Here is a 72,089-nt window from a genome sequence, read left to right as displayed (position 1 = left end):
TAATCTCTCCTAAATGTCTTTGGTAATGTGAAGTTGCCAACCTTGTATTCATTCTTGAGATTGTACTACTTAACGTCCATAATTTCTTATTGAGAGAAGTCAGAAAGCTTCATTAACTCATCATATATCTTCATTTTTTTATCACGGCTCTAGGTTTATTTCTTGAAAAAGGTGAAAATTCTCTTTATCTCCTCATTAGCCTTCGTAACAAAGTAATATACTTGTGAATCTTTTCTATCAAGTCACCTAGAACATCATCAAACTTTTTTTTCTTTCTAATGGTTGGCTTCATGCTTAATGGACAAATGATGAGATGGATTTTCTTCATCTTTGACAGATTCTTCATCTTCATGACCTTCAGCTTGTTCGCCTATTTCACCCTCAAATATGCCAACCTCTTCATCGCATAAATTTAACCTCTTCATCGCATAAATTTATCTCTTATATTGTATCACTTGAGCTTTCTGCACTAGCTCCTATGGTACGATCTTTCCTCCACATAAAAATTAGGGAGGGGGGGACTCTTTGTTCCTTAAATCAATAGCGGTCCGATAAAGACCACACAATCATCAAATAAATGAAAAACCATAAAAATAGAAATAGTTACCTTAACTCAATCATAAAAGACATCCTTTGTTGCAGTGATACTCTTCTCAACATCGTTCTACCTAAATCCACTGTTATGATTCAACATCTCGTTGATAGCATGAAATTGCTTCTTTAGTTGCTACAGTAACGATACAGTACTGCTACAGTAGCGCTACAGTACTGCTACAGTACCCCCTAATTTTGGGATTTTACCCCGAGTACATTCACTCAGCACTCGTTCTAGCCCGACCAACCTAGACCTAGCCTTTTAGCCTCCTCCATCAGCCTTGCGTCCCTCGGATGCCTCCCCATCCTTCACGTCTTGCCTTCTGGAGCTTCCATCGGCCTTGTCATTGTTGTCAGGTCTTCCTTTGCCAAGAGGTCGCGCCTCCGGGACTTCATCCATTGCCAAGTCACACTTGGACTTACGTTGCCAAGACTACATGCTTGGACTTACACCGCCAAGACTCATCCTTGGACTTTCCTCCTTTGCCAAGATCACACTTGGACTTAGTTGCCAAGACTACATGCTTGGACTTACACCGCCAAGACTCACCCTTGGACTTTCCTTGTTGTACCTGTATCCTGCACACTCACAATGCATATCAAATACAACAATAAACCTAACTTAAACATTTACCCAAACATTAAAACCTAGGGTCACTAGGTTGCTCCAATAAGTACTTCATATTAAAATACTATTTGGTTGTCATTGGTTGATACCTTTGACCTCTATATGATGCCAAAATCCCATACCAATTTGTATATTCAACATCACACAAATAATTACAACCTGTATATATCTTACAAGTGAATATATATATATATATATATATATATAGAATTATTATGCTACGGACTTTATCCTGCGGATTGTTACAGACCAACTGTCACGTCATATTATTTTATTTTTTTAATAAAACATTTCCTCTTTTTTCTTCTGTTTCTTCGTTCTGCATCTCGTCGCGCCCGCACCTCGTCGTGCCTCGTCACCGTGCCTCGCCGCCTGCGCATCCCGCCCTTCCACCAGCCACTCTGTGGATGGAAGGAAACACACCATCATTAGACCGACGGCGCAGTTATCCGACACGCCGCAATTGCAGCAGCCCCTCGCCTTCCAAAAAGGAGTTGACGAGGATGTCGACGGAGCAGGGGGCATATTGCAGAACGTTGACGGTGAATGCCTGCATGGCGTGGCCCCCGCCAGAGATGAAGTTGCCGCTGGGGATGGCTTGCTTGTGGAAGGGGAGGATGACGATGGTAGTATTCTTGTCGAGGGCGAGGGAGCAGACGTCGTCATGCATGCTATTGTAGGGGGAGATGCAGATGTAGGGGAGAACCCAGATGCAGCCGCTGTCGAATTGCTTCTTGAAAAGCTTGAAGGCGTTCACGATGTGGTCGGAGTCGGAGACGGAGGCGGAGGTGTGGAGCTTGTAGTGGATGAGGTTGGCATCGGCGCCGACCAATGAGCTAGATGAGATGGCCAGTCATGGAGGAGGTAGACACAGATGGGGTAGTGGGACGTCGACGTGATCGCGCTGAATTCCGGCGCGGTCATGTCCGGATTCCGGCGCTTTCGGATTCCAGCGCGGTCGCGACCGATTTCCGACGCGGTCGCATCCGAATTCTGGCGCGGTCACGTCCGGATTGCTGCTGGAATCGAGGCGCGGCCTGGCGGGCGGCCTGCGGCCGGGAGGGTGGCTGGCGGCCGAGCGGGTGGCCAGCGGTGACGAGGCGCGGCGAGGCACGGTGACGAGGCACGACGAGGTGCGGGCGCGACGAGGTGCAGAACGAAGAAACAGAAGAAAAAAGAGGAAATGTTTTATTAAAAAAATAAAATAAAATGACGTCGCAGTTGGTCCGTAACAATCCGTAGGATAAAGTCCGTAGCATAACAATTCTCTCTCTCTCTCTCTCTCTCTCTCTCTCTCTGTATATATATATATATATATATATATATATATATATATAAGGTAGGTCCGCTACCTTAATGACCCCATAGTGTTAATCCCATGGATATAAAAGGAAGTAAATGTAGGTAGACGTTAGACGCATGATGGGATAAATTTCATGTCATCAGTTCTTGAGTATCGACCTTTGGTCATTATGCAGAGATGTCATGCACCCACCGTCTGCGCTACATCCTGGGGGCTAATAACATCCTTTAAAACTCTATCATTTGCTACCCATCCTTCCCAACCTAGTAAAACATAGCTAATTGCATCTTCGGTGTGCATACACCCCAAACATTTATTGCAATTTCACCTTTTCTAGTTTGATATCTAAGTCTACCGATTGTTGAGACATTGACCTTAATATTAAGTCTCATCTAATATTCTCTAACAACCCAAAACTCAAATAAGTATCATAAAATTAAATTAATTTATTATGTACATTAAAATGTTCAAAAAAAATAAATTTATGGGAATTATCTACTTGTACCTTAAACTTTTTCGTCTCTCATCCGCGTAATTTTCTAGGATTGGTTTTAGCTTCCTTAGCAAAATGTTGTGTACACTTAGAACAAAGTTCAAAACTAAATGAAATTGTCTATTAATCATCTCGTCGGATCTAGCTGTTTGGCATTCTAGCAACTTATTCTTTACATTATGTGTAATAATGTGAAGAAGAGATATTATAAGTTCACTAATTGACATATTTTTATTTCCTTTCAATTTTTTATGAGTGGTTAGCAAATAACAAAATTTGGCTAAATACCTTCCATCCATCTTACAGTTATCAACATATTGTGGATCATGAAAACCATCTCATTTAAGTTTATACACCTAATATTATATCTACACAATGCCTATTCACTATATGATATTGTAAAATATTAAAAATAGGCGAATACTCATAAGTGATTTTTTCGAAATTTTTAGAAATTTTCTGGAAATTTTTCGGAGCTCGTATGATGAATTTAAGGGGATCAAATATTGAGCCCCGGGAAAGCATGTTTAGGCTACTCCATTTAAATGAGGAAAAGATTTATTTTTATTTTTTCTTTTCCATTTATTTCCTTTTCTTTATTTCTTTCTCCCCCGTGCCCGTGCCCTAGCCTTGCGACGCCCCTTCCTCTTCTCCATCGACGGCACCTGCTCCCCTTCCTCAACCCGACGCCTCTTCCTCTTCTCTCCCTCGCGTTTATAACTACCGGCCAAAGGAAAGCCCTGAAACCCTAGCTTCCACCCGAGCCCTTCACCTCTTCCCTTTCTCTCGGCAAAGTCGTAGACGACTGATGCTTGGTCACCATTTCGATCCGGCCAGAGGAGGAGCGTGCGAGAGCGGCTACACAAGCAGAGGCCTTGGCAGGGACTCCGGCGAGCATTCGGTGACGCGACGCCTAGGGACACCGTGAAGCCGGTGCCGATTCCTTACCAGTACGACCTCGCCACCAGGGTTGCCATCTATTTCACCGGCAACCACTTCTTTCTCTCCCTATGCCGCCTTCGATCTCCTCAGCCGCCACCACGCTTGGTATCACCGTCACTGGAAGGGAGTAATCGACGAAAGGGTTAGGGCGACCAACCCCTCTTGCTGTCGAATCCGAACAAAGCAGCGGTGATTTCATCGGGAAGGTTCGTTGTTCCTCCGCTGCACCAGATTTCATCTCGGTGGCTTGCAAATCTGCCTTGGCGATTTGTTTTGGTTGTTGCCATAAAAGTCACAAGGTTCCAGCAACCTTTTTGGTTGTGAGAAAGAGGTAAGGTTAGTAGATTATGTCATGAATTAGGTTGTCTTCTTGATCAGTGAACTTCCTTCTTGATTTGTTTAGTGCAAGTGGAGTTTTCTTGTTTCTAGTAGCAAATAACCTCTAACTATCCACATTCCAGCGGTTGACCGACCTGTCTGGTTGTGATTCAACCAGAGAGGTTTGGTGTTGAGGTAAGAAATAGAGGAATCGTTTCATTTGTTATAGCATACACAGGATTTGAACTAGAAAAGGTTAATGAATGAATTAGGGTTCCTGGTAAATAAGGATTTTGGTTTAGCTATTTTGTTTACAATAAAACTTAGCTAAACCGTATGATTTAATACAGGATTCGGATTCGGGATGCGCACTTCGACATAGAAGTTGATTAGCTCGATCTACATTGGAGGCGGGTACCTTGACTTATCTTTTAGATAATGTCATGTTATATGCTTAGTAGATTTTAACAAGTAGTAATAATTATGTTTATATCTGCATCGGTATGTCACTATTTATTTTTGAGCATGTTTTGTTTGTTACCTGTTTAGCATTCATGCCCCTGTTTATTATTTATGTTATAGAGGTAGTGACATACCATGCCATGTGATATACCGGACTAGTCATTTACCATATCTGACCTGTGTACCTAGATCTGTTTATTTGATCCATTTATTTTTTGTACATGTTTTATGGAGGTAGATATGGCCAGGATTTATATGCTTAGTGTCATGCACAATCTCGCATGATTGCATGCTATGCGATAGTCGACTCTAATATTGTTGAGCACATCGCCAGTTACATGGATCTGCACACACAACACTCATGAGTTAGTGGTTTTTATTCAGGCAAGGTGTGTTGCAACAGGTTGCTCTGTTTGGCTCCGTTGGTCCGCTCATGGGTAGTGTGACGCAGCGTGGTAGCCGGCAGGGATCCCTCCTCTGGATTGTCTCAGGGAGATGAGAGCATTGCGCTCCCCCACTTATGATTTGGGGTAGGATGATAGGTGTACTCCGATAGCATCTCATCCACTCGGTCACTCATCAGGAGCAGTGACGGCAGAGTGCACGGTTATCACAACCCTACCCACTCGGTCTCACCATCGTGTGTGAGATGACTGACTGACGTCAGGGGTGACTAGGACATATCATTGACATCATATGTGTGATGCATTTATTGCTTGTGTTTGCTACACTTTGTTTGCTGCATATTGGATGGATGCATATGATTGACATGCATACATGGACATGTATTTTCAGTCTGACAACCTTATTATCCTGATAGGAGGTCATGGTGAGTACAACTTCTCCCTTATCTTCAGTTTTGCATTGTTTCATTACTTCTGGAGACTGTACGTATATTTATTACTGCTGATTATTATTTACTATGCATGTCAACTAGATATCCGCTGAGTGTTGGACTCAACCCCATTTCAAGTTGAGGCTGTCCGGAGGAGTTCCAGTCGCTAGTTTCCCCTTCAGGTTGCGAGGATTCCCGTTTTGGATCTTCTCTTTGGTTTTCTTATTATGTTATCGTCTATGTTTCCAGACTTGTACCTTTTGGCACTTGGATCTTGTACGATCCCTTATTATCGATGGATTTTCGTTTGGATGTATGCTGGTGATTTAAGTTTTATGGGTGTAATTGAGTAGGATATCAGATTTGAGTTTTATGGATGTAGTTGAGTATGATATTTGAGATGTTTTCCTTATCGTTGCTTATGTTTGGTTTTACTTTTAAACTGCGTGGGTGCTTGCTTAATATATATTGCTATTGTTCCGGATGTGTTGACCGAGATATATGTGGCCCTGAGGGCAATGTAGAAATGGTTCATATTGTCACCCATACAGGGAAGATGCTGCCGAAATTTTTTCTGACAGGGACTACCTGGGGCGTGATAATATTTTTGGTATCAGAGCCAAGTTTGTGAGTCAAACTGGTACTTTCAGATTTGTATGGATTTCCGTTATGTTCATGTTTTGGAATTCCGTTTCGGATTTGTATGGATTTTCGTCGATTTTTCTTATTTCGGAATTTCCGAGATAAAAAAGGGGGACTGGACAGCGATGGAACATCTCCAGACGGCATATATGTATGATATTTTATTTTATAGTGTGATACTGGAAGTAATATCTGCATCATAATTTAACAGATATAAGGCGAGGTGCACGTGCTCCCGTGCCGAGACGTGGTGCAGGAAGACCACGTAAGAGAACGTTGGAGTCCGTGGCAGCAGAGTCACCAGAGACGTTTACGGGGGTTGAGCCTGCTGGTCAAGGATAGACTCTTTACGGTGTTGTGGGCTCGTCGTTATCTGCGTCATAATTTAACAGATATAAGGCGAGGTGCAAGTGCTCCCGTGCCGAGACGTGGTGCAGGAAGACCACGTAAGAGAACGTTGGAGTCCGTGGCAGCAGAGTCACCATAGACGTTTACGGGGATTGAGCCTGCTGGTCAAGGATAGACTCTTTACGGTGTTGTGGGCGAATCGACTAGAAGAACAAGATAAGACAGACTGAGATATAACAAAAATGACAGAAGCAGTAAAGAAATGGCAAACAAATAGAGTGAAACAACCCTATATCCTACACTTGACAAAATTTTCAATACGTGTTGAACCCATGTGGAAGAGTTATCAAGTAGCAAACACAAAGAATTTTTTTATTTTATTCCTTTTTTTTAAAGTAACTACAGCGAAATTTCATGACATATGAACCTCACATTCAGCAAAAACACAGAAAGTTGAAGTTGATGAACTTCTACCAAAAGGAAAAGAACCCAACAAATAGACTCCACCCTTAACTGCATAACAAATCCGGAGACAGTTTCACAACATGCTCTCAGGTCCCCGGACAGTGTGCTATGTCTCCATCTCGTCTCCTAGGTTATTCCACCCCCACGTCCCCTAGCATATCGTTGGTGACATCACCCTCACCCGCACCATTTGCATCGTGAGTCTACAGACTCAGCAAGTATAATCCACTAGTAGGTACAAGAAATAAGAGGTAAGGCAAGGATAGGAATTAAGAATAAACATATTATGGAGCATGAAAATTTCTTACACATATAAGAAATCTAGTGCATATCCTACCAGGGAATGAACCTAAAGCACATGTGGTAACTATCATGAGAGCACTTTCATTTGATCCATAATCATAAACTTTAGCTAACATACTTTGCAACATTATTCATATTTGGAATAGCCCTCCCCGGAACTCATCCCGAGGCACCCATTTCGTACTATCACCACACATGCACATAATCATCCAGAAATCTATAAATGATGAACATAATCTATTCTTACTACACTTTTGCATGCATTCATGCATATACTTGTCAAACCTTATGGAGAAAAGAAAACATAATATTTTCACATGAGAAACACTTACTCTATTCATATCATACTTCACAAAATAAACATGCATAATGCTTAAGCTAACTTTCACAAGAGGAACTACTTAAACTTGAAACAGTGCATAAACAATCTAAGCATCTTGAGGTAGTAATGGAAGAAACTGTTCTGTCCATATCTTTCAGCCAACAGTGGAGAAACGAGCACACATCGAAATCGAATCGGAAACACACAAATCCGTCCATAACGTTCAGTCAACAGCGGAGAAACAAGCACATAAATGCGTCCATAACATTCAGTCAACGGCGGAGAAACAAGCACGTATCGAAATCAAGTCACCACTACCAAATTCAGCCCTAGAAATCTAAAACCTCCATAAAGAACAAGAACAAACTCACTCCGAAATAAACCCACCAAAGCTGTACCAGAAAACCCAACTACAAGCGGAAGAGCAAAGCAGTATTGAAACCCATTCGCTACCTCCCAAATCTACTCAAGAAATTCGAAATCATCACGAAGAAAAACATGAATCAAATTCGATTACAACCCATTGTGTCTGTTCCAGAATTTCTGAATCACCATAAAACAAAGCAATTATTGTAACCCATTAATTACCACCTATATCTGTTCTAGACAACCGAAAACCGCCTAGAAGAAGAATAACCCTCATCGCCCTCAAATCCCAACCTTCCCTTCCCTTGGTCACCACCGAAAGGGGCTTCCCAACCCCTTAAACATCTCTTCCCTTACCTCTCAAATCCTTACCTACAGGAAGAAATCATACTTGCCTTCCTTTTTTTTTTCCTGATGCAGTTGTCGGGCGCGTAGGAAGAAGGCAGCCGACTGGTTGGATTGGAAGGGAAAAGTTTGAATTGCCGATAATTGGCGGTCGCAGTGAGCAGTCGCAGCGGGAATCGGAAGACGGGCTGTAGCTTGCTGCTGGCTCCGGGCTGCTCCGTCAGAGGAGCGGCGTCGATTCGATCGCGGCGGAGCGGCGCGGCGTCAAGAGAAGAGAAGAGCAGGGTTTAAATACAGCGATTATTTTATTTTATTTATTTATTTTTATTTTTTTTAAATCTTGCTCATGTTACAGAGAGACTCCTCCTAAAAACCAAATTAAATTCTGTCCCCATGTTCCACTCATCGCCCCAGTCCATCGTCGGCGGCTTTCGGCCGCCGCCCTGATCAACACTATAACTTTTAGGGAAGATGAACCCAAGGGGGTCGCCATCGGTATGATCAGCGCAGGAATCCAACCAGATCTGATTTGTTCAGATCTGGCCGAATTCCGCCGCCAATCGCTGACGGTGGGCTGGAACGATGTGTAGAACATGGGGACAGAGAAATTTGGGGACAGAGAATTTGAACTCCCTAGACAATGCATGATACCTGAAAAGAAAATTCTTTTTATTCGAGGGTTAGCCGACCAACTTCACAAGATAGCCAAGCTTTACCTACTTATTTGTCAATCCTACAGCTGGATTCACAGGAAACCTAGATCGAACATGTATCAAATAGCTTCTCTACAAGGAGAAGTTAAGGACGAAAGCAACCTGGTTCAAAATCTAACCTTCTATCTTATGAAAAGCAAAATCAGAAACTGAATGCTTTAGACCGGATGATCTTGTTGTTCATTCAAGCAGCAGCAGCGACAGCAACAACATCGCCGATGGCAAAAAGACACTCAGAACCAGTCGGATCGAATGGATCTTTACACAAGGGAGGGAGCGAGTGATAGAGCAAAACCAGAAGAGGAATCACCGAGGGAGGACCGGTGGATCGCCGTTGAGGATCAATGGACCCGGGTAAGAGAAGCGGAGGAAACACGACGAAATAATTTCAATCCTTCTCTTTTAATCTTGGTCTCACCTTCCACTCCCAAAGGGGTCCAGCAAAGTCCAGAGAAATATGACAGGCATTAAAAATAAAGTAACGGGTCAACAATCGAACCAAACAAAATCCGCGCCCAACCCGGGGAGCCAACCAGCAATACCATCAATTCTATGGATTAATTGGTTAAAGTATATAATAAAAACTTTTAAAAAAAAAAACTTTCATATTTAAAATTAGCAATTTAATATCTTATTATAATATGAAAATAAATTGAACAAAGAGAACAAAAAATTATAAAGAAAAGAATATTATTTATTTGTCAAATCTAATGGTCCCTCCTTGAATTTTCCTTCCAATAAAAAATAAAAAATAAAAAATAAAAAATAAAAAATAAAAAATATAGATAAATGGAAAGAAGATCTACCTTTTGTCCATTTTTCCTTCCACCTACCTCATCAAGTCCAACTTTGGCATGGGCAATTTAAGCATAATTCTAAACATAAATTTTCTTTTTATTTTTTATTTTTTATTTTTTATTGGAAGGAAAATTCAAGGAGGGACCATTAGATTTGACAAATAAATAATATTCTTTTCTTTATAATTTTTTGTTCTCTTTGTTCAATTTATTTTCATATTATAATAAGATATTAAATTGCTAATTTTAAATATGAAAGTTTTTTTTTAAAAAAAGTTTTTATTATATACTTTAACCAATTAATCCATAGAATTGATGGTATTGCTGGTTGGCTCCCCGGGTTGGGCGCGGATTTTGTTTGGTTCGATTGTTGACCCGTTACTTTATTTTTAATGCCTGTCATATTTCTCTGATTTTGCTGGACCCCTTTGGGAGTGGAAGGTGAGACCAAGATTAAAAGAGAAGGATTGAAATTATTTCGTCGCGTTTCCTCCGCTTCTCTTACCCGGGTCCATTGATCCTCAACGGCGATCCACCGGTCCTCCCTCGGTGATTCCTCTTCTGGTTTTGCTCTATCACTCGCTCCCTCCCTCGGGTAAAGATCCATTCGATCCGACTGGTTCTGAGTGTCTTTTTGCCATCGGCGATGTTGTTGCTGTCGCTGCTGCTGCTTGAATGAACAACGAGATCATCCGGTCTAAAGCATTCAGTTTCTGATTTTGCTTTTCGTAAGATAGAAGGTTAGATTTTGAACCAGGTTGCTTTCGTCCTTAACTTCTCCTTGTAGAGAAGCTATTTGATACATGTTCGGTCTAGGTTTCCTGTGAATCCAGTTGTAGGATTGACAAATAAAAAGAATTTTCTTGTGAAGTTGGTCGGCTAACCCTCGAATAAAAAGAATTTTCTTTTCAGGTATCATGCATTGTCTAGGGAGTTCAAATTCTCTGTCCCCAAATTTCTCTGTCCCCGTGTTCTACACATCGTTCCAGCCCACCGTCGGCGTCAGATCTGGTTGGATTCCTGCGCCGATCATACCGATGGCGACCCCCTTGGGTTCATCTTCCCTAAAAGTTATAGTGTTGATCAGGGCGGCGGCCGAAAGCCGCCGACGATGGACTGGGGCGATGAGTAGAACATGGGGACAGGTGATGCTAGGGACAGAGAATTTAATTTGGTTTTCAGGAGGAGTCTCTCTGTAACATGAGCAAGATTTAAAAAAATAAAAATAAAAATAATAAAATAAAATAATCGTTGTATTTAAACCCTGCTCTTCTCTTCTCTTGACGTCGCGCCGCGATAGAATCGACGCCGCTCCTCTGACGGAGCAGCCCGGAGCCAGCAGCAAGCTACAGCCCGTCTTCCGATTCCCGCTGCGACTGCTCACTGCGACCGCCAATTATCGGCAATTCAAACTTTTTCCCTTCCGATCCAACCAGTCGGCTGCCTTCTTCTTGCGCGCCCGACAGCTGCATCAGGAAAAAAAAAAGGAAGGCAAGTATGATTTCTTCCTGTAGGTAAGGATTTGAGAGGTAAGGGAAGAGATGTTTAAGGGGTTGGGAAGCCCCTTTCAGTGGTGACCAAGGGAAGGGAAGGTTGGGATTTGAGGGCGATGAGGGTTATTCTTTGTAACGACCTAATTTTTCCTATTTCAAGTTCTAAAAGTCCATAAAAATATTTGAAAATACTTTTAAAATATTCTAGAGATTTTTAGGAATTTTTACGAAATTTTTGGAGGTCGTTTAGTAGGGTTACAAAAAGAAAGAAGTTTAAAAAAAAAATCATTGAAGGTGAGATTCGTACCCATGACCTCGTGTGTTGGACTGACCCAAGCAAAATCTGCCTAACCAGCAGAGCTACGCGGGTTTTGCTAACCAAGTATGGAGAGAAATATATTTTAGCTATAGTTGGAACGTTTAAAATAGGAAAGAAAATGGTTGCCGCCGAGACTTTAACCCGCGAGCCGCTCCATATGCAGAACGCAGCCAACCAACTGTGCTGCGTGTGATTTGTTAAACAATTATGTAGCGAGTTGTATTTAAGTTATAGTAAAGGGCAGAAATCGTAGGTTATAAAGGGTTAAGTGTTTTCCTGAAACCTAAACTTCTTCTCACCCGAACCTTTTCTCCTCTGCTTCTCGCGACGGCGCGCGGCGGTGCTCTCGGGCGAAAGAGGCGACGGAACTAGGGATCATCTCCGGCGCCGACCAGGGTTTCCGAGAGGTTTCTTCACCTCCTTGAGGTCGGCTCGTCGAGGGGAGCACGCGGGCACAGAAGGATCGCCGGATTTGAAGCTTCATCCGAAGCCCTAGAGTTCGTCCCGATCGGTTGTAAGTCCAAGAACGCTCGGTGAGTTGCTTCTCACCTGCAGTAGGAGTAGTTCCCTTCGATTGGTTTTCGGAAGAGTTTTGTTTTTGAAGATTTCTGCCGTGAATTGATGATTTAAATTTCTACACGAGTTTTGTGTTTTGCACTACATCTTCTAGGTAGTTTGGGATTCTAGATTAAGAACGTGAAGGATTAGGCATGTGGATTAGACTCCTCAGCCTTATGATTTGAGTTTCATGTTTAAATAATTATCTGTTGTTACCTTTGTGGGCAGAATCGATTGGATCAACTTGTTGCCTTACAGGTTTCGGGTTGTTTCATGCTACAGCAGATTTCACGAGTAGGTGGCTGCAAAATCCTAGTTTCGGTTGTAATTAGATCAGCCTATCTATAGAGTTTTTCAGTTTTGTTTTCCTTGTAGTTTAACAAGCATGTACAGTTTTGGAACTTAGAGGTTTAATTTTGAATTCTTTGGTTGAATTTCCTGCTGTACAGTTAGCATGATCGTGCTATATAACGTTATGGTAAGTTTAGATGTTTCCCTTGGAGTAGATAGCCTTCCTCAATGTGATACTAGCTTGGTCCCTGCACTCTCAATTCCATTGTGCATTCTGATCATGACTTATCAGGATTTGTAGCAAACCAATTTTTGATTTCTTTTGAAGCTTACCGTTAAGTTCTGTTGTGCATATTCATGGGCAAGAACAGCCACCAATTCATAGCAGATTAGATCCTTTTGTGTTGAGTTAGTAAGCATGATATTCTGTTAATTCCATGCAGCAATGATTCCTTTATTTTCTAGATTCCATTGCATGCCTGGTAGTTGAATTTGTTTTATTTTACAGCATGTTTAGAAAGTCCAAGTTAGCTTTCTTTTGCTCTATTTTACAGCATGTTTAGAAAGTCCAAGTTAGCTTTCTTTTGCTCTATTTTACAGCATGTTTAGAAAGTCCAAGTTGCTTTCTTTTGCTCTATTTTACAGCATGTTTAGAAAGTCCAAGTTAGCTTTCTTTTGCTCTATTTCTTTTGCTCTATTTTACAGCATGTTTAGAAAGTCCAAGTTGCTTTCTTTTGCTCTATTTTATAGCATGATTAGTAAGTTCAAAGTTGCTTTCTTTTGCTCTATTTTATAGCATGATTAGTGAGCTCAAAGTTGTTTTCATTTGCTATTTTAATATGCATGAACAGCCATGTATTCTAGTGGAAAAATGAGAATCCTATTAAATACTTTTAGAAGTATTAACAAGTAAAAGAAAGAAAAAGAAAAGAAAGAGAAAGGCCAAGGCCTTAAGTAAATTCCAAAGTCCAGACTTTAGGGATTTTTGCACACAAGGTGTCTATTAAAATGCCAAGGCATTTAAAGAAGAAGTAATTAAGATTATAAGTATTTTACTTTTAAAGGGCATGTACCGGACACAAGGTCACAGTTTCTTCCATTACTACCTCAAGATGCTTAGATTGTTTATGCACTGTTTCAAGTTTAAGTAGTTCCTCTTGTGAAAGTTAGCTTAAGCATTATGCATGTTTATTTTGTGAAGTATGATATGAATAGAGTAAGTGTTTCTCATGTGAAAATATTATGTTTCCTTTTCTCCATAAGGTCTGACAAGTATATGCATGAATGCATGCAAAAGTGTAGTAAAAATAGATTATGTTCATCATTTATAGATTTCTGGATGATTATGTGCATGTGTGGTGATAGTACGAAATGGGTGCCTCGGGATGAGTTCTGGGGAGGGCTCTTCCAAATATGAATAATGTTGCAAAGTATGTTAGCTAAAGTTTATGATTATGGACCAAATGAAAGTGCTCTCATGATAGTTACCACATGTGCTTTAGGTTCATTCCCTGGTAGGATATGCACTAGATTTCTTGTATGTGTAAGAAATTTTCATGCTCCATAATATGTTTATTCTTAATTCCTGTCCTTGCCTTACCTCTTATTTCTTGTACCTACTAGTGGATTATACTTGCTGAGTCTGTAGACTCACGATGCAAATGGTGCGGGTGAGGGGATGTCACCAACGATATGCTAGGGGACGTGGGGGTGGAATAGCCTAGGAGACGAGATGGAGACATAGCACACTGTCCGGGGACCTGAGAGCATGTTGTGAAACTGTCTCCAGATTTGTTATGCAGTTAAGGGTGGAGTCTATTTGTTGGGTTCTTTTCCTTTTGGTAGAAGTTCATCAACTTCAACTTTCTGTGTTTTTGCTGAATGTGAGGTTCATATGTCATGAAATTTCGTTGTAGTTACTTTAAAAAAAAAGGAATAAAATAAAAAAAAATTTTGGGTTTGCTACTTAATAACTCTTCCACATGGGTTCAACACGTATTGAATATTTTGTCAAGTGTAGGATATAGGGTTGTTTCACTCTATTTGTTTGCCATTTCTTTACTGCTTCTGTCATTTTTGTTATATCTCAGTCTGTCTTATCTTGTTCTTCTAGTCGATTCGCTTGGTTTTGTCCTTTTCGGCATTTTCATGCACTTTGAGAGTTAAAGATCACAATTTCCAGAGGTTTTGGATTACTTCCTTTCGGTTAACAATGATTACTGATCCATCTTGAGGCAATCATTAGATCTGGTAAAGTTAGGATGTTTAATACTGCTACTTATTTCTCTGCGTTCACTTTTTTTTATTTTTTTTCCCCTTACATATGCTATTTATCTTTAGCCTCAGCTGGCTCGATGGCTGCATTGCTTAATGCTCGCGTCCTCTCAATTTGTTTGAGCTACAACTGCCGTTCGTCTCCTCTTCGTCAAGTCAACTCTTTGAGGATACCAAAATTATCACCTAAGCATCCTTTAACTTCTAGGAGAGGCTTAAAGTCTTCCTTCATTATGGCTGCATCTCTGCAATCGGAAAAGACCATCTCTACTACACAGTTTGCCAATGCTATACCTTCTGAAGGTTGTTCCTCATAACCTCTTTGACGTTCAGGAATGGACAATTTTAATATGCTTTTTTAACATGTATAAAATTGTCTTGACACAATGCAGAGGTGCTCAAAATCTGGCGTAGCGCTGGTGCTGTATGCTTTGATGTGGACAGCACTGTTTGCTTGGATGAGGGTATTGATGAACTTGCTGACTTCTGTGGTGCTGGCAAAGCTGTTGCAGAGTGGACTACAAGGTCGTTTCTTTTTTTCCCCCTTTTGTCATTAAGTAGGTTCAAATTCACCAATAAATAAAGTTATTTTCTTCGCTTCTTATTTGTGATGATTCAGGGCTATGAGTGGCGCAGTACCATTTGAGGAAGCTCTTGCTGCTAGACTTTCTTTATTCAACCCTTCATTGAAGCAAGTCCAAGATTTCCTGGAGAAGAGACCTCCAAGGTAACTCTGATATTGTTAAAACTGGGCAATGATAATTCAACAAGTTTGATCGAAAACAGTCTATGTTAAAAATCAATTCAAGCCCCCGTTTTCAATTTGACTTCATTAAAAATGAAATTGGTAGATTATCTTTCCATATTCCCAAAACTCTTGTTTTGAGTATTTTCTGCAAATGTTTTATTTCACTAAAAGACTACTTGTGAGATTGCGAAGACGAACTTTGACAAGGAAACAGATGGTGAACTGTTTGAAGAAATTAAATAGGTTTAAAGTGACAGGATGAGAATATCATGTTACCTCTATTTTGTTGGCTCCAACAATGTCTCCTAGTTCAGTTAGCACTTCTGCATGCATATGCTTTACTTGATTATCAATGCAGCTGTTCCTAGTCAAGGTTTATAAATTGAGTTGTTGATCTTGCCCAAGATGCCTTATTTCAGAAGGCAACTTGTTAATTATGATTGATTTGACTTGGATTTTTTTTTTGTTGATTAATTGTTTGGTTAGACACTTAGGGAAAATGACTGCATAGCTTTATTGATGCATGTATATACATTTGCAATCATCTATGAATCATCTACTAATTTTTGTGCTAATGGGAACAATCTCTTAGCCGTGTTTCAGTCATTTCATTTGATGTGCAGAATTTCACCTGGCATTGCTGAATTGATCAAGAAGCTGATGGACAAAGGCATTGATGTGTATCTTATATCAGGAGGATTCCGTCAAATGATCAATGTACGTTGCTTGACTTGTACTGTTCAAGAACATTGTAACAGACTAGTAGTATAACCTGCTTCTGGGAGTTGGTATGGTCAGTCATACTTGGCAACATTTTTTTTGTATAAAAACTAGAATCATGTCATTATGCTTGACATGATACTAACCATTTTTCCTATTGATTTTAGTCCTGGGAGCCACATCTAACCAATTAAATATATTTTCAGTTTAAAGGGTAAACTTATTTTTATCTGATTCAACACAAAAACTTTTCATATTATTTTCCTCGTTCTTCAATTGTGTCTCTAATTCTCCATTTTCTTCTCTCCTTGTGTAAAACTTATTGGCCAAAGTATGCCTTTTACTGTCCTCTATAAAGTAGGCATCTATAATTGCTATCTGCTTTAAACTGGTGTTTGAGGATTGCTCCAGTTATGTGCTTGTAATTGATGATAGAAAATTACTCCAGCTATAGACTTTTAGGTAGTGATAGAGAATTGCTCCAATGTGGCTGTTATTTCATTTCTTTTCTATATGGAAGGTTGTTTACACCTGCACATGATGTGGCTATTGTGTATTTGTTCCTTGAGTTTCTTATAGTGTTGACTTTGCACCATAATAGAGTCACATCATAGGTTAAAACTATGAGATCAGACCATAATGAATACTCAATGCCACTCATAATGAATACTCAATGCCACTCGTTCAAGGGTGAGCCATCACTCATTCTATCCATCCTTTTTCGACACATAATATTAATTATTTTGGCATGTCATACTATATGGATTTTCACTTTTCAGCAATTATTTATATTTTCAGTCAAGAAGGTAAAGATGTGTATGTGATTGTTTCAATGCTACAATATGTGCATTACAGATGTAAAGTTAATAGTTTCTCATTTGCCTTAACATCTTTCTGAAAACTACAAAACAATGTCTTTTGTAGCCGGTAGCATTGCAGCTTGGAATACCTCTTGAGAACGTCTTTGCAAATCAGTTACTCTTTGGAAATTCTGGTGAGTTTGCTGGATTTGATGTTGGAGAGCCTACTTCGAGAAGTGGCGGAAAAGCAACAGCTGTACAACAGATACGAAAGGTCAAAGTAGTTTCTTCATTTCATCAAACATAATTACACCTGGTATGTCTGAATCCTTGTTTTGTATATGCAGGTGCATGATTACAGATCATTGGTTATGATTGGAGATGGTGCCACTGATCTTGAGGTATCTCAGTCAATCACATTATCTTTTGCAGTTTAGCATTTAATAGTTTTGACTAAGTTTTCTGATTATCCTTGAAATTCCCATGCTGAGTGGTGAATAGAGTTCTTTTTGTTTGGTAGCTTAGTGAAGAATTTTAAACGAGAATTATTGTTCCACCTTATGTTGAGATGCCATTTGGCAAGACTAATCTCTCATGACAGAAAAATATAACTTACGAGTGTATTTAGGATTTTGATTTTAGCAATAATACTTCTTGAATATATGACAAAGTATTTGATTTGTGTAAAGGCTCTGTCTTATTATATCAGTATTTAATATTTATGTTTAGTCAATGAATAAAAAGAACCTGAGAGAAATTGAAGTTAAACGAATAGGCATTTATCCAATGGGGTTGGAGTTCAAATGACTGGAACCATTGCCTAGCCTTGAGAGTATAATAGACATATAAATCTCCTGTGAGTTCGGGTTGGGTTGCCATATGTATCTACTTATCTGGCACACAATTTCTTACAAATAATTTCACTTAGTACCTCTGGTTTCTCATATATTAGCATTTCAGTAGGGAAATACAAAATGGATGATCCATAAGCTCACCTTTTTGAAATGTTCTAAAACATCATGCAAGAAAGAGAAATAGACTGAATTCTCATGAATGAAGCATTCCTACGTGTGACTAATAAATGAATTGAAAACATCAAATTCTATCTTTAAATCTAGAAGGAATACATGCTCCTTATTCCATTCCACATGCCAGGAACATATATTTATTCAACTATGGAAATAACACATACTACAAATGAACAAAGTTCAGTAAGTTAGGGGCTGAGCGAACACGATAGTAGAGTGGTGGCTGGTTGAGCAGGACAGGCCAATCGGGTCAACAATCGAATCCAAATAAAACATTTATTCTGTTAATGAATTCAGGAACAGATATTAGTAGTTTATTCTTTGTCCATTTCATGAACCAAGTAGTTCATTCTTTCTATTCATTGCTCTGCAAAATGATATGCTTTTGTTTCAGCTTCTCTTTTTTTTGTGTTATTCTCAAGGCACGGGAGCCTGGTGGCGCCGACTTATTCATATGCTATGCCGGTGTTCAGTTGCGAGAAACAGTTGCAGCAAAATCTAACTGGCTCGTCTTCGACTTTGAAGAACTATCTTATCTCACAGTATAATCTTGTTGTGCCACTGTTTTTTCTTCTTCTTTCACATTCTTGTTTGGGAGATGTTTCATTTCATTCGAGTTTTGTTTCTTCCTCGTGTCAAAATAATTTGTTCGTGTGAAATTTTGGGAGATGTCTCCTTCCTCTAAATGCCGACCAACTGAATGTGTTGGCTTTTCCCACACTTCAGTGTCTTGGGAAACCATGCATTTCATTCCATTCCATTTCATTTTACATTAAGGCTGCGATAATATAATTAAAGTTGTAATGCAATAAAATTTATAATGTAATGAAATTAATATTATATTACTATGTGTGGTAAAAGAGTTTTATATTATGCATGGAATCTTTAATTAAGTGTGATTATATTTTTTTTGTGTCTATTATTTTTTTATTAGAAATGTAATGTATATTATTATAAAATGATAAAAATATTTTGTGATATCTGTCAAGGGTGGGTCGGCGGTGAATAGTGGCAACGACGGCGATAATCGGTTGGTGCAGGAAATAAATTAAGACATATTTGATATTTAAATTTTAGTTAAACATTGAGCTTGGAATGTAATTGGATTATATGCTGAAGTGTAAAATTTTACTATCTTTTGTAATTCAGATTATATTATATTACAGTTTTAAAATTATACTAAGTAAAATAATTAATATCTTAATGTAATTAAGATTATATTATAAGATTGATTATTTCTCACCAAACGTAGTGTGTGCGTTTGATTCAACTTATCATGTATAATTATAATTATAATTATATGATTACTAGGTACTCATATAATCAGGTTATGTTGAATAAAGTATAATCTAATATTATTTGATTCAACTTTAGGTAATGTAATAAAAAATTATTTATTCGAAGGTTTTAGTGTATAATCTAATTTAATATTTTACTATAACTTTGTAGGTATTATTAAGAACTTCAATCACGATTGAGTCTAGATATATTAAAAACTTATTAACAGTATGATTTCCTTGATGCCTGTTAACCAAATCTCTATAACATTGCAACAAATAAAAGAACAAAAAGATTACAGAGGCATCCATCCCACTAGTTCGGTTCAAAATGAAAATCATCCAAAAGTTCAATCCAAAATGAGATTCATCTACGGAGTTTTGCCATTTGTTCGCTTGATTTTACCTTTTGATATGATTGTTAATTGAATGGCTTCAGGATGATACAGACAGGCATTATGCCAGATGATGAATCGTACAATTTGGTAATTGGCCTTTTGATTCTAACAAATCAGATAGATTCTGCATTGAAGTATATGGATTTAACTATAAAATCTGGTTATATGATATCATTAAGTGCCTTTATGGATTGTGTACGGAGTTGTGTTAAAGCTGGGAAGCTGGACAACCTAGCATCCATTATTGAGATGCAAGGTACTCAGTCAATCTTTGTGCAGTAAAAGCTATTTCTAATGTATAATACACTGTGGCATGTCTCCATTACCTGCAATGGATTTCTGTTTATTGCTACCGTTGTTATATTAATTTTGTTCTCTTTTACTTTTAGCTTTTTGTGGTTTGTTTTGATTTGGTTTTTCTGATTGGTGTTCTTTCAGACAACAGACCAAAACAAAGCCTTATGCCCAAGCTGGAATTTGTGTAACCATATTGCAGATGCAGCTTTGCAAGCAGATCATAGTAAATTGGCATATTTCGCCTTCGAGTTTCTGGCCCGATGGATTGCTCATGGTGAGAATGCTAGACCGCCAGTTCTTCTTTCTGCAGAGGAAGGTTTAGCCATCTCAGCACTCACCACCGCGGGAAGAACAGTGGACTACACTTTTAGAAGCTGCTTGGTCAATTCTGCGACGCTCATTGCGTCGAAAGAGGGCCCCGAGTCCTGAAGCATACATTGCAAAGATATATGCACATGCATCATTGGGACAGCTGCAACGTGCTTTTTCTACTCTCAACGAATTTGAAACTGTGTATGGGAATTCTAAAGACACTGATCAGGAACTATTTTCTCCTTTTTCATCTTTATACCCTGTTGTGGTTGCTTGCTGCAAGAATGGTTTCTCTACATTGGATTCGGTATGGAAACAGAAGTGTTTATTAGTGACATTTTCTTCTTAATTATATATATGTATATCATTCAGTGGTGGCTCTGGTGCTTTTCTTTTTGTGTCAAGTGTACATTTAGGAATTTAGGAAACTGAATCTTGACATAAATATTTTTTGTAAGTTGTATCCTGTGGCCAATTATCTCAAGTTTTATGGTAGCCCTAATTGGAGGCAAGTTATAAATCAGTAGAATATTTAACTTTTTAGGGAGCAACAGCACAACCAATAATGCAATAACATATTCTTTCTATTCTCTGGATACTTTTCTTTACTAATCTGTCCAGGGGTATTGGCAGGCTATTAATGTTGGATCATTTTGGATATTTTAACCTCTCCCAAACTTGTCTCTGTATCATCTGTGGGTGTAAATGAGTATTGTGAATTTCCAATATTCTTACTCATGTGAATTATTTTTTACAGGTGTATGTTCAGCTGGAGAATTTGAGTCAAGCAGATCCCCCTTTCAAATCTGTTGCCGCTCTGAACTGTGTGATATTGGGTTGTGCAAACATATGGGATCTTGATCGAGCATACGAGACTTTTGGAGCCATCAGTGACAAGATTGGATTGACACCCAACATACATTCTTATAATGCTTTACTGTCTGCTTTTGGAAAGCTCAAAAAGGTTTCACTGGCATAGCCTGGGGCCCATTTATCAGTATCTACTTTCATAACACTGATTATCATGTTACACTTCACTTTGTGATAAATTCAACCATAATTGATGGCAGACTGATGAAGCTAGCGAAGTCTTTAAGCATTTGGTGAGCTTGGGCGTGAAACCAAATGCAATGACGTACTCATTGCTTGTCGATGCTCACCTAGTCAATTGGGATCCGAAAGCTGCTCTCACAGTCATCGACGAGATGGTATAGTCCCATAGTGAACCCTACTGATCCATGTTCATTCCCATTTCAACCTGTTAAAGATTTGGAATTCTGTACTTCCAGATCGAGGCAGGTTTTACTCCTTCAAAGGAATCGCTAAAGAAGCTACGAAGACGCTGCTCTCGGGAATTAGATTTCGAAAGTGATGAAAAGGTTCAATCTCTGGCCCAAACATATAAGTACAGACTGGGGGCAGAGACACGCAGAGAGATTCTCTATAATCTGGAATACAGCACTAACTATTTGTAGGAGGTATCTTCGCTCTTTGTAATCTCGAGACATATTTTTGTTACTCAAGCAGTTAATGGAAGCAACTTGTTTAAACTTTTTTCTATCTTTATTTCAGGTAGATGATTTGCATCTGCATCCTTCATACCTGAATCACCGAATATGTAACCTGCACTTCGGTTGGATTCACCAGGCACGAGCTTGTAAATTTCTTAGTTATAATCTATTTTCACCTGCAGGTGAAACTCTAGGATAAGTGATCGCCAGGTCCCTTGTTTCCGTTGATTCGATCTGTTGCAACTTTAGTCTGTTAGCCATTTCCCGGGTCTTCCTTTTTCAAGCATATTAAATTTTCTAATAAAATTTTGATTTGCTGGATGATAACATTCAACTTTATTGTTGTTACTCCTTGATTGATGTCGTTGGATGATCGATGTTCCTCTAATTTATGTTTAGAATTATGCTTAAATTGCCCATGCCAAAGTTGGACTTGATGAGGCAGGTGGAATGAAAAATGGACAAAAGGTAGATCTTCTATCCATTTATCTATAGTTTTTTATTTTTTAATTTTTATTGGAAGGAAAATTCAAGGAGGGACTATTAGATTTGACAAATAAATAATATTCTTTTCTTTATATTTTCTTCTTCGATCAATTTATTTTCATATTATAATAAGATATTAATTTGATAATTTTAAGAGAAAATTTACATGCAATCTTCATTGTCAAACATAACTTTACATGCACTCTTCATTAGAATTTTTTTTTTTTTTCATTCTCATTCTCTAGTCTAATATAAAAATCATTTTAGGGAATCTAGTATAAAAACCATTTCTTTTTAAGTATAAAAACTTTAAAAATAAGTATAATTCTTCTTAAATTTAAATTAGAATCTAGTATATTTTTTATTAAATTGAGTACGATTTTTTTTTTCACTTCAATTGAATGAAAAATTTATTAGATTTTTTTTAAATGATATTCAATTTGATGGAAAATATACTAGATTTTCTTTTAATGATGTTGAATTTAGAAGTAATTATATTAAGTAAGAAAAAAGTCGTGCTCAATTTAATAGAAAATATACTCGATTCTAGTTTAAAATGCTGAATTTAATAGGAATTATACTTGTTTTTATAGTATTTGTACTTCAAAAAAATGAGGGTCAATTTTAATAGAAAATATATTCGATTCTTTTATAAAGTGCCGACTTTAAGAGGAATTATATTCATTTTAGTATACTTTCTATCAAATTAAGCATGATTCTTTTTTCACCTCAATTGGATGAAAAATATACTAGATTTTCTTTAAATTGTACTAATTGGATAGAAAATATACAAGATTTTCCTTTAAATAGTGTTAAATTTAAGAGAAATTATATTAAAACATGAAAATTATGCTCAATTTAATAGAAAATATACTCGATTCTAGTGTAAAGTACTGAGTTTAAGAGAAATTATACTCATTTTTGGACCTTTTGTACCTAAAAAATTTGAGGGATAATTAGATAACAATATTTACATGAGGGAATTAAAATAAATAAAATTTTACATACAGGAAGTGAAATAAAGTTTTTTAGAATTGAAGATTATATGTAAAATTAAAATTATGATTGGAGATTTTTCCCTATAAAAGTTTTTTTAAAATTTTTTTATCAAATACTTTAACCAATTAATCCATAGAATTGATGGTATTGCTGGTTGGCTCCCCGGGTTTGGCCCGGATTTTGTTTGGTTCGATTGTTGACCCGTTACTTTACTATTTTTAAAGCCTGTCACATCCTTTGACTTTGATGGACCCTTTGGGTCTTTGGGAGGGAAGGTGACACCAAGATTAAAAGAGAAGGATCGAAATTATTTCGTCGCGTTTCCTCCGCTTCTCCTACCCCGGTCCATTGATCCACCGATCCTCCCTTGGTGATTCCTTTTCTGGTTTTGCTCTATCACTCGCTCCATCGGGTAAAGATCCATTCGATCCGACTGGTTCTGAGTGTCTTTTTTCCATCGGCGATATTGTTGCTGTCGCTGCTGCTTGAGTGAACGACGAGATCATCCGCTCTAAAGGTTAGATTTTGAAACAGGTGCTTTCGTCCTTAACTTCTCCTTGTAGAGAAGCTATTTGATACATGTTCGGTCTAGGTTTCCTGTGAATCCTCCTGTAGGATTGACAAATAAGTAGGTAAAGCTTGGCTATCTTGTGAAGTTGGTCGGCTAACCCTCGAATAAAAAGAATTTTCTTTTCAGGTATCATGCATCGTTTAGGAGGAATCTCTCTGTAACACGAGCAAGATTAAAAATAAATAAAATAAAATAAAATAAAATAATCGATGTTAATTAAGAAATTAAATTATAAATTTTTATAAAAATTTTAGGATTTAAAATAAATTTATATGATTTATGGTAAGGGGATAGATCTATTTAAACCCTGTTCTTGTCACGCCGCTCCTGAGCAGCCCAGAGCCAGCAGCAAGCTACAACCCTTCTTCCGATTCCCGCTGCGACTGCTCACTGCCGACCGCCAATCATCTGCAATTCAAACTTTTCCCTTCCGATCCAACCAGTCGGCTGCCTTCTTCCTGCGCGCCCGACAGCGACATCCAAAAAAAAAAGGGGAAGGCAAGTATGATTTCTTCCTTAGGTAAGGATTTGGGAGTAAGGGAAGAGATGTTTAAGGGGTTGGGAAGCCCCCTTTCGGTGGTGACCAAGGGAAGGGAAGGTTGGGATTTGATGGCGATGAGGGTTAGCATTCTTCTCGGCGGTTTTCAGTTGTCTAGAACAGATATAGGTGGTAATGAATGGGTTACAATAATTGCTTTGTTTTATGGTGATTCAGAAATTCTGGAACAGACACAATGGGTTGTAATCGAATTTGATTCATGTTTTTCTTCGCGATGATTTCGAATTTCTTGAGTAGATTTGGGAGGTAGCGAATGGATTTCAATACTGCTTTGCTCTTCCGCTTGTAGTTGGGTTTTCTGGTACAGCTTTGGTGGTTTATTTCGGAGTGAGTTTGTTCTTGTTCTTTATGGAGGTTTCAGATTTCTTAGGCTGAATTTGGTAGTGGTAACTTGATTTCAATACGTGCTTGTTTCTCCGCCATTGACTGAATGTTATGGACGGATTTATGTGCTTGTTTCTCCGCTGTTGACTGAATGTTATGGACGGATTTGTGTGTTTCCGGTTCGATTTCGATGTGTGCTCGTTTCTCCACTGTTGGCTGAAAGATATGGACAGAACAGTGTGTTTCTGATTCGATTTCAATGGGTGAATTTCAGTGTTGGTTTCATTACTGCTTGTAACGAATTTATGGAATTGATATAGTTGTTTGTGAATTGGTTTCGATAACTTGGTGGCTATCTCCTAATGGCTGGATTTTTTTTTCCGGGCCAGATCTGTTGGGTTGGGACTCAGCACCTTCAAAGTAGTTGTTCTTCCATTACTATCTCAAGATGCTTAGATTGTTTATGCACTGTTTGAAGTTTAAGTAGTTCCTCTTGTGAAAGTTAGCTTAAGCATTATGCATGTTTATTTTGTGAAGTATGATATGAATATAGTAAGTGTTTCTCATGTGAAAATATTATGTTTCCTTTTCTCCATAAGGTCTGACAAGTATATGCATGAATGCTTGCAAAAGTGTAGTAAGAATAGATTATGTTCATCATTTATAGATTTCTGGATGATTATGTGTATGTGTGGTGATAGTACGAAATGGGTGTCTCGGATGGGTTCCAGGGAGGGCTCTTCCAAATATGAATAATGTTGCAAAGTATGTTGGCTTCGGCTATAGGATTATTGATATCCTAGACTGTACCCTTAAAGTTCATGATTATGGACCAAATGAAAGTGCCCTCATGATAGTTACCACATGTGCTTTAGGTTCATTCCCTGGTAGGATATACGCTAGATTTCTTGTATGTGTAAGAAATTTTCATGCTCCATAATATGTTTATTCTTAATTCCTATCCTTGCCTTACCTCTTATTACTTGTACCTACTAGTGGATTATACTTGCTGAGTCTATAGACTCACGATGCAAATGGTGCGGGTGAGGGTGATGTCACCAACGATATGCTAGGGGACATGGGGGTGGAATAGCCTAGGAGATGAGATGGAGACATAGCACACTGTCTGGGGACCTAAGAGCTTGTGAAATTGTCTCCAGATTTGTTATGCAGTTAAGGGTGGAGTCTATTTGTTGGGTTCTTTTCCTTTTGGTAGAAGTTCATCAACTTCAACTTTCTGTATTTTTGCTGAATGTGAGGTTCATATGTCATGAAATTTCGCTGTAGTTACTTTAAGAAAAAAAGATAAAAATAAAAAAATTCTTTGGGTTTGCTACTTGATGAGTTTTCCACATGGGTTCAACACGTATTGAATATTTTGTCAAGTGTAGGATATAGGGTTGGAAGGGGAGCCTTGGCGCAATGGTAAAGTTGTAGCTAAAAGGTCACAGGTTTGAATCCTGGAAACAACCTCTTGCAAAAAGTAGGGTAAGGTTGCGTACAATGGATCCTTCCCCGGGACCCCGCATGGCGGGAACTTTGTGCACCGGGCTGCCTTTTTTTTTTTTTTTTTTTTGTAGGATATAGGGTTGTTTCACTCTATTTGTTTGCCATTTCTTTACTGCTCCTGTCATTTTTGTTATATCTCAGTCTGTCTTATCTTGTTCTTCTAGTCAATTCGCTTCGTTTTGTTCTTCTAGTCGATTCGCTTGGTTTTGTCCTTCTTTTCGGCATTTTCATCCACTTTGAGAGTTAAAGATCACAATTTCCAGAGGTTTTGGATTACTTCCTTTCGGTTAACAATGATTACTGATCCATCTTGAGGCAATCATTAGATCTGGTAAAGTTACGATGTTTAATACTGCTACTTATTTCTCTGCGTTCACTTTCTTTTCTTTTTTCCCCCCATACATATGCTATTTATCTTTAGCCTCAGCTGGCTCGATGGCTGCATTGCTTAGTGCTCGCGTCCACTCAATTTGTTTGAGCTACAACTGCCGTTCGTCTCCTCTTCGTCAAGTCAACCCTCTGAGGATACCAAAATTATCACCTAAGCATCCTTTAACTTCTAGGAGAGGCTTAAAGTCTTCTTTCATTATGGCTGCATCTCTGCAATCGGAAAAGACCATCTCTACTACATAGTTCGTCAATGCTATACCTTCTGAAGGTGGTTCCTCAAAACCTCTTTGATGTTCAGGAATGGACAATTTTAATATGCTTTTTTAACATGTATAAAATTGTCCTGACACAATGCAGAGGTGCTCAAAATCTGGCATAGCGCTGGTGCTGTATGCTTTGATGTGGACAGCACCGTTTGCTTGGATGAGGGTATTGATGAACTTGCTGACTTCTGTGGTGCTGGCAAAGCTGTTGCAGAGTGGACTACACGGTCATTACTTTTTCCCCCCCTTTTGTCATTAAGTAGGTTCAAATTCACCAATAAATAAAGTTATTTTCTTCACTTCTTATTTGTGATGATTAAGGGCTATGAATGGCTCAGTACCATTTGAGGAAGCTCTTGCTGCTAGACTTTCTTTATTCGATTGAAGCAAGTCCAAGATTTCCCGGAGAAGAGACCTCCAAGGTAACTCCGATATTGTTAAAACTGGGCAATGATAATTCAACAAGTTTGATCGAAAACAATCTATGTTAAAATCAATTCAAGCCCGCGTTTTCAATTTGACTTCATTAAAAATGAAATTGGTAGATTATCTTTCCATATTTCCCTAAATTCTTGCTTTTGAGAATATTCTGCAAATGTTTTATTTCACTAAAAGACTACTTGTGAGATTGCGAAGACTAACTTTGACAAGGAAACAGATGGTGAACTGTTTGAAGAAATTATATAGGTTTAAAGTGACAGGATGAGAATATCATGTTACCTCTATTTTGTTGGCTCCAACAATGTCTCCTAGTTCAGTTAGCACTTCTGCATGCATATGCTTTACTTGATTATCAATGCAGCTGTTCCTAGTCAATGTTTATAAATTGAGTTGTTGATCTTGCCCAAGATGTCTTATTTCAGAAGGCAACTTGTTAATTATGATTGATTTGACTTGGATTTTTTTTTGTTGATTAATTGTTTGGTTAGACACATAGGGAATATGACTGCATAGCTTTATTGATGCATGTATATACATTTGCAATCATCTATGAATCATCTACTAATTTTTGTGCTAATGGAAACAATCTCTTAGCCGTGTTTCAGTCATTTCATTTGATGTGCAGAATTTCACCTGGCATTGCTGAATTGATCAAGAAGTTGATGGGCAAAGGCATTGATGTGTATCTTATATCAGGAGGATTCCGTCAAATGATCAATGTACGCTGCTTGACTTGTACTTTTCAAGAACATTGTAACACGCTAGTAGTATAACCTGCTTCTGGGAGTTGGTATGGTCATACTTGGCAACATTTTTTTTGTATAAAAACTTGAATCGTGTCATTATGCTTAACATGATACTAACCATTTTTCCTATTGATTTTAGTCCTGGGAGCCACATCTAACCAATTAAATATAGTTTCAGTTTAAAGGGTAAACTTATTTTTTATCTGATTCAACACAAAAACTTTTCATATTATTTTCCTCGTTCTTCAATTGTGTCTCTAATTCTCCATTTTCTTCTCTCCTTGTGTAAAACTTATTGGCCAAAGTATGCTTTTTAATGTCCTCTATAAAGTAGGCATCTATAATTGCTATCTGCTTTAAACTGATGTTTGAGGATTGCTCCAGTTATGTGCTTGTAATTGATGATAGAAAATTACTCCAGCTATCTACTTTTAGTTAGTGATAGAGAATTGCTCCAATGTGGCTGTTATTTCATTTCTTATCTATATGGAAGGTTGTTTATGTAGATTTTATAATCTAAATGCATGATAGACGAATTAATTAAATACGGTAAAAACTTACAACGGTCTCCCGCAGATCCGCAATCGACAATGACGAAGCTCGCTATCGGAAGAGCGATCACAGGATCGGAAAGCCCTCCGCAATTCCACAAACCAAATCCCGCCGCTTTAGATGTTCTCCTCTTACTCTCGTCGCACGATCGCGATTTCACCCACCCTGAGCCTTGGACGGACCCCCTTTATATAGGGAAATACACTAGGGGCATAATGGACTTTTCCATTATGTGTAGTGGGGAACATGGGCCACGTTCCCCACTAACCCCATTTCCAACATCTCCCACTCGTCCAAGGTAAGTCACTAAGACTTTTTCATTCAGGTAAGTCACTAAGACTAGTTCATTCAGGTAAGTCACAAAGACTTAATAAGTCACATAGACTATTAGAGAGTTCGGTCACATAGACCATATGAGAACATCCAATCCATACTTAGAGAAAATGGTTCGTGCGACAGCAAGCACACTGAGCGATAGTTGCTAAAAAGATTGTTACACCTTGACTTAGCCGCTCGTTGAGCAATCAATGCTAATAAAGTTGTTACACTTTGCTTAGCTGCTCAAATAAATTAGAGACACACTCTACATGGCACTTAGCCACTTTCCTGGTGGCACATAGCCATTATCCAGGATCCATCCAATCTTCAAGTGACACACAGTCATTATCTTGAAGATATCCATGTCTTGCTATTTACCCAGATTAAATAATTTTCATTTACATCGATATGAACATCTCTAATCCCTTATAATGACCACTATGTCATGAGCATGTTCCATATCCAATATTCATATTCATTTCCGTACATAACAGAAATGGGTCGACCAGTGAATAACAACAAAAGATGTAAATATATTTAATCTTCCTTTTTAGCTAGAATCAATTCATTTTAATCAGTCGCTTTCCTAGTTATGCTCCATAGACCGAATCATCCATAGCCATAGGATACACGCTAAAGTAGCAGACACTGATCAAAACTTCAAGTAGACAGCTAAATAGTCACTAAGGCAAAAATTGAGATTAACATATAATCTCAAAGGTCTCACATAGTAGAGAAACAAGGATTCATTCTCCTACAACCTTTATTGTCGCAATAGCACATGTGGTATGAATCACATGCTACGATGTTATTCTCTTTACGAAAAAGAGTGCATGTTGTCTTCAAATTTAACATCGTACAGATTTCGATCTAGACATACCTAACGTCTAATCCTGAATTCAACATATGAATTCTAATCTGGCTTTCAATAGGTTTAGTAAATGGTGGGTTCATTTACTTCGATCATTATTTACACATAAATGATCTCATCTTGACACAATTATCAAGGCAACCTCAACTTATGAATCTGTCTCTAATTTCATAATTTCAGCTACGTAAGCTGTTTCATAAGTAACGGTCTTACCCCTATTTGTACTTAACAAACAGAGTTGATTGTCCATGTGAGTGGACCAATCTCCACCTGCCAACATGCTCACCGAGATCTTACATGAATGTAACAAATACAACATATGCACTGAATAAATTATGGCAAATGACATAATCATAACACAAAGTCTGATTGTTATTTCAATATTGTTACATTCTACGAAGTCCCAAAGACTTTACATGTTTTTTAAATGACTCTTTAGTCATTGGCTTAGTAAAAGGATCTGCAAGCATAACACGTGTAGGGACATACTCAAGAATGACTTTTCTTTTAGCCACAATATCCCTTACAAAATTATATTTAATTTCTATATGCTTGCCTTTGCTGTGATATTTGGGATCCTTGGAAAAAGCTATTGCAGCTTGACTGTCACAGTAGACAGTTACTGGACTCCCACTATCCTCAGCAATTTTCAGATGCTTCAGAAACCTTCTCAACCAGACTGCTTCTTGCACAGCTGCTGAACATGCCACATATTTAGCTTCCATAGTCGACAAAGCTACACAAGCTTGTTTCTTGCTGTTCCAAGAGATGACACCACCATTTAGCAAGAATGCATAGCCTTATGTGGATTTTCTATCATACAGGTCTCCAGCCCAATCTATATCTGAATAACCTTTCAGACTCATATCTGATCCTTGAAAACAGAGATAATAATCTGTTGTCACCTTCAGATATCTGAATATCCTTTTTACTGCCTTCCAGTGTCTCGGTCCTGGGTTTGACTGGAAGCGACTGACCAAGCCCACAACATAGCTGATATCGGGACGTGTACACAACATAGTGTACATCAAACTACCAATAGCACTGGCATATGGTTTTTTATTCATCTCAGCTATTTCCTCTGGAGTTTTAGGACACATACTCTTGCTCAACACAGTACCTTTCACAATAGGTGTATGTTCTATGTTGCAATTAGACATGCTGAAATGATGTAACATCTTATTTATATAAGACTCTTGTGACAGACCCAAAAGTCTTTTAGAACGATCTCTTATAATCTTCACCCCTAAGATGTATTCAGCTTCTCCTATATTGTATCAAATTGTGATGACAGTCACTTCTTGACTTCATTCACATATCCTATGTCATTTCCAGCTATCAGCATATCATCAACATATAATGATAAAATGACATATTTTCCTTTTTCCCTTTTCAGGAAAACACAATGATCCTCATTGATCATCTCGAAACCATAAGATAAAATGACTTCGTTAAATCTTATGTTCCATTGTCTTGACGCTTGCTTTAGCCCATATATAGACTTTCTAAGTCTACATACTTTTTGCTCTTGGCCTTCAGCAATGAAACCTTCTGGTTGAACCATATAGATTTCTTCGTCAAGATCACCGTTAAGGAAAGCGGTTTTTACATCCATTTGATGTAATTCTAAGTCATAATGTGCCACAAAGGCCAAAATAACTCTTATTGATACAAATTTCACTACGGGAGAAAATGTCTCTTCAAAGTCAATACCCTCCATTTGGGTATATCCTTTTGCAACTAAACGAGCTTTGTATCTGTTGATCGATCCATCTGCTTTCCTCTTTATTTTGAGAATCCATTTATTCCCAATAGCCCTTCGGCCCGGAGGAAGATCGACTAAGTCCCAAACATGATTTTGAATCATGGACTCCATCTCTTCAACCATTGCAGCTTTCCATTTTTCTCTAACTCTACATCCCAATGCATCCTCAATGGATTGATGCTCGTCGTCATCAATTGGAAGTGTAACCAATGCCTCATTCTCAATATCAAACCTCTTCTTAGGTTTGATCTTACGAACACTTCTCCGTAAGTTGGGTTGTTGAGAAGTCAACTCATGACTCGGCATATCACTCCCACTCGGTTGACTAGACTCAGGTATCCCTTTTGACACCTCTCTTGTTGATAATATCTCATCCTCCTCAAATAGAGGAACATTTTTATCAACATCACCTCTGATTGGGAACTCTGTTTCGAGAAAAGTCGCATCTCTCGAGTCTATTTCGGAGATAGTTCCATCTAGTTGCTCACCTATGAAAACATAACCTTTGGAGGTCTCATGATATCTTATAAAGATACATTTCTTACCTCTAGGCCCTAGTTTTCCATACTTGTGAGAACTATCATGAACATAAGCAGCTGACCCCCAGGGTCTCAGATTAATCTGGTTTTCTACCTGTCCAACGTTCATATGGGGTAGATGGAACTGACTTTGAAGGCACTTTGTTAAGTATATAGGTCGCTATTAATAATGCATCTCCCCAATAGGAGATTGGCAAATTAGCTTGCGCCATCATAGACCTAACCATTTCAAGAAGAGTCCTGCTACCCCATTTTGCTGTGGAGTTCCAGGGATTGTCAGTTGTCTAATAATCCCTCTATCATTACATATTGTCTTGAACATATCAGACAAATACTCCCCACCACGGTCAGTGCGTAAAGCTTTAACTTTACGTTCCGTTTGATTTTCAACTTCGTTCATATAACGAATGAAGCAATCTAATGCTTCGGATTTGTGAGAAATCAAATACACATGACCGAACCTAGAGAAATCATCAATAAATGTAATGAAATAGGAAGCTCCATGTCTAGCCTTCACATTCATTGGACCACAAATATCCGAATGAATTAACTGCAATGTTGATTCAGATCTAATAGCCTTACCAAATGGTTTCCTAGTTGCTTTTCCAGCAAGACAATGCTCACATATAGACAATTGAATCTTAGCTCGAGTGCCCAATAAACCCTCTTTAGCTAATCAATTCATACGTTCTTGTCCTATGTGTCCTAATCTAGCATGCCAAACCTCATCAGTTATATCTGCATCACTAGTTAAAGCAATGTTTGAAAAACAACCATCAATAGCATAATTGACATCTGGTTCTACATCAAGAACCATAAAACCATTTGTTAAATAACCATATCCGATTGACACTGAGTCAATCTTAAGTTCAACAGACCGACTGTAAAAATTAATACAATACCCTAAATCAAGAAGACACGTAACGGAAACAAGATTCCGTCGAATTTCAGGAGCATACAGGACATCATGTAGAAATAAAACTCTACCACCACGTAGGTTGAGTTTGCAAGTGCCGACTCTTTTGACTTCAACTCTTGCATTATTTCCCACATAGATCCACTTGTTGCCAGCTGGTACCCGACGATACTCAACAAATGTAACTCGTTCCCGAGCTACATGGTTGGTTGCTCCCGAATCTATAATCCACAAAGGATAAGAATCAGCTAACAACACTGAACTAGCAACAAAATGCTCTTGAAAAGAAGACACACTTGGATTTACCTTTTTCGGCTCAGTGCACTCCCGAGCAAAATGGCCCTTTTTGCCACAATTAAAACAAGTCAACTTGTTTTTAGGTTTCTTTCCAGTCTTCTTGACTATCTTCTTGATTGGGCCCTGTCCCACACCAGCAGCTTCCTTCTTCTTTCCCTTCCCTTTCTTGAACCATTTCTTTTTCTTGGATCCATATGATCCTACAGAACCTTTAGCCACATAGGCTTGTCCAGAAATCCTTGCGGATTCAACTCTCTCCGCCTCCAATTCTACATGGCGTGAGATATCAGTGAAAGTCTTGATACTCTCACTGTGAGTTAAGGTCTGCTTCATGGTTTCCCAAGAATCTGGAAGTGAACGTATAACTGCTTGAACCTGTTGTTCATCAGTCAACTCATGACCAGCAGTTTTAAGCTCCCGAATCATGTTCGACATCTCCCTGAGGTGTTGAACCATTGACACATTCGGACGCTTTTTGTAGCTGTCAAATTTAATTGTCAGCTGTCGAAGCTTGCTCAGACTTACTCCACTGTATTTTTCTTTAAGGGCAACCCAGACTTCATGAGCCGTAAGATATGACTCATATTCAAAAGCTAGGTCGTCTACCATTGAACTAATCAATATACCCTTTGCAGTGGAGTCCTTTTTCTTCCATGCCTTATAGGCATCAAGATCTCGTCTGTGTTGTGCAGTGGGACCATCTACAGGTACTTCCATAACCTGATTTACAGCCTCTAGAACTTCTTGTTCCTCAAGTACATATTGTATCTTGAGGTGCCAGATCTTGTAGTTATCCCCATTAAGTTTTTTACCTTTGTTGAGTTCAGCTATTATGTTTTTGGTTGCCATAATCTATCATAAATAAACAAATTATTTAGTATTCAGTGTATATCATATATCATATGTATGCAATTTATGATTGACTTAATATTACTTTGAGTTGGTTTACAAAATCAAGTGACAACTATGTTTTCACTCATCATCCGTATGACCAATCAAATTAATATTAATCAATTCTATTACATACATCCCAACAAATGAACTAATCATTTATAATATTATGAATTCATTAATTAAACGAACTAATCATTTAATATATCATGTTTTTTTTTTAATTAAATGAACTAATCATTTAATACATCATGAACTAATCATGTATCATGTCAAGCAAACAGCATAAATAAATGAACATATCATTAATATAAAATTATGCTGCAAATTGTTAACATATAACCAACTGACATGAATGAAATGGACTAACTATTGTTCATACAAAACGACAATAAAAATAACAGAACTTTAATAAACTAGATAGGCAACTACCACTCCCACTAGGACAGACACTAGTGCAGTGGCTAATATAATCCCTCTCAGCCTGGACTCATTTGGGGTAATATAATCCCAGGCATGACAGCTTCAAGATTTTCTTTTGGATCCACAATTGGATCCTCTTCTGGTTCCTCCTCGATCATTTCCGGGTCCTCTTCGAACTCTTCCGGATCCTCTTCAGTCATATGATGAAGCAGCTCCTCACATAATACAGAATATGTGACGCGTCCTTGATGACACCCCCAAATATAGTCTGCTATCATCCTAGGATTTTCTGGCAATGATTGCATCAAAGCCCAAATCCTATAACTGTCCAGGACTGGAAACTCTTCTCGCTCAAGTTTCCAAAACAGATCATCAAGCCGTCCAATGTGTCCATCGACTCCATAAGCAGAGTTATACTCTATCTCCTGAATCTCCTCCCTGAGCTGATTTCGTCGCACTTCGCGACGAGTCAATGTGGTAATCGTCCGTGCCATCTGAAAAATTGAAAATAAATAAGTCAGTACAAAACCGACTAACCAGTACAAAACCGGCTTATTTCAATTTATACAGGCATAGTACCAACATAAAAAAAATCAAGAAAAACAAATCTTCTCGATTTTCAGGAGTTCAAGTCGACATTTAGAACTAATCTAATTGGTCAAACCCATTGGATCAGTTGATTAGGGATCCAGATCCTAAGCTTGGTCCATTGTCCTTAATTAGAACTAATCTAATTGGACAGGGATTTTTGTACCTATGTTCTGTTAATTTTTCTATAAGTCCATTTCAACCAATTTTAGACTTATTGATCAAACTCAGATCCGTTTGATCAAACCAATGCCATTGGTTTAAGTCTGACCAATTAGAACAAATCTAATTGTTTTGATCAAATCTAACCCATTAGAACAAATCTGGTCATTTGATCATATTTGGTCCAAGTCCAATTAATCAACCCAAATTAATTTCGGGTTTGGACCAAATTGGTTCAGTTAAACCAACTAATGATTTATACTTAAACCGGGTCTAAATGGACCAAAATTTATTTTGATCACTTATCATTAATGATAAAATTAATTGAACTTATTTTCAATTAATTACTGTATGCACCCAAATTGAAATTAATGCTACGGTAGGCATGCATCCAAATTAAAAAAAATGCTACAGTAGGCATACATTAGCATGAAACAATAAGCTTGCATTAGCATATTTCAATGATGCATCATTTGGCAAACAAAAAATTAAACTTTAATTAAAAAACATAAGCATATTATGTTTCTTAATTTCATATGCATGCTGTATTTTCGTTCACGTTTTTTTTTTATTATTTGATTTTTCAAAATCAAACTTTATCTCACACGAAGCACTGTGCTTCGTTATTCTGCCGAATTCTCCGCAACTGCCCACGTTGCACAGGCCGCTCAAGCCACGCACGCCGCTCACAGCGACGAACGCTGGTCACGGCACATCACCTCCCCTCTGCAGCCAGCCTCACAGCGACGAACACTGTACAGAAAATTCAAAGGCAGCCTCGAGTACGCCGTTGGCCAACACACAGAGACAAACTCCATGATTGTTCATTCGAGACCTTTCAACTGACGTTGATTACAGCTGCTTTTGATGCCGACGACTGTAGCAGATTGCAACATGAACGCAATATGCTTGGCTACGGCAAAACTAGACGGAGACGGACGCCGTTCACGGCAGCAATTTTAAACAGGAGATCGCACATACATTTAGAACAAACTACGCGCTCTGATACCAATGTAGAAAATATGTTCTACATTATGTGTAGTGGGGAACATGGGCCACGTTCCCCACTAACCCCATTTCCAACAGTTTACACCTGCACATGATGTGGCTATTGTGTATTTGTTCCTTGAGTTTCTTATAGTGTTGACTTTGCACCATAATAGAGTCACATCATAGGTTAAAACTATGAGATCAGATCGTAATGAATACTCAATGCCACTCGTTCAAGGGTGAGCCATCACTCATTCTATCCATCCTTTTTCGACACATAATATTAATTATTTTGGCATGTCATACTATATGGATTTTCACTTTTCAGCAATTATTTATATTTTCAGTCAAGAAGGTAAAGATGTGTATGTGATTGTTTCAATGCTACAATATGTGCATTACAGATGTAAAGTTAATAGTTTCTCATTTGCCTTAACATCTTTCTGAAAACAACAAAACAATGTCTTTTGAAGCCTGTAGCATTGCAGCTTGGAATACCTCTTGAGAACGTCTTTGCAAATCAGTTACTCTTTGGAAATTCTGGTGAGTTTGCTGGATTTGATGTTGGAGAGCCTACTTCGAGAAGTGGCGGAAAAGCAACAGCTGTACAACAGATACGAAAGGTCAAAGTAGTTTCTTCATTTCATCAAACATAATTACACCCGGTATGTCTGAATCCTTGTTTTGTATATGCAGGTGCAAGATTACAGATCATTGGTTATGATTGGAGATGGTGCCACTGATCTTGAGGTATCTCAGTCAATCACATTATCTTTTGCAGTTTAGCATTTAATAGTTTTGACTAAGTTTTCTGATTATCCTTGAAATTCCCATGCTGAGTGGTGAATAGAGTTCTTTTTGTTTGGTATCTTAGTGAAGAATTTTAAACGAGAATTATTGTTCCACCTTATGTTGAGATGCCATTTGGCAAGACTAATCTCTCATGACAGAAAAATATAACTTACGAGTGTATTTAGGATTTTGATTTTAGCAATAATACTTCTTGAATATATGACAAAGTATTTGATTTGTGTAAAGGCTCTGTCTTATTATATCAGTATTTAATATTTATGTTTAGTCAATGAATAAAAAGAACCTGAGAGAAATTGAAGTTAAACGAATAGGCATTTATCCAATGGGGTTGGAGTTCAAATGGCTGGAACCATTGCCTAGCCTTGAGAGTATAATAGACATATAAATCTCCTGTGAGTTCGGGTTGGGTTGCCATATGTATCTACTTATCTGGCACACAATTTCTTACAAATAATTTCACTTAGTACCTCTGGTTTCTCATATATTAGCATTTCAGTAGGGAAATACAAAATGGATGATCCATAAGCTCACCTTTTTGAAATGTTCTAAAACATCATGCAAGAAAGAGAAATAGACTGAATTCTCATGAATGAAGCATTCCTATGTGTGACTAATAAATGAATTGAAAACATCAAATTCTATCTTTAAATCTAGAAGGAATACATGCTCCTTATTCCATTCCACATTCCAGGAACATATATTTATTCAACTATGGAAATAACACATACTACAAATGAACAAAGTTCAGTAAGCTAGGGGCTGAGCGAACACGATAGTAGAGTGGTGGCTGGTTGAGCGGGACAGGCCAATCGGGTTAACAATCGAATCCAAATAAAACATTTATTCTGTTAATGAATTCAGGAACAGATATTAGTAGTTTATTCTTTGTCCATTTCATGAACCAAGTAGTTCATTCTTTCTATTCATCGCTCTGCAAAATGATATGCTTTTGTTTCAACTTCTCTTTTTTTTGTGTTATTCTCAAGGCACGGGGGCCTGGTGGCGCCGACTTATTCATATGCTATGCCGGTGTTCAGTTGCGAGAAACAGTTGCAGCAAAATCTAACTGGCTCGTCTTCGACTTTGAAGAACTACTATCCTATCTCACAGTATAATCTTGTTGTGCCACTGTTTTTTCTTCTTCTTTCACATTCTTGTTTGGGAGATGTTTCATTTCATTCGAGTTTTGTTTCTTCCTAATGTCAAAATAATTTGTTCGTGTGAAATTTTGGGAGATGTCTCCTTCCTCTAAATGCCGACCAACTGAATGTGTTGGCTTTTCCCACACTTCAGTGTCTTGGGAAACCATGCATTTCATTCCATTCCATTTCATTTTACATTAAGGCTGCGATAATATAATTAAAGTTGTAATGCAATAAAATTTATAATGTAATGAAATTAATATTATATTACTATGTGTGGTAAAAGAGTTTTATATTATGCATGGAATCTTTAATTAAGTGTGATTATATTTTTTTTGTGTCTATTATTTTTTTATTAGAAATGTAATGTATATTATTATAAAATGATAAAAATATTTTGTGATATCTGTCAAGGGTGGGTCGGCGGTGAATAGTGGCAACGACGGCGATAATCGGTTGGTGCAGGAAATAAACTAAGACATATTTGATATTTAAATTTTAGTTAAACATTGAGCTTGGAATGTAATTGGATTATATGCTGAAGTGTAAAATTTTACTATCTTTTGTAATTCAGATTATATTATATTACAGTTTTAAAATTATACTAAGTAAAATAATTAATATCTTAATGTAATTAAGATTATATTATAAGATTGATTATTCCTCACCAAACGTAGTGTGTGCGTTTGATTCAAGTTATCATGTATAATTATAATTATGTGATTACTAGGTACTCATATAATCAGGTTGTGTTGAATAAAGTATAATCTAATATTATTTGATTCAACTTTAGGTAATGTAATAAAAAATTATTTATTCGAAGGTTTTAGTGTATAATCTAATTTAATATTTTACTATAACTTTGTAGGTATGTTAAGAACTTCAATCACGATTGAGTCTAGATATATTAAAAACTTATTAACAGTATGATTTCCTTGATGCCTGTTAACCAAATCTCTATAACATTGCAACAAATAAAAGAACAAAAAGATTACAGAGGCATCCATCCCACTAGTTCGGTTCAAAATGAAAATCATCCAAAAGTTCAATCCAAAATGAGATTCATCTATGGAGTTTTTTCTAAAATAATATCATGGCGGTCCAAAATTATATTAAAATATAAGTATTATCAACCTAATTTAAATATCTAATTCATTTTAGAAATAAAAGCTTGGTTTATATGGATTGATCTCATAGAGTTATTTTACCACATAATCTCTCCTAAATGTCTTTGGTAATGTGAAGTTGCCAACCTTGTATTCATTCTTGAGAATGTACTCCTTAACATCCATAATTTCTTATTGAGAGAAGTCAGAAAGCTTCATTAACTCATCATATATCTTCATTTTTTTATCACGGCTCTAGGTTTATTTCTTGAAAAAGGTGAAAATTCTCTTTATCTCCTCATTAGCCTTCGTAACAAAGTAATATACTTGTGAATCTTTTCTATCAAGTCACCTAGAACATCATCAAACTTTTTTTTCTTTCTAATGGTTGGCTTCATGCTTAATGGACAAATGATGAGATGGATTTTCTTCATCTTTGACAGATTCTTCATCTTCATGACCTTCAGCTTGTTCGCCTATTTCACCCTCAAATATGCCAACCTCTTCATCGCATAAATTTATCTCTTATATTGTATCACTTGAGCTTTCTGCACTAGCTCCTATGGTACGATCTTTCCTCCACATAAAAATTAGGGAGGGGGGGACTCTTTGTTCCTTAAATCAATAGCGGTCCGATAAAGACCACACAATCATCAAATAAATGAAAACCCATAAAAATAGAAATAGTTACCTTAACTCAATCATCAAAGACATCCTTTGTTGCTGTGATACTCTTCTCAACATCGTTCTACCCAAATCCACTGTTATGATTCAACATCTCGTTGATAGCATGAAATTGCTTCTTTAGTAGCTTGTACCTTGACTCGATATGAAGGGTAGCCTTCAGATTGCTTGATGGCACTTTAGCAGTCATTAGTTTCCCCAAATGCAGCAAGTATCTAGTTCTAAAATCATTCACACTCTTCCAATATGAATCTTTACTCAACTCAATAAGACAGTCAACTAATTCAACATCCTCTTGTTTGTCCATAAGTGTTTAGTGCTGAGTTTTTCTTTTAACCTTCGTTGGCATTGAACTTTCTACTTGTTCAGTTGGGGTTGATAGAATTGGCTGTGAAGTTGTGCATCCTTGGTCGTTGTTATCACTTTTAGCCTCTTTGACTCTTTCCCTCTATTGAAAATTGAAATAAAATCATTTGAATACAATAGTGTGCATGCTTAAAACATAATCAAATTGTCCAAATGGATGTTAGATAAAACCCAAATACGATCAAATTATTTAAACATAATCAAATTGTTCCAATTATTCAAATGGATAGCAAACCCAAATACAACAAAATCAAATAGTTCAAATGCATGGAAATGAAACCTAAATTTCAAGAAATAACATTATATTTAATTAATTGATGACTGTCAGCTCATGAATATATCATCTGCAAGTTTTTCTCTTCATTCAATCTAAGCAGGACTGGTCTCATAATGCATGTTCAAATCATCATTATTATGACTTTCATTTGACTCAAGAACACCAACCTCAGTCTCTATCAGATCAATTGTCATTCCAAACCTTATGAAATTATGGGGAATACAACTAGCAGAAATAGTTTTACATTGAATCTTAATAGAATAAAAAGACTTATCTCTCAATATAGCTCATCTAGCTTTTTAAAATGTCAAAACGCCTCTCAATGCAATTTCTCGCTTGAGAGTATTGTTGGGACTGATGTGCCCGCTAGAGGGGGGGTGAATAGCGGCTCACCCAAATCGTTCGCTTCCTACGTTGTTAGCTTGCGCAGCGGAATAATACAAAAATAAATAAGCTAAACAAAATACAAGACAAGAAAGAATGCAAACCAAGCTACACGATCATTTACGTGGTTCGGAGATAAAGCTCCTACTCCACGGCGTGTCTGTAAGGTGGACGATCCCTATCCGTCGGTGGATTACTCCCCGGAAGACCTCCGGCTAGCTCAAACTCCTTGTGGGTGGAGAAACCTCACCACAAACTCACCAAGACCTCTTGGACACAAGGAAAACTCTTGAGCACTTGTAGACTACTAATTAGACCTTAACCAAATCTAATTTCGTCAGCTCAAACCAAGCTCCCAAGCTTTGGTTTTATAGCCCGCGGGTTGAAAACCCCGTCTACCAGTCGACTGCTAAAACATGCAGTCGACTGCTAAAACATGCAGTCGACTGCCCTCCGTGGAAATTCGACCGTTACACCCCAACGGCTCGATTTCACACATTCTGTTCGCTGCCAGTCGACTGCCCCAGTCAACTGCACCAGTCGACTGCTAAAACATGCAGTCGACTGCTAAAACATGCAGTCGACTGCTACAGTACTGCTACATTAGCGCTACAGTACTGCTACAGTAAACCCAAATTTTGGGATTTTACCCCGAGTACATTCACTCAGTACTCGTTCTAGCCCGACCAACCTAGACCTAGTCTTCTAGCCTCCTCCATCAGCCTTGCGCCTCTCGGATGCCTCCCCATCCTTCACGTCTTGCCTTCTGGAGCTTCCATCGGCCTTGTCATTGTTGTCAGGTCTTCCTTTGCCAAGAGGTCGCGCCTCCGGGACTTCATCCATTGCCAAGTCACACTTGGACTTACGTTGCCAAGACTACATGCTTGGACTTACACCGCCAAGACTCATCCTTGGACTTTCCTCCTTTGCCAAGATCACACTTGGACTTACGTTGCCAAGACTACATGTTTGGACTTACACCGCCAAGACTCACCCTTGGACTTTCCTTGTTGTACCTGTATCCTGCACACTCACAATGCATATCAAATACAACAATAAACCTAACTTAAACCTTTGCCCAAACATCAAAACCTAGGGTCACTAGATTGCTCCAACAAGTACTTCATATTAAAATACTATTTGGTTGTCATTGGTTGATACCTTTGACCTCTATATGATGCCAAAATCCCATACCAATTTGTATATTCAACATCACACAAATAATTACAACCTGTATATATCTTACAAGTGAATATATATATATATATATATAAGGTAGGTCCGCTACCTTAATGACCCCATAGTGTTAATCCCATGGATATAGAAGGAAGTAAATGTAGGTAGACGTTAGACGCATGATGGGATAAATTTCATGTCATCAGTTCTTGAGTATCGACCTTTGGTCATTATGCAGAGATGTCATGCACCCACCATCTGCGCTACATCCTGGGGGCTAATAACATCCCTTAAAACTCTATCATTTGCTACCCATCCTTCCCAACCTAGTAAAACATAGCTAATTGCATCTTCGGTGTGCATACACCCCAAACATTTATTGCAATTTCACCTTTTCTAGTTTGATATCTAAGTCTACCGATTGTTGAGACATTGACCCTAATATTAAGTCTCATCTAATATTCTCTAACAACCCAAAACTCAAAGAAGTATCATAAAATTAAATTAATTTATTATGTACATTAAAATGTTCAAAAAAAAAAAATTTATGGGAATTATCTACTTGTACCTTAAACTTTTTTCGTCTCTCATCCGCGTAATTTTCTAGGATTGGTTTTAGCTTCCTTAGCAAAATGTTGTGTACACTTAGAACAAAGTTCAAAACTAAATGAAATTGTCTATTAATCATCTCGTCGGATCTAGCTGTTTGGCATTCTAGCAACTTATTCTTTACATTATGTGTAATAATGTGAAGAGAGATATTATAAGTTCACTAATTGACATATTTTTATTTCCTTTCAATTTTTTATGTGTGGTTAGCAAATAACAAAATTTGGCTAAATACCTTCCATCCATCTTACAGTTATCAACATATTGTGGATCATGAAAACCATCTCATTTAAGTTTATACACCTAATATTATATCTACACAATGCCTAATCACTATATGATATTGTAAAATATTAAAAATAGGCGAATACTCATAAGTGATTTTTTCACAATTTTTAGAAATTTTCTGGGAATTTTTCGGAGCTCGTATGATGAATTTAATGTTAGAGTGTATACTAAAAGCCTAGCTTTTGGTATAAACATTTATCTAGAAATAAGAATCACATTGGTCAAATATCTACATTTATGATAAATGTAGTTGTTCAATTAATTTATATTGTAGATAACATGGTGTGTGGTGTCACACACAGAGGATCATGTTATCAGTACCTTATAAATTATAAACAGTAACTCACGACCATAATGGAAAGGAACAAACCATTGGAAGATCGTAGTGTAATTAGGTATTAGTTTATCTTAACTATATAATTACACTAGTACACTTAGAGTGTATTGAGTAGGACCATTTGAGGTCGTTTCTTTTATACTGGCTTTATAAAGAAACAAAGACCTCGGTTATTATGGAAGTGTGTACTTTAATCCTAATATAATAACAAGCACATATATTTGATATTTATTTCTTTAATTTATCAATGGGTGAGATTTAGTTCGATAAATCAATAAGCCCGATAAGTTGGGAAATGATATCACTTATAGTGTGTGTTGTTGATTATAGAAGGAAACTGTGTCCTAGAGATACTAGGTTGATAATGTCCTCAAGAGGAGCTCATAAAGATTGTCATGTTAAACCCTGCAGGTGGACTTAGTCCGACATGATAATAAGGTTGAGTGGTACTACTCTTGGACTTAGATATTAATTAAATGAGTTGTCAGTAACTCACTTAATTAGTGGGCATTCGATATCTTAAACACAGGGAGACTAACACGCTCATAATAAGAAGGAGCCCAAAAATGTAATTTGGGATTGGTGCGGTAGTTCAATAATAGTTCTCTAGTGGAATGAATTATTATTGATAAAATTAAGTTGTGTGTTCGGGGCGAACACGGGATGCTTAATTTTATCGGGAGACCAAAACCAATTCCTCCTCTCGGTCCCTATCGTAGCCTCTTATTTATAGAATACTATACCCACCTATACCCACCTTCATACCCATGTTATAGGGGCCGGCCAAGCTAGCTTGAGGATCAAGCTAGGGCCGGCCAAACCATTGGTTCATGGGTGGCCGGCCCTAGCTTGAACCCAAGCTTAGGTGGTCGGCCCTATTTAATTTAAAAAGAATTTTAATTTTAAAATTTTCTTATGTGAAAGATATAATTTATTGAAGAGATTAAAAATTAAAATATCTCTTTTATAAGTCTCTACAAAAGATTAAAGAAAGAAATTAAATCTCTTTCCTTATTTGTAGATTAGAAAGAATATTTTATTTCTCTTCTTTATAAATTATTCACATGTTGAAAAATTAAAATTATAGAAATTTCTTTTATAAACCAATCATAAAGGGATAAAATTATTGGAGAAATTTTTTATAAATTTGAGACAAATTAGGAAGTTTTAATTAATTAAAACTCTCCTTGTTTTGTTTTTAAAGTGGCCATTGTGTTTAAAAGAAGAAAATTGTTTTAATTAAAATAATTTTTCTTTACATGGCAAAAGAATTAAGGAAATTTTGTAATTAAATTTCCTAATTTGCCTAGGCCAAGGAATATAAAAGAAGAGGTGAGGGTGCCTTCATGATAATAACCTCTATTATTTTTCCTCCCTCTTTTCCTTGGTGTGGTGGCCGGCCATCCTCTACCTTTCTTCCTCTTTTGTGGTGGCCGAAACTTATCTCTTGCTTGGAGTTCTTGTGGTGGCCGGATACTACTTGGAGAAGAAGAAGAAGAAGGAGAGAAAGCTTGTATCCCTTGGAGTTTGGTTGGTGTTTTGTTCTTCGTCCTTGGTGAAGCTTCTTTGTGATTGGCCGAACCTAGCTAGGAGAAGAAGAAGGTGCTTGGTGGTTTCTCATCTCGGAAGATCGTTGCCCACACAACGTCCGAGGTTAGAAGAGGAATACGGTAGAAGATCAAGAGGTTTTTCTACAAGGTATAACTAGTAAATTTTATTTCCGCATCATGCTAGTTATGGAAATAATACCAAATACAAGAGGCTTACGTTCTAGAATTTCGAATATGTTTTTTCGAAGTTGTGTTCTTTTGTTTCTTTCTTTTCCTTGTGATTTGATTGTTCTCTTTGGTTAACCTAAAGTTATTTTAGGAAATTAAATATTAGCTTTCTATTAAAGGTTTTGTCTAGTCGGTGGTGGTTGCTCCCATATCCAAGAAGGCCATGTGCCTCGCCACGTCAGTACTGGGAACCTTTTATGGAAATTAATATTTAATGGAATTAATAACTTAAGGAGACTTGGGTCGAACGTGTTAAGTTCCGCAGGAGATCCAAGTCAAAACCTAAAAGAACAAATAGATTAAGTTTTGGATCAAACGTGTTAAGTTCCGCAGGCGATCCAAAATTTAATTTAAAAGAACACATGGTAGCTAGGAAAAGGTTCAGACCTTTGTACAAAATTTTTGTACAGTGGAACCTATAGATTTTCCGAGTAGCAACCAACATTTAAGGGGATCAAATATTGAGCCCCGGGAAAGCATGTTTAGGCTACTCCATTTAAATGAGGAAAAGATTTATTTTTATTTTTTCTTTTCCATTTCTTTCCTTTTCTTTATTTCTTTCTCCCCCGTGCCCATGCCCTAGCCTTGCGACGCCCTTTCCTCTTCACCCCTTCCTCTTCTCCATCGACGGCACCTGCTCCCCTTCCTCAACCCGACGCCTCTTCCTCTTCTCTCCCTCGCGTTTATAACTACCGGCCAAAGGAAAGCCCTGAAACCCTAGCTTCCACCCGAGCCCTTCACCTCTTCCCTTTCTCTCGGCAAAGTCGCAGACGACTGATGCTCGGTCACCATTTCGATCCGGCCAGAGGAGGAGCGTGCGGGAGCGGCTACACAAGCAGAGGCCTTGGCAGGGACTCCGGCGAGCATTCGGTGACGCGACGCCTAGGGACACCGTGAAGCCGGTGCCGATTCCTTACCAGTACGACCTCGCCACCGGGGTTGCCATCTATTTCACCGGCAACGACTTCTTTCTCTCCCTATGCCGCCTTCGATCTCCTCAGCCGCCACCACGCTTGGTATCACCGTCACTGGAAGGGAGTAATCGACGAAAGGGTTAGGGCGACCAACCCCTCTTGCTGTCGGATCTGAACAAAGCAGCGGTGATTTCATCGGGAAGGTTCGTTGTTCCTCCGCTGCACCAGATTTCATCTCGGTGGCTTGCAAATCTGCCTTGGCGATTTGTTTTGGTTGTTGCCATAAAAGTCACAAGGTTCCAGCAACCTTTTTGGTTGTGAGAAAGAGGTAAGGTTAGTAGATTATGTCATGAATTAGGTTGTCTTCTTGATCAGTGAACTTCCTTCTTGATTTGTTTAGTGCAAGTGGAGTTTTCTTGTTTCTAGTAGCAAATAACCTCTAACTGTGCACATTCCAGCGGTTGATCGACCTGTCTGGTTATGATTCAACCAAAGAGGTTTGGTGTTGAGGTAAGAAATAGAGGAATCGTTTCATTTGTTATAGCATACACAGGATTTGAACTAGAAAAGGTTAATGAATGAATTAGGGTTCCTGGTAAATAAGGATTTTGGTTTAGCTATTTTGTTTACAATAAAACTTAGCTAAACTGTATGATTTAATACAGGATTCGGATTCGGGATGCGCACTTCGACATAGAGGTTGATTAGCTCGATCTACATTGGAGGCGGGTACCTTGACTTATCTTTTAGATAATGTCATGTTATATGCTTAGTAGATTTTAACAAGTAGTAATAATTATGTTTATATCTGCATCGGTATGTCACTATTTGTTTTTGAGCATGTTTTGTTTGTTACCTGTTTAGCATTCATGCCCCTGTTTATTATTTATGTTATAGAGGTAGTGACATACCATGCCATGTGATATACCGGACTAGTCATTTACCATATCTGACCTGTGTACCTAGATCTGTTTATTTGATCCATTTATTTTTTGTACACGTTTTATGGAGGTAGATATGGCCAGGATTTATATGCTTAGTGTCATGCACAATCTCGCATGATTGCATGCTATGCGATAGTCGACTCTAATATTGTTGAGCACATCGCCAGTTACATGGATCTGCACACACAACACTCATGGGTTAGTGGTTTTTATTCAGGCAAGGTGTGTTGCAACAGGTTGCTCTGTTTGGCTCCGTTGGTCCGCTCATGGGTAGTGTGACGCAGTGTGGTAGCCGGCAGGGATCCCTCCTCTAGATTGTCTCAGGGAGATGAGAGCATTGCGCTCCCCCACTTATGATTTGGGGTAGGATGATAGGTGTACTCCGATAGCATCTCATCCACTCGGTCACTCATCAGGAGCAGTGGCGGCAGAGTGCACGGTTATCACAACCCTACCCACTCGGTCTCACCATCGTGTGTGAGATGACTGACTGACGTCAGGGGTGACTAGGACATATCATTGACATCATATGTGTGATGCATTTATTGCTTGTGTTTGCTGCACTTTGTTTGCTGCATATTGGATGGATGCATATGATTGGCATGCATACAGGGACATGTATTTTCAGTCTGACGACCTTATTATCCTGATAGGAGGTCATGGTGAGTACAGCTTCTCCCTTATCTTCAGTTTTGCATTGCTTCATTACTTCTGGAGACTGTACGTATATTTATTACTGCTGATTATTATTTACTATGCATGTCAACTATATATCCGCTGAGTGTTGGACTCACCCCCCCCCCCCCACCCCCCGTTATTACCATTTCAAGTTGAGGCTGTCAGAAGGAGTTCCAGTCGCTAGTTTCCCCTTCAGGTTGCGAGGATTCCCGTTTTGGATCTTCTCTTTGGTTTTCTTATTATGTTATCGTCTATGTTTCCAGACTTGTACCTTTTGGCACTTGGATCTTGTACGATCCCTTATTATCGATGGATTTTCGTTTGGATGTATGCTGGTGATTTAAGTTTTATGGGTGTAATTGAGTAGGATATCAGATTTGAGTTTTATGGGTGTAGTTGAGTATGATATTTGAGATGTTTTCCTTATCGTTGCTTATGTTTGGTTTTACTTTTAAACTGCGTGGGTGCTTGCTTAATATATATTGCTATTGTTCCGGACGTGTTGACCGAGATATATGTGGCCCTGAGGGCAATGTAGAAATGGTTCATATTGTCACCCATACAGGGAAAATGCTGCCGAAATTTTTTCTGACAAGGACTACCTGAGGCGTGACAATATTTTTGGTATCAGAGCCAAGTTTGTGAGTCAAACTGGTACTTTCGGATTTGTATGGATTTCCGTTATGTTCATGTTTCGGAATTCTGTTTCGGATTTGTATGGATTTTCGTCGATTTTTCTTATTTCGGAATTTCCGAGGTAAAAAAGGGGGAATGGACAGCGACGGAACATCTCCAGACGGCATATATGTATGATATTTTATTTTATAGTGTGATACTGGAAGTAATATCTGCGTCATAATTTAACAGATATAAGGCGAGGTGCACGTGCTCCCGTGCCGAGACGTGGTGCAGGAAGACCATGTAAGAGAACGTTGGAGTCCGTGGCAGCAGAGTCACCAGAGACGTTTACGGGGGTTGAGCCTGCTGGTCAAGGATAGACTCTTTACGGTGTTGTGGGCTCGTCGGGTTCCCAGATCCCGATGGTTCCTTTAGAGGTACCTATCTCGGCTGCACCCGTTATACCCACCCCTACAGTATTTACAGTACCACCAGCAGTACCACCGGCATACCCGACACCTACTCTAGTCGAGCCCACGGCGTACCAAGCACCACCGCCACCGGTGCTTACTGCACACTCGACACCCGCACCAATAGCAGCAGTTGCTCCACATCCGGTACCCCCACCTATCGTACATCCAACCGCAGCCACTCATATCGACCCTGCAGTACCACTAGTGGTACATGCTCCAGCTTATCAGTAGATAGACCGGGGGAGGTACTGGATATGGTGATACATGTGGTACCACTAGATAGACCGGGGGAGGTACTGGATATGGTGGTACCTGGAGCATGTACCTCTGGTGGTACTGCAGGGTCGATATGAGTGGTTGCGGTTGGATGTACGATAGGTGGGGGTACCGGATGTGGAGCAACTGCTGCTATTGGTGCGGGTGTCGGGTGTGCAGTAAGCACCGGTGGCGGTGGTGCTTGGTACGCCGTGGGCTCGACTGAGTAGGTGCCGGGTATGCCGGTGGTACTGCTGGTGGTATTGTAAATACTGTAGGGGTGGGTATAACGGGTGCAGCCGAGGTAGGTACCTCTAAAGGAGCCATCGGGTATGCCGGTGGTACTGCTCCACATCCAGTACCTCCCCCGGTCTATCTAGTGGTACCACATGTATCACCAGCTCCAGTGATTCCGCCAGCTCCCGCGACGATCCCTACCCATCTCACTGATATTGTCGCGGCACGAGCTCGGATCCCAGCATTGGCAGAGTCGATTAAAAGTCGATTCACACTATTCCGAGGAGAGACTGATCCGAGCGTGGCCCAGTCCTGGATTGAGACCATGGAACGGACCTTCTTCTACATGGCTTGCTCCGAGTGGGAGAAAGTGGAGCTGGTTACTTTCCATTTACGAGATGAGGCTGATATCTGGTGGGATACGCAGTGTTCCATTATAGGCGAGCAGAATATAACCTGGGTGAGTTTCAGAGAGGCTTTTGAGAGCCGGTATTGCCCACGAGCATACCAGATGACTCGCCGGCAGAATTTTCTGAGTCTGCGGCAGAACAACCGCTCGGTGATAGTACAATGCTGAGTTTAATCGGATGGCCAGGTTTTGTCCAGAATTAGTTACTGAGGACAGATCCCGCATGCTGCAGTTTATCCAAGGACTGGATGGACATCTGCAAGTAAAGCTTGCCGGTTTTGGGAGTTCATCCTATTTAGAGACGTTGGACATAGCCCTCATGATTGAGTCAACTCAGCAGAGAGCATTTCCGGACAGGAAAAGGAAGCAGACGGGTCAGACATCAGGACAGATCCAGCAGCCACAAGCTACAGGACAGCAGTAGAGTGGCCATAATCGGCCAGGTCAGGGTACTTCTGGGGCTTCAGGACAACCTCAGAAGTCAGGGCGATCTTCATCAGGACGTTCCCGGTCTTCTCAACAGATTCGGAAACAGTCCGCCAGCGACACTCACTGCACTAGATGTGGGTCCAGAGACCACCTCACCACAGCTTGCTCCCTGGGACAACCGGTTTGCTATTATTGCAAACTGCCCGAGCACCTGAGCTGAGATTGTTCGCTGAAGGCTCAACATATAGCTTCCGGAGTGTCTGGTCATGGAGGACAACCCAGTCAGACATGGACTTACTGAGGAGGGCGGAGAGCCCAATTTTCGCATAGCCAGTAAAGGACAACTCCCCCGACAGCAGCTGCATATGGCATGCATGGACAGGAGCACTCCAGTGCCCTTATGGTACCACATGGTTCTGATGTGGGACCTCAGTATCAGCTACAACCCCAGCCACTAGTTCAGTACCAGTCACACCCTCAGTCCCTAGTCCAGTATCAGCCGCAGCCATTGGTCCAGTACCAGTCACAGCCCCAGTCGCCGGTCCAGTATCAGTCGCAACCTACATATCCGTCTCTGGCTCAGTACCCAGCACTGTCACCGTGGTAGACTCAGACTCAGGCGCAGCAGTCTTTGGCAACACTACCACCTCCACCACCGTCAGAGACTGGACGTATTCATGCGGTTACCAGAGAGGATGCATAGCGGGCCGACAGATCCATTTTCCGTCTCCGATTGCTCCCTTTGCTCCTCGGTCCAATATCGACGTCGGAGACACTTTTCCTTCTTGTCTGTTGGAGCTTTAAATGGTTCCTCCAACGCAATCCATTGGTTCCAATTCATTTGGAACCACATCTCCATGCACTTCCTCCAACAATCGAAGTCCTCGCACTCGTATGGAGGTGGGATTCAGATGTCCCATCCGAGAGGTCCCTCCGACTTCATCTTCTTCCTCTAGCCGCTCTCTTGGCGATTAGTCCAACAAGAGCTCACCTAGCTCTGATACCACTTGTTGGGACCTTGATGTTCGCTAGAGGGGGGTGAATATCGTCTCACCCAAATCGTCGCTTCCTACGCTTGTTAGTGCACAGCAGAAACAAAAATACTGACAAACAAAAGCAAAACTAACCTTAGAAAATAATAAACAAGAAGCAAACCCAATGACACGTTGTTTAACGTGGTTCGGAGATGAAGCTCCTACTCCACGGCTGTCCGTAAGGTGGACGATCCCGATCCGTTGGTGGATGACTCCCCGGAAAACCTCCGGCTAGCTCATGTAGCTCCTTGTGGGTGGAGAAACCTCACCACAAACTCTCACCAAGGACTCTTGAGAAGCTGGGGCACTGGTAGACTACTAATAGGGGTTAACCACCTCTATTTCGTCAACTTTAACTAAGCTTCCAATGCTTGGTTATATAGGCCACGGGTTGGAAAACCCCGCATACCAGTCGACTGTCAAAACATGCAGTCGACTGCCCTTCGTGGAAATTTGACCGTTGCAGCCCAACGGCTCGATACCAACCCTCTGTTCGCTCCCAGTTGACTGCACTAGTCGACTGCTACAGTACTGCTACATTAACGCTACAGTGCTGCTACAATAAACCCTAATTTTGGGATTTTACCCTGAGTACATTCGCTCAGCACTCGTTCTCGCCCGACCAACCTAGACCTAACCTTCTAGCCTCCTCCATCAGCTTTGCGTCCCTCGGATGTCTCCCCATCCTTCACGTCTTGCCTTCTAGAGCTTCCATCGGCCTTATCATTGTTGTCGGGTCTTCCTTTGCCAAGAGGTCGCGCCTCCGGGACTTCATCCATTGCCAAGTCGTACTTGGACTTTCGTTGTCAAGACTACATGCTTGGACTTACACCACCAAGACTCATCCTTGGACTTTCCTCCTTTGCCAAGATCACACTTGGACTTACATTGCCAAGACTACATGCTTGGACTTACACCGCCAAGACTCATCCTTGGACTTTCCTTGTTGTACCTGTATCCTGCACACTCACAATGCATATCAAATACAACAATAAACCTAACTTAAACCTTTGCCCAAACATCAAAACCTAGGGTACCCAGATTGCTCCAACAGAGTTCGCCTACAACAATAGCTTTTATTCGGCTATTCAGATGGCACCGTTTGAAGCGTTGTATGGTAGGCCTTGTGGAACACCCACCATCTAGGAGGAGGTTGGGGAGATCTAGCTCCTAGGGCCTCATAAAGCTCAGCATGAGGCAGAGTTGGTCCGTACTATCAGACGGAGGATGTCAGAGGCGCAGGACCGCCAGAAGAGTTATGCTGATCGGAGACGAAGACCCCTGGAGTACTCTACTGGCGACCATATTTTTCTGCGTGTTTCACCCTCGAAAGGGGTGAAGAGATATGACCTCAGAGGTAAGCTAGCTCCGCGATACATTGGACCTTTCCAAATCTTGGAGAGGATTGGAGCGGTAGCTTATCGTCTAGCACTACCACCGTCCCTGGCAGGTGTTCACGATGTATTCCATGTGTCTATGATGAGGAGATATATATCCGACCCGGCACATATGCTGACAGATATCACAGTTCCTATTCAGCCTGACATTACCTACGAGGAGGTTTTGGTACGGATTCTGGACCAGAAAGAGCGTCAGCTGTGGAACAAGACTATCCGGCTTGTTAAAGTAGGATGATAGCATCATTCGGACGAGGAGGCTACCTGGGAGCTCAAGGATACGATCCAAGCTCGATATCCCCATCTTTTCACTTGAGGTATGTGAGTTAATTTCCGTTCAACATTTATACTATCTATTTATTGTTAATACTTGCTGATGGTAATAATGAAAATTTGGGGACCAAATTTTTATTAGTAGGGGAGAATGTAAAATATCGAAAATGGACGAATAACCATAAAGGAATTTTCTGAATTTTTCTTGAAATTTTTCAGAGCTCGTATAACGAGTTTAAGGGGATCAAATATTGGGCCCCGGGAAAGCCTGTTTAGGCTACCCATTTAAACGAGGAAAAGATTTATTTTTATTTTTTCTTTTCCTTTTCTTTTCTTTATCCCCCCCTCCCCCCATGCATGTGCCCTACCCTCGCGACGCCCTTTCCTCTTCTCCACCGACGGCGCCTGCTCCCCTTCCTCAACCCGACGCCTCTTCCTCTTCTCTCCCTCACGTTCATAACTACCGGCCAAAGGAAAGCCCTGAACCCCTAGCTTCCACCCGAGCCCTTCACCTCTTCCCTTTCTCTCGGTAAAGTCGCAGACGACCGATGCTCGATCACCATTTCGATTCGGCCAGAAGAGGAGCATGCGGGAGTGGCTAAACAAGCAGAGGCCTTGGCAGGGGCTCCGACGAGCATTCGGCGACGCAACGCTGAGGGACACCATGAAGCCCGTGCCGATTCCGTACTAGTATGACCTCGCCACCAGGGTTGCCATCTATTTCACCGGCAGTCACTTCTTTCTCTCCCTCTGCCGCCTTCAATCTCCTCAACCGCCACCACTGCTTGGTATCACGGCCACTAGAAGAGAGTAATCGACGAAAGGGTTAGGGCGACCAACCCCTCTTGTTGCCAAATCCGAACAAAGCAGCAGTGATTTCATCGGGAAGGTTCATTGTTCTTCCGCTGCACCAGATTTCATCTCTGTGGCTTGTAAATCTGCCTAGGCGATTTGTTTTGGTTGTTACCATAAAAGTCACAAGGTTCCAGCAACCTTTTTGGTTGTGAGAAAGAGGTAAGGTTAGTAGATTATGTCATGAATTAGGTTGTCTTCTTGATCAGTGAACTTCCTTCTTGATTTGTTTAGTGCAAGTGGAGTTTTCTTGTTTCCAGTAGCAAATAACCTCTAACTGTGCACATTCCAGCGGCTGACCGGCCTGTCTGGTTGTGATTCAACCAGAGAGGTTTGGTGTTGAGGTAAGAAATAGAGGAATCGTTTCATTTGTTATAGCATACATAGGTTTTGAACTAGAAAAGGTTAATGAATGAATTAGGGTTCCTGATAAATAAGGATTTTGGTTTAGCTATTTTGTTTACAATAAAACTTAGCTAAACCGTATGATTTAATACAGGATTCGGATTCGGGATGAGCACTTCGACATAGAGGTTGATTAGCTCGATCTACATTGGAGGCGGGTACCTTGACTTATCTTTTAGATAATGTCATGTTGATATGCTTAGTAGATTTTAACAAGTAGTAATAATTATGTTTATATCTGCATCGGTATGTCACTATTTGTTTTTTAGCATATTTTGTTTGTTACCTGTTTAGCATTCATGCCCCTGTTTATTATTTATGTTATAGAGATAGTGACATACCATGTCATGTGATATACCGGACTAGTCACTTACCATATCTGACCTGTGTACCTAGATCTGTTTATTTGATCCATTTATTTTTGGTACATGTTTTATGGAGATAGATATGACCAGGATTTATATGCTTAGTGTCATGCACCATCTCGCATGATTGCATGCTGTGCGATAGTCGACTCCAATATTGTTGAGCACATCGTCAGTTACATGCATCTGCACACACAACATTCATGGATTAGTGGTTTTTATTCAGACAAGGTGTGTTGCAGCAGGTTGCTCTGTTTGGCTCCGTTGGTCCGCTCATGGGTAGTGTGACGCAGCGTGGTAGCCTGCAGGGATCCCTCCTCTGGATTGTCTCAGGGAGATGAAAGCATTGTGCTCCCCCACTTATGATTTGGGGTAGGAGGATAGGTGTACTCCGATAGCATCCCATCCACTCGGTCACTCATCAGGAGCAGTGACGGCAGAGTGCACGGTTATCACAATCCTACCCACTCGGTCTCACCATCGTGTGTGAGATGACTGACTGACGTCAGGGGTGACTAGGACATATCATTGACATCATATGCGTGATGCATTTATTGCTTGTGTTTGCTGCACTTTGTTTGCTGCATATTGGATGGATGCATATGATTGACATGCATACATGGACATGTATTTTCGGTCTGACAACCTTATTATCCTGATAGGAGGTCATGGTGAGTACAACTTCTCCCTTATCTTCAGTTTTGTATTGTTTCATTACTTCTAGAGACTGTACGCATATTTATTACTACTGGTTATTATTTACTATGCATGTCAACTAGCTATCCGCTGAGTGTTGGACTCAACCCCCATTATTACCATTTCACGTTGAGGCTGTCCGGAGGAGTTCCAGTCGCTAGTTTTTCCCTTCAGGTTGCGAGGATTTCCGTTTTGGATCTTCTCTTTGATTTTTCTTATTATGTTATCGTCTATGTTTCCAGACTTGTATCTTTTGGCACTTGGATCTTGTACGATCCCTTATTATCGAAGAGTTTTCGTTTGGATGTATGCTGGGAATTTAAGTTTTATGGGTGTAGTTGAGTAGGATATCATATTTGAGTTTTATGGGTGTAGTTGAGTAGGATATTTGAGATGTTTTCCTTATCTTTGCTTATGTTTGGTTTTACTTTTAAACTGCGTGGATGCTTGTTTAATATATATTGGTATTGTTTCGGCCGTGTTGGCCGAGGTATATGTGGCCCTGAGGGCAATGTAGAAATGGTTCATATTATCACCCGTACAGGGGAGATGCTGTCAAAATTTCTTCTTGCAGGAACTACCTGGGGCGTGACAGATATGCTTCTCCTGAACTTAAAACTTTTTCTCTTTTGTTGGAGTAAAAGGTAATTACCGCTCACCGTAGATGCCTCTTATAGTTCATCCTCAGATTATGTAAAGAGAGCTAAATCACGAGGTCAGCGTATAGCTAACTGGCAAGTGATTAGGGGCGGGAGAATTTTTTTTCCTAGGGCATAAGTCTATTAAAAATTGATCTTTGTTCTATTATAAAAAATCTGTCACCTTTTAATTAATTGGGCACTATGTGGGAACCTAAAATTCCTCTTGACAGTTAAAACAATCATCAATAATAAAAGTATAAATGTATTACTTTCCGTCATCTCCATGCATATGATTACTAAAAAATCATTTTCATCTTCTACCATATCAACATGTCATGTAAAAAGGTAGAAAACCAAAGAGGAAAACCAACAATGTAGAAAATCCCAAAACATGAGGTAGAATAAGAGGGTTAAAGGCTCAAAATTTTAAAGCAGAAACTTACCTTTGGTCGGCGACAAGCTTCTGAAGCTAATGGATCTAGAGATGTGAGAACGGCTAGGGTTTTAGTTATATCTAGAGCGGATTGAGATTTAATAAAATTTTAAAGATATTTTTGTTCGGAAAGGAAAAAAAAACCTAAGGATAATTTTAAGGATTTTTTTATTAAATTTAAAATCACGTAAAACCTTAGTTACATGATCCAGAATCATTCATTACTTAATTAAACATAATTAAATAATATAATCTTAAATAATTAAACAAAATTATCGATAATAACTTTTGGCCAGACATTCCTTAAGTAAATCATTTTGCTTGCATAGACATTGCAGTTGATTATATTCAAATTATTATTAATAACATTCCCTTTTAATTTTTAAAATTTATTTTTTATTAATCAACAGCACCGTAATTATTTTATTATATCGGATCGAACTTTTTTTCTATCACGCGAACCGAATTAGAAAATGGAATAGCCGTTGGACGAAACGGCGTCTCCCTCCCGTCATCCTCAAAATACAAACCGCTTTGATTCCCTACCCGTCATTATTGGGCATTGCTGTGGGACCCAGCGGAGGCCCCGCCGTTCTTGTGGGTAAAGTTCGTAGGTGTCGCAATTAATGACGCGTATTGCTTTCCTCTATAAATTTTAGAGAAGGTAAAAACTCATGTCCCTTTTCCGTTTTCATTTCTCCTCCTCTTTCCACCGTCTGGGGGGAGATCCCAAGCGCCACGCGGATCGGAGAAGAAGAGGGGAGGTGCGAAATCCTAATTCTAGCGTTGTGTTTAAATTCTTCTCCTCTTTTTGTTTCCGTTTTTGATCCTCCGATCGCTTATCGGATCAGGCAAGCGGTAGGTGCGGTACCCTAAATGTAGATCTATTCTCTCGCCGTTCAGATCTCTTTCATCTCTGCATTTTGTGTTGCATCTGGGTTTTGATTTCGATGTTTATCGATTTTTCTTTGTCTTTGTTGTGTGTTTTTTTGGCCGCGTTGTGTGAATTAGGCTGAAGACTATCGTGTCTTTTTTTTACATCGAGAAAAAAAAACTAGTATGTGGAAATTTTAAAAAATTTGTCATACTTTGTACAACTTTTTTTCTTAAATAAAATAGATCTCATAAAGTTACAGTATAACTGGCATTGTCTTAGTTCTTATTGTGCTTCTCGGATTTGTACGTTTCTGAGTGTCGGATTACGATTTGTGAAATTAGCTTTTACCATTACAAAATGTACATCTGCAGATCGAAAAGTGAAAATGGGCCGTGGAGTTAGCTGCGGAGGGGGTCAAAGTTCTCTTGGCTACCTATTTGGTAGTGGTGAGGCTCCTAAATCTGCTGGAGAGTCTGCTGAACCTGTTCAGAAGCCGGCTTTTAAATCTACTGCAGAGCCTGCTGCTGAACCTCTTCAGAAACCAACTTCTGCAACACAAGTTGATAACAAGCAGATCCCTGCTGGTATCCAAGGGAGTCTAGCAAACAACTACCAGCGAGCTGATGGGCAGAACTGTGGAAACTTTATCACGGTAAGCATTCCTCACTTGGATCCTTAAAGTTATCAGAAAAAGCTTACATTTTGCATGGAATATATATTTGGAGAATTTTTAGGTTATAAATTCATTATTGATGAGATTTTGGATGGAAAATCAATGTGGATAACTGGCTATATGTTCTTTTTGCATTTTATGATTTATGAGATTCTTCATTTATATCTAACTTGTTGACTTTATTGTATCCGTATAACCTATTATAGTTATTACTTGATTTTCTATATCATTTTTGAAATCTGTAACTCTTGATTTATATTTCTTCAGTTGACAAAAGTGGGAAATAGAGCTGTTTTGAAATAAGTTCTTCTGTGATTCTCCACATCTGAACAAATGTAACCCAATCCTAGTAAATTATGTTTTTTTGAGATCACACTAAATAATATGCTCACCACAAACACTTAAATATGTAAAACATAGTTTTGGCATTTTGACTTGATAAAAAAGAATTTGAATATTACTTATTTTATTTGTTACAACATTAAAAAATTTGAAATGAATATTTTGTTGTCAGATCATCGTTGATGAAGAGAGGAGCACAAAAGTTTAGTAATTGAAGTTTAGTAATTGATAGAGGGCAATGACTTCCACTTGGCAAGACTTTTTATTAGTCACTCTCTGCTCCACTCTTCGTGTCATTTTCAAGTCTCCAGGAGGGGATGATATCTTCTTTTTCACCATCTTGCACTCTTTCCAGTCTCTCCACTCGTATAAAAAGATTGCCTCTATTTTTGATAATGGGCTGTGTTTAATCTGAGGGCTTAGGTTTAGTGACATGCTGAGTAATTTTAATGGGTTGGATTCATTTTTGGATCACACATACAAATTATGAACAGTATGGTTCTAACAGCAAGTGGTCAGGGCGACCACATACGCAGCATATGTAGTTGTTTGGGCTTTTTAGTTAAGCCATCACATTGCATGTGTAATATAAGGCACCTCAAGGCTGTTCAAATGCCTAGGCGTGCTATGTAAGTGCATATGCAGGCTAAGTAGCCCTTTTGATTGTATATTTTGAAACGAGCACAATATGGAAGGTGAAATAGGTCAAGATTCTTTTCAGCAACATAGTGCTCATCCCATGTAAACAATCCTAAGCTTGCCCTCCCCCTTCCACTCTCCCCCCTCTAGGAAATATACAAGATACTTTGTTCACAATTGTTGAACAAGTCCATAGTTAATTGTTGAGGAATGACTCTTGTGTTCCATTCATTGTTTAAACATTACTTAACTCCTATGACATGACAACAAATACACATGCAGGTGCATACATTTTCACATCGGATGGCTAATTTTAAAAGTTATGCTTCAGTTTACTAGTTATTTTTTTAATCAGTGTCAACGTCGTTCAATCTACACTTTGGAGCTAATTGTGAATTCCTCACCATCCAGGAACGCCCTTCAACGAAGGTGCAAGCTGCTCCGGGCGGAGGCTCTTCCCTTGGTTTCCTGTTTGGCGATGGCGGCAGCAAGTGAGGAAAGCAATTTGTTGCTTCTGCTTAAACTCTTAAACTCTGCAGCTATTGGTAAAGACTTGATCATGAATTATTATTATTATTATTTGGCTTCATGTGGACAATGTCTCAGTTGAAGTTTCATGGTTCACTGCTATTTTCTACCCTTTGCCTAATGAGTAATGACTCATCTTTTTACCGTATGAATTGTGTTTTCAATTTAGTGTTGTTTTAAAAAAATTATTCCTTTCATGTCAAAGATTTTATTTTATTTTATTTTTGTTGTTGGTGGTGTTTTTCAGTACCTTTCCTTCTGTTAATATTCTTAATTTCATATAAATCTAAAATTAATATAGATTTTTTTTTCTTGTGTTGTGTACTTGCGCACTAAGGTCATGGTTGGAGGTTAGAAAAAAATCAAATAGGGATGATAATAAAGTATTATAATTGGGTAATATTAAATTTTATTATACAGGATAGACACATCACATCATCTCCCTATTTTTACTCTCCGTGCATTTGAAATTCCATCCAATTAAATAATTCCATTAGTTTTCTTTTTAAATTCTCATCGAATGCAAAAATATTTTTAATTTTGTTGGAGGATGTGCAGCCGATCCAAAAAATAATAATAATAAATATATAATAAAAAGTGTTCAGTCAAGCTGTTGATGGGCTGTCACCCATGAACGTTTATTTATTAGGACTCTTTTGTAGGTTAGCACTCTCGTCTAGATACTAACAAACAAAAAGGTGAAAATAATAAAAAAGGAATTATTTCAATATTTCTTTAAACTTACTACGGGAATTATTAAAAGGCGCATTCAAAATTTTGGATCGGCTAAAAGGCATTGAAAATGTCACGTATTTTTTTTTCTCAATTTACACTCAAATTTAATTTCCTTTGCTCGATTTGCTTTCTTTTCTACGGTACACACACTACTCAAAGGATTCTTTACTATCTCAAGAATTCATGATCTGTCTAAGTTCAATAGTAGATTTGATCTAAAATTTATTAATAGTTCTAGAAAGATCATTAAACTCATTTTCAGTTCACAAAATTAAAAATAGTAATTCATTAATTTATATGTCTATCCCTGAATTTTTTCATGAATTTTTTTTCCTTTGGGTATCATTACTCATATTAAAATATTATTTATTTGGAAGAGAAAAAAAAGATTATATAATGAAAAATAGATATTATATAGGGAGAGAGAGAAAATAATGACAAAAAAGAAAAGAGAAGAAAATAATAAAATTTTTAAGATAATATGATATATATAGAAAAATAATTGTTTAAATTTAATAAAATGGATGATTTATTTTAATATTATAGAGAAATTGATATAAATATTCTTTATACTTAGAAAGAAATTAAGATAAAAAGTCAGATTTAATAAACTGGTAAATGCATTTTTAAAAATATTCATATCAGTTTTTTTATTATTATATCTAAAATTTAGGATAAATGACTCACTTTATTAAATTTAGATAATCACTTTTCATTACACATGATAAGATTGAGTGAAAGGAGAAAGATTTTAAAAAAAATATTATTTTATTTTTATGATAGAAATTTTATTCTTTAAATTTAGATAATTATTATTTATGAAATTTAAATTTGAAGAATGGATAGAATAACTGATATAAAAGATTTTTAATTATATTATCTAAAATTTAAAATAAAATCTATAGATAAAATAATTGATGTAGATATTCTGAGACTTTTTGGGCAATTCTAAATTTTAAATGCCCCTTTTAACTATTCCCGAATTTAATATATTTTGATTTTTTTTTTCATCGTAAAATTCCAATGGGTCGATTCTCAGCTGGATGATGACAAATATTTTCTTAGTTAATATTTTTACATGGGTCGATTTTTAATTATGGCGTACTGATAATTAATTTTTTCCGCGGAGAGAATTCTGGAACGCACTCTCAGATTCCCCCCGGTGCCATTCGGATTTACATGCCCGAAATAAAATATTAAATATTGCATACTTTTTTATTTCTAAAAAAAATGACATCTTGACATTTAAAAATGACGTGCCTCAGACCGCGTGGATTTGAATGTAGTGAAGTGCACGAAGTGTTTGACTTTTACAATTTCTGAATATTTTTAAGCCGTCACTGGTATTTAATGAAAAATTTTGAATTGGACGACTTCCACGGCTCTGGGGCCGCTGATATGATGTTCTATATTTTGTATAAATATTGATTTATTTTCATCGATGAAATCCTATAATATTAAGGGTTTCATAGTCGATAAGGGAAGTCTCTTCCACTCACATTAAATCCGCCCCTGGTTATAGTGCTTTTGTTAGGGGTGTAATCGAGTCAAGTCAAGTCGAACTCTTGGATGTTTAAGTTTGACTCGTTTATAATCGAGCCGAGCTCGAGCTTTATTTATCGAATATATTCATGGCTCATAAGTTTATTCGAACTTTTATCAAGTAAAAACAAACTTAATAAATATAACTTATAAATTTAAATATTTATTAAAAATTAAATTATATATTTTAAAAAAATTATAATATTCTTGTTAAAATTTATAATTTTATTCTAATAAATAAATTTAATATATTTATCTATGTTTTTCATAAGTAGAGTGTAAAATCTATAAATTTAATATCAAAACTATTATTTTTTTATTTTAAAATTGATTCATGAGCTTAACGAATATGTTCACGAGCTAACGAGCCGAATATTGTGAATCTTGAGCTTGATTTGTTTATCTTAACGAGCCTAATTAAACGAGCTCAAACGAACTTTTATCGAATCGAGCTTCGAATAGCTCACAAGCGGCTTGGCTCATTTACACCCCTAGTTTTCGTAATTTATTTTGGGACCAATAAATTTTTATAATATTAGATTAATCATCTTTAGAATTAATTGAGTCTCAAAATTAGCCATCTAAATTATATATATATATATATATATATATATTAATCTTATATTGCTGAGTCATCTCTCACCTGCCACGGTGGGGCCGCACCTCTTGTCTGTGAGGTGCCACATCACCCATGAAGCCTTTCAGGTCTGACTCACCCTGCTTACTTCATTCCTTTTTCGGCTGTGTTATTACTATTTTTTCCCTTCAGTTAAACAAATGGAAAGTGGAGTGTGTGGATAAAGCTTTGTGTGAGCTTTTCTCCACGCTAATAAGGAGACTTCGGTTTCCACCTTTGCCTTTGGTCTCTCTCTCTCTCTCTCTCTCTACATCGCCATTGTTGCCGTGTTGAGGTGCAGAGCTCGAGGGGCGACTTTAGGGACCGCCTTCCGCCTCCCCCTCTTCTTCCGCCACTAGGAGGTGCGCATCCAAGATGGCGTCGCCTTTGGCCTTTTCCCTGCTTGCCTTTTTGGTTTTCTCCTCTCTGGCTTCCATCGCAGGTGAGCCTTCGTCGAGTTGCCTCCGTTTCTTGCAGACTCGGTTCTCTCTGTGCCCTAAATTCCACTTTTCTGTTCAATTTGCGCGGATTTTGGGCCCCCGGTGTCAAATTTAGCTGCCGATGGGTGCATCTCTGTGTCGACAATTCGGGAAAGGGGGAAACTTTTCCCCCCTTTCCCTTTTATGTGGTTTATTAAGCATAGATTAGAAGATGGAGTAAATCTGAGAGAACGGCGATTCATTACTGGCAAAATGATCGCTGTTCTTACAGGCTCTGTAGACTGCACCATCTTTTTTTTTTACTGATTGTTACGTGGTTCAACACTTGCATGGCTAGCCTCCTTCATTGGAGAAGTAGTGATGCTGAAAAAATTACAATTTCCGAACTTTTTTTGTTCAAAAACTCTTGATGAACGCTGGCACTTCAATAATTAGTGCTGATTGTTTCCATCTGCGTAAAGAGAAATATGTCTTTGTGTGTGTGTGTGTGTTTATGATTTTGTTACCAGATACATGCTGAAGGTTGTGTTTTGCAGAAGCTTATGATTCCCTAGATCCCAATGGGAATATAACAATCAAATGGGATATTATACAGTGGACACCTGATGGCTATGTTGTAAGTGATTTTCAACTTTATCAAAAGTCTTATGAGATCGAAAACATTGGCCTCCATCTGTTGTGTAGTTTATCCAGCAACACATCAAAAGTCAATGATTCTCCTTTTTTCTATTTGTTGAAAATAATTTTAGATGTAAAGTTGTAACCAACTTCTATTGAAGATTTGAATTTTGAACTTTGAACTTTGATCTTGGTGTTTGTATTTCAGGCCGTCGTTACAATGTACAATTACCAGCAATATCGACACATCCAATCACCTGGCTGGAATCTGGGATGGACTTGGGCAAAAAAGGAGGTCATTTGGTCTATGGTAGGAGCACAGACAACTGAGCAGGGCGATTGCTCGAAATTTAAAGGAAACATACCGCATTGTTGCAAGAAGACCCCAACAATTGTCGACCTTCTTCCTGGTACTCCATACAACATGCAAATTGCTAACTGCTGCAAGGGCGGCGTTATTAGTTCGTGGGTTCAGGATCCGGCCAATGCTGCAAGTTCATTCCAGCTCAGTGCTGGCCTAGCTGGCACATCCAAAAAGACTGTTCGTGCACCGAAAAACTTCACCCTGAGAGCTCCAGGCCCTGGATATACATGTGGACCGGCAAAGGATGTATCACCGAGCACATTTTTAACATCGGATGGAAGAAGAAAAACCCATGCCCTGAGTAAGTTGTAATTTTGGGTCTTTAAGAATCCAAAAAGACTTTTTGATGTATTTCACACAGTAATTGTCCAATTCTTTACATACTTTCATTGTTTGATTGCAGAGACATGGAACATTACTTGTACATACTCCCAGTTTCTTGCACAGAAGACCCCTACATGCTGTGTATCTCTTTCATCTTTTTATAACGATACGATAGTTAACTGCCCGACATGCTCCTGTGGATGCCAAAATAACCTGACCCATCCTGGTAGTTGTGTCGAGTGAGTTTAAAGATGACTCTCCTGTACTGTCAGTAATTACATTTTCGTCTATCGTGTATTGATATTCTTTTGCTCATTGCCACAGGGCAGACTCACCTTATTTAGCTTATGCAGTGAATGATCCTAGCAAAAGTAGCTATGCACCATTGGTCCAGTGCACATCACATATGTGCCCGATACGAGTGCATTGGCATGTAAAACTTAACTACAAAGATTATTGGCGTGTAAAGATTGCGATAACGAATTTCAATTACCGCATGAACTACACGCAGTGGAACCTTGTCATACAACATCCAAACTTTGACAATCTCACTCAGCTTTTCAGTTTCAACTACAGGTCCATAGCCCCATATGGAGACATAAGTAAGCTACTTCTATCCATTTCTTGCGATTCTTATTTTGTTTTACTGATGTTCATGTCCTTTGGAAAGGATCATGGATACATTCTCATCTGATGACAATTCCATGCTATGCATAAGGCATCAATTTTATGTTTGATATCCCTGGGAGGTAGTTTCTGCTTTATGTTGGTTTATCTTTTTAACCATGCTTGAGTGGTTTTGCGACACAGATGATACTGCCATGCTCTGGGGTGTCAAATACTACAATGACTTACTTATGGAAGCTGGACCCTATGGAAATGCACAATCAGAGCTTCTATTCCGAAAGGAACCAAGCTTCACTTTCGAGAAAGGATGGGCCTTTCCAAGACGCGTATACTTCAACGGCGACAACTGTGTCATGCCTCCTCCAGATGCATACCCATGGCTACCGAATAGTAGCCCTCGGTTGAGATTTCCTTCATTTGTTCTGATGGTGGTTCTTTGGGCAGCTTTGGCTTTGTCGTTGATTCATCATCTCTAGGGCCCCCCTGGAATTTTGTGAAAAATTTTGCGCTGTCCAGACCTTCAACACAAAATAGTCGATAGCACATCAGTGTCAATCTTGCGGGCTCTAAACATGGAGAGGTCAGTAGTCACTCAAAGTTCACAAGGACTATGAACCATATTCTAAAAAATTGTGTTCACTGTAATATAAATAAGCATTGGGATTTCATTCTCTGTTTAATTATTTTAGTTCAACCTTGTTCTCCTGTATTTTCGATTCACATAACTGCAAGAGAAGAACAATGCATCTTGTAAGAATTTTATAGAAGGTATATATATTTGCAGCTGTAAAGATCTTTTTCTTTTCATTGATGAAAGTCTACATTCAAAAATAATAAACGTATACTAATATATGAAAAAAATTTATTTTAAAAAAAAATCATGAGTAAGTACCAAAAATACATCAATCAAATGGATGTCTCAAATTAAAAGAGAACATCTCTTTTAAAAAAAAACAGGGTTAAAAGGGCACGCGTCTCATCACTGAATTTATTCTAAAAATGTCCTTTATCCGAGTATTATTGTAGTTGTTATAATATGTAGAAATTATTGAGTAATTGTTATAACGTTGTTCTTTATTTCCAACGTTATTATAGTAACTATGATTAATTATTACAATGTGTAAAAATTATTATGTAATTGTTATGGTCTTTAAGGATGACTCAGTTGGTAGGTGCATAAAATAATAATTGTAATGATCGGGAGAGTCGAAATCAGTAAAAGATTTCATCGTCTCTGTCGACTCCGTCTATGTACTTGTCAATTTGAGTTCCTGTTCAACTACCTCTTAATAACGTGAGGCAATCGTGAGAGGACCGCTAAATATGACGGTACTATATTATATAACTGCTATAATATATAATACTTAATATATTATTATTGTAGTGTTATAGCATATTCCTATTATAAAGTGATTTTGATAAAATTTTAAAAATATTTTTGATTAAATTGATAAAATATATTTGATATAACAGGATTCAGAGTTTAGGGTTTGATTTAAAATTTAATTATGACAGCTATGGTAGCTGTTACAATACGAAAATTATTTATTTAATTTTAATCAAATTAAATCATAAACTCATTCGAATCGTGTTATAGTAGTTACAGAATAATTTTTATATATTATAATAATTACATAATGTCTTATGTATATTTATAGTGTAGTAGTTATCGAATAGCTGCTTCACATGCTGAAATAAAAAATATTTATGATTAGTAAAATTTAGAACGTCCTTTGGTTTTTGCGCTTAAATTTTCTGTCCATGTAGACAAATTATTAGATGCATCGTTTTAAGACTTCACCACCCGAATTTAGATATCAGTTATTGGTTTTAGAATAATTTATTTTACCATCATATTCGGTTTTACTAAGAAACCCCTGTAACTTTATATTTTTATTTCACCTTTCACATTCTTATAAACCTCATCGATTCGTTCATATCATATGCTCTCACAGGAATTTCGAGATAGAGAGTAAATTACCGACATTTGGAAGCGTTGAAGTTAAAAAGAAATTTCCTCTCACTTAAATTTATAAATTTATTAAAAAAATACATCATACTTTTATATTTATTAAACAGGTTTTTTTAAAAAAAAATATTAAAAAAATAAAAACTTCTTTCATCAAAGCCGGACCTGACCGTATGGCGTCCAGATCACGCAGCGGATCTAACTAGACAACTTGGTCACTCGACCTAGCCACACAAAGACTTGACCACTCGACTCGAACGTACGCGCCCGACCATGACCCACCAGGGTCACCTGACTAGGGAATTGACACGTGGCCGCCCGGTCTGTCGTGCGGCTAAGCGAAAGAATTTTTATAATTTTTTATTTTTAATGAAAAAATATATTTTAGAAAAAAAATACAGTCTTTTAAAAAAAAACCTCAGCGCGCATTTTGCAAAAAAAAAATGCCGAAGTTAAATTAATAATTATGAAACTACAGGGAAAATAATTTTGACGAAACTAATAACTTTTTCTGAAATTCCTTGTTCCTCAATTTTTGAGATAAAAGTAAATAAATCTAAAACGAATAGGCCTATTTCAATATATAAAAATATATATTGAAAAAATATCAACCAAACCCATCTAATAGAATGCAACGAACATTCGGTCTCGGCGAGAAATATTCATAAATTTGGGTGCGAAACTCGAAAATTTTACTGCAATAAAATTTAGTCTCAAAACTTACAAACTGTTCATAAAACCCAAAGAGAAAACAAGGTAGCCTGGAAGAAAGCAGATTGCATGTCGATTTTTAGCGTCTCTTTTAAAAAATAAAATAAAATAAAATCGGGTATGAGATGTGAAAGCAAAAGATTTACTCTCCGATAAAAACTTAAATACAGAGGTTATTTGAGTAAAAGCGAGTAAAAAAAATTCAAAGGCAAAATTACTTTCCCTCCTACTTCCTTCCTTATAGTAGACATGAGAGATGGAAAAGAGAAAAGATGTAACAAGGAGAAGGGAAAAAAGGGCGAGAATAGAGCGCGGGAAATGCACATTCAAAGTAAAAAAAAAAAAGGACTAAAAACCATGACGGGCGATAGCATTAACTAGAAAATTAATATCGTTCAATGTGTATTTTCGTCAAAATAAGGTATCCGACTTACACTTGCAGTATCCTCTCCTGCTGAAGCAGTCTCATTAGTTCCAGGACCATTATTATAGGGATCAATTGCACCAGAAGAGACAGCAGATCCAAGGTTTGAGTCCTCAGCAGATGGAATGGCATTGTCAACCAGCATGTTATTAGCAGAATCATCATCGGCAGATATAGCTGTTACCTTCTCCAAGGAATCCAAATAATTTCCACTTGGTGCCGCCTCATTTTCTGAAGCTTTTTTAGGCTCAGTTTCTTCGGAACTGCCTGTCTGTAACACTGCATGATTCATCCATGGTCTTTTGCTATGCTTCTGATACACGGACATGGCTTTCTGTAAAGAAAAAAAGACCATAAATGCATAGGCATAGGAAAATTGGAAGGCCAAGCCATGACAGCTTTGAAGCAAATAAACTGACATTGATCAGCCCATGGTTTCGAAAAGAATGAGCATAGGAATATTGGAAGGCCGAGACAACGAGGATAGCTTTAAGCGCATAAACTGACATTGATCAGTCAATGGTTTAGAAAAGAATGAGCATGCGGCAACATTCTTGATGCGCAGATAGTCAATCTGCCTAAAGTCTTGTTCCTACAAATGCTTGAGACCTTAGAAGCTAGTTAGCGAAGGTGTAATTTTGAGTATGATGATGAGGCTTCCTGTCATCTGTTCTAAATGAATGCTTCCTAGTCTTTTGTTATAGGATATACTTTAAGTTCAGAGTGAAACCAAATTCTAGTTTGAACTGTATCTGGAACATTAGCATATATTCATGTCAACATTGACAAATAAAACACAAGTAATCCTGGGAAATGAGGTGGACAACACTGATGGGAAAACACTCCTGAAGGAAAAAGACTTGAGTTCATCAATTTGTTAATGACTATATTTCCATATGAATTACTGACATGAAATTTAACAGGGCAAAGATATACCTTAAATATATCATCTTTTGCAGTGGGAAAGAATGACTTCAAAATAGAATTTTTCTCTTTGTTGCCATATTTATTCATCTGAAACAGAATCAACCATAAAACCAACTGAGCTCGTGATTCTACTTTCTTATCAATATGCCAATGCAAGTAGTATACTCCGTACCTGGAAGCATCCATGGGAAGTTAAACTGCCAACATCTTTAATATCCAATATTCCAATTTGAGATGAGCACCTCTGGTACATCTCCAAACCCGCAAGATCAGATGAGATATCAATCCTGGAAAGGTAAATGGCAGCATAATTTGCTTTCTTATTGTCTGAAACAAAAGAGAGCTTGGATGTCTTCTTGGATACAACAATTTGAGGAGATTCCATCTCATTCTTAGATGTGGCTGTATCACTTGATTGCTTTTCGTCAATGCTTTCAGTTGGCAAAGATTTTGAATGGACTACTTCATCAATTGGAGAATGTGTTGAAGATCCCTGTTCCTTTTTCAGTGCCAGAGTTTCCCTATTTTTGATGTTTTGATCCTTCCACATTTCAGAACCCATTCCCCAACCTCTACTGCCTCTTAACTGGCCATTCTCATCCCATTCTTGCCTTCCATAGGTAGGTGTCTCATTACCCAACAGACCATTGGTTCTGTCCCACATTTGCATTGGAGGTTGGCAAAATTGATCAAGAGAATTATGCCAACTGAATGGCCGGCTAACACCAGAAAATCTCTCAGCCATCTCATGCATATGATACGACATGCTACTATGGGCTAAATCCATAGGTCTAACACCAAACAAAAGAGGGGGTGGAAACTGAGGCATTGTTGGATGAAATCCAGTAGGAGGTGGCCCATGCCGCAAGGGAAGAAAACCATTTGTAGCTGGTGAAGGCCAATTTGGGGCACCTTTCCGTGTATTTCTATGTCCATTTCCAATTCCAAGATCACTTGTCTGTTTGTTGTAACAATTATAAGACCTACGCTCACTACTATTTGCTGTATTATCATCTTGATATGGACCCAAGACTGAAGGGCTGTCAGTTCCGACCCTTGTAGGCGGTGGAGGATGCATGTGATTAGGTGAACAGTCTGGAATATAACCACTTCTGTAAATAGATGATGACCCAATGGGTGTTGACTCCCTAGCAGATGCAGCAATCTGGGATACATCATTTCCTCTTCCTCTGTCTTTGTACTTAGCAGACCTTTGTACCATTTCAGCATCAAGGTTTTTCCTAGGCCTTTCAAATTTAGATGATCTTCCTGAAAATCAATAGCCATAGATGAAACAAATCTTCCCTTGGACAAATTTGATGAACTAAATCATCTGATACAGCAATCATATCATACTTTGAAGAAGCAAAAGTTTCTACTGATAATTCACCTGAATGGATGTCATCCTTTATAGTTAGCTTCCCTGATCGGGGAGCAGCATCCCTGTCACGAAGTCCTGAAGAAGTTATACCATCTCCTTTGGAAACTGCAGAGCAACGTCTTTCTTCATGTTCTGAAATTCTGTGAATTGATTCTTCATGCCTTGATGTGTCCCTAAAAAATAGTAACAAAAAGGAGAATTAATAACTCATATTAAAGAATTTAGTGGAAACATGTGGCGAGGAAGAACAAAATATATAAAACAGAGCCAGAACAACAAGATCTTAGCCTTGTGGCTGTAAAACAATTAAGCTAACCAAGGTTGAAATTGATTCCCGAGCATAAACTAGGCCTCAGATACTACGTCATGTAACAATTACCATAGGCTGGGTTGTGCAGTAAGACTGAAGTCTCTCAGTCCTATCTAGACTGACACATTCTCAGACTTCTGAAGGGCTAAATGAAGCACAAGATATAATTGAGTACAGGTAAGATGAAATAAGGCAACCACCAAATCATATGCATCACCCAAATGTAAATGATAGTTCAGTATTGGACAAAACAGAAAACAATAATGTTCCAAGCATTTGACTTGGATATATAAATCATTTTCCACAAAACGAAACTAGATGACAAGCCATTATCTCCCAATCACTTGTTTAACTATTGCAGGCAACCTGAGATAATTTCTAGCAAAGTAAAAAAGCAGACCAACTACTTTAGGATAGGTGATTGATAATGTCAAGCTAGAAGGTCAGGATATTAAATAAAACCTAGATGTTGCAACTGACAATGAAACTTGTGCATTATAAAGATAAAAAAGGAGATTCCCAAAAAAGAATCCATTAAATTCAACTCAAAACCTCAAATACCTGGCATACCTTAGTGATACAGCCAAATTCAATAGAAAAGCTATAACATAAAATATTTTATGATATTCCATCTTAGTACAGCATATGTTGTTTATATAGCAGGGGAAATGCATAGAGACCTGGATAGTCTTTTGTTCAATTATCTTTAGAGAGAGAAGAACTCAAAACTCTCAAACTCTTAGTGAGATTAGAACAACAATAACTACCTGTTTTGATCATTATCAGGATGTGCACTGGAGCTGGTAAAGGTTTTAAACTGTCTGTTCTTTGGACTTGAATCGATCTTCCCAGTATGACAATATGCTGATCTGGGTTTACCATTGTGGGAACTAGTCCTATGGACACTTGATGCAGTTTTCTCAACTTCATAATGCTCTTTCGTGCCTCTCAGCTTTAAGTCACTAATATCATCTTTTTCATCAGAATACCTTCTCCTCCTGCTATCTTTGAGCTTAGTGTCGTCAACAACATCGACATAAGTACCATCCTGATCAGTGGCATGTAGTTTAGTCTTCTTATGTCTATCCTGTAATTTGTTTTCATCTCTGAATTTGTAGGATTTATCACTGATGCGATCTTTGGATGACCATTCATCTTGGTTCTTCTCATCGTGGTGATTCTGATCTCTGTCATTGTCAATCCTGTATTTACCTTTATACTTGGTGTTGTCGTGCCTTTCATCTTTATAGCTTTTGTTCCGACTATGATCTCTAGAAGATAGTCTTCTATCATCAAAGTCTCTACTATCCTCCAACCATTTATCTCTATCTTCGTTCTCATCCCTCCGTGTGTGTTTATCTGGCCTCTTCTCTATCTCGGCACTTAGTAACACATCCTGAACTTGCCTTTCTGTTACCAAATAGATGAAAAATACAATCAAAATATATTAGATGATCATATTCATGATAAAGCACTAAAATATGAGCATATAATGTGTATTTCTGTATATTATATCACAAAATAGAA

At 38.3% G+C, this 72,089-nt stretch overlaps 3 protein-coding genes and 2 pseudogenes across 3 annotated transcripts in view; 4 read left to right on the top strand and 1 right to left on the bottom strand.

Moving 5' to 3' along the window:
• The first annotated feature begins 11,959 nt into the window (after positions 1–11,959).
• Positions 11,960–22,241, top strand: LOC121984008 (annotated as a pseudogene).
• A 4,358-nt stretch (positions 22,242–26,599) lies between these two features.
• Positions 26,600–38,652, top strand: LOC121984039 (annotated as a pseudogene).
• Positions 38,653–57,150: 18,498 nt separating this feature from the next.
• On the top strand, positions 57,151–59,722 carry LOC121983994 (protein SPIRAL1-like 3). Its single transcript, XM_042536732.1, has 3 exons — positions 57,151–57,279; positions 57,764–58,044; positions 59,458–59,722. Exons 2-3 carry the CDS (start codon positions 57,778–57,780, stop codon positions 59,539–59,541), a joined length of 351 nt encoding a protein of 116 aa, XP_042392666.1. The 5' UTR covers positions 57,151–57,279; positions 57,764–57,777; the 3' UTR covers positions 59,542–59,722.
• Positions 59,723–62,658: 2,936 nt separating this feature from the next.
• Positions 62,659–65,647, top strand: LOC121983993 (COBRA-like protein 1). Its single transcript, XM_042536731.1, has 6 exons — positions 62,659–62,909; positions 63,444–63,523; positions 63,734–64,190; positions 64,293–64,452; positions 64,538–64,815; positions 65,024–65,647. The coding sequence occupies exons 1-6, from the start codon at positions 62,843–62,845 to the stop codon at positions 65,314–65,316; spliced, it is 1,335 nt and encodes a 444-aa protein (XP_042392665.1). The 5' UTR covers positions 62,659–62,842; the 3' UTR covers positions 65,317–65,647.
• A 2,218-nt stretch (positions 65,648–67,865) lies between these two features.
• Positions 67,866–72,089, bottom strand: part of LOC121983992 — a 6,807-nt gene continuing 2,583 nt past the window's right edge. Inside the window, exons 2-6 of the mRNA XM_042536730.1 lie at positions 71,330–71,972; positions 70,262–70,425; positions 69,044–70,140; positions 68,881–68,958; positions 67,866–68,278 (exon numbers count right to left, since the gene is read on the bottom strand). Of these exons, the coding sequence (XP_042392664.1) occupies positions 67,916–68,278; positions 68,881–68,958; positions 69,044–70,140; positions 70,262–70,425; positions 71,330–71,972 (2,345 nt within the window). The 3' untranslated portion in view covers positions 67,866–67,915. The remainder of the gene's footprint in view (positions 68,279–68,880; positions 68,959–69,043; positions 70,141–70,261; positions 70,426–71,329; positions 71,973–72,089) is intronic.

This window comes from Zingiber officinale, chromosome 5B (genome assembly GCF_018446385.1).
Source record: "Zingiber officinale cultivar Zhangliang chromosome 5B, Zo_v1.1, whole genome shotgun sequence".
NCBI lineage: Eukaryota > Viridiplantae > Streptophyta > Magnoliopsida > Zingiberales > Zingiberaceae > Zingiber > Zingiber officinale.
Note: the sequence above shows the minus strand (reverse complement) of the source record. Positions and strands in the feature narration are given on the sequence as shown.

Coding starts and splice junctions, on each gene's coding strand:
- LOC121983994 (XM_042536732.1), top strand. CDS start 57,778: ATGGGCCGTGGAGTTAGCTGCGGAGGGGGTCAAAGTTCTCTTGGCTAC. Junction 58,045..59,457: donor ACTGTGGAAACTTTATCACG/GTAAGCATTCCT, acceptor CTCACCATCCAG/GAACGCCCTTCAACGAAGGT.
- LOC121983993 (XM_042536731.1), top strand. CDS start 62,843: ATGGCGTCGCCTTTGGCCTTTTCCCTGCTTGCCTTTTTGGTTTTCTCC. Junction 63,524..63,733: donor GGACACCTGATGGCTATGTT/GTAAGTGATTTT, acceptor TTTGTATTTCAG/GCCGTCGTTACAATGTACAA. Junction 64,453..64,537: donor CATCCTGGTAGTTGTGTCGA/GTGAGTTTAAAG, acceptor TCATTGCCACAG/GGCAGACTCACCTTATTTAG.